The 72089-nt window shown below is 39.0% G+C and overlaps 4 protein-coding genes across 5 annotated transcripts; 1 reads left to right on the top strand and 3 right to left on the bottom strand.

Annotated features, from left to right (window-relative positions):
- Window positions 1-32009: 32009 nt before the first annotated feature.
- Window positions 32010-35406, top strand: LOC130720155 (aluminum-activated malate transporter 12-like). Its single transcript, XM_057570768.1, has 6 exons — window positions 32010-32387; window positions 32555-32695; window positions 33353-33628; window positions 33807-33934; window positions 34117-34260; window positions 34890-35406. The coding sequence occupies exons 1-6, from the start codon at window positions 32036-32038 to the stop codon at window positions 35244-35246; spliced, it is 1398 nt and encodes a 465-aa protein (XP_057426751.1). The 5' UTR covers window positions 32010-32035; the 3' UTR covers window positions 35247-35406.
- A 210-nt stretch (window positions 35407-35616) lies between these two features.
- LOC130720156 (F-box protein At2g27310-like) lies at window positions 35617-44967 on the bottom strand. Of its 2 annotated transcripts, XM_057570770.1 has the most exons (3): window positions 44662-44967; window positions 37631-37734; window positions 35617-36874 (listed from the first exon to the last, which is right to left on the bottom strand). In XM_057570770.1, exon 3 carries the CDS (start codon window positions 36862-36864, stop codon window positions 35743-35745), a length of 1122 nt encoding a protein of 373 aa, XP_057426753.1. In that variant the 5' UTR covers window positions 36865-36874; window positions 37631-37734; window positions 44662-44967; the 3' UTR covers window positions 35617-35742. The 2 variants fall into 2 exon arrangements, with proteins under 2 accessions (XP_057426753.1, XP_057426752.1); XM_057570769.1 differs by lacking the exon at window positions 37631-37734 and having other exon boundaries at window positions 44662-44964.
- Window positions 44968-48199: 3232 nt separating this feature from the next.
- On the bottom strand, window positions 48200-50720 carry LOC130720972 (small nuclear ribonucleoprotein SmD1b-like). Its single transcript, XM_057571688.1, has 4 exons — window positions 50565-50720; window positions 50380-50456; window positions 48506-48697; window positions 48200-48415 (listed from the first exon to the last, which is right to left on the bottom strand). The coding sequence occupies exons 1-4, from the start codon at window positions 50576-50578 to the stop codon at window positions 48351-48353; spliced, it is 348 nt and encodes a 115-aa protein (XP_057427671.1). The 5' UTR covers window positions 50579-50720; the 3' UTR covers window positions 48200-48350.
- Window positions 50721-57035: 6315 nt separating this feature from the next.
- On the bottom strand, window positions 57036-58406 carry LOC130719578 (probable aspartic proteinase GIP1). The gene has a single exon (XM_057570196.1). It carries the CDS (start codon window positions 58404-58406, stop codon window positions 57036-57038), a length of 1371 nt encoding a protein of 456 aa, XP_057426179.1.
- Window positions 58407-72089: the final 13683 nt, after the last annotated feature.

The following is a 72089-nucleotide window of genomic DNA, read 5'->3' as shown; positions in this document are numbered from 1 at the left end:
CCACAGCAGGTTCTGGAAGTTCCAGAAATGCCCTCCAACGGTCATATTCTCTCAACAGAAATATCCTTTGCACCTTGGACTATAAAAGGCTGAAGAAAAGAAGAAAGCAAAAAGAGAGAGATCAAGAGCTGCAATACAAGAAAAGATTCAAGCCTCTACTTTCTTCATTTGTTCTTATTTAGTTTACACTCAGCTTATTTAGAAGCAAACCTTTGTAAACACCAACCTCAAACAGTTGTTTGATTTTCCTTAAGGGACCGGGTAGGTCAGTATCCTTAAGAAGACTAAGAGAGTGAATCTTAGTGGTGATTCCTTTAGGAGATCAAGGTTGATCGGATCCTAGAGAAGACTAAGAGAGTGAATCTTAGTGATAGCTAAGTCAGTGTATTGTTAGTCACTTGTAGGTTTCAAGTGCAGTTGTAACAATTATCTGATTAGTGGATTGCCTTCATTCTAAGAAGGAAGAAATCACCTTAACGGGTGGACTGGATTAGCTTGAGGGATTTATCAAGTGAACCAGGATAAAATACTTGTGTGCTTTTCTCTTCTCTCTATCTTTATCCGCTGCACCATCTATCTTAGAGAAACCGAAAAGATTTACTTTAAATCTTAAGGGGAAAGTTTTTATATTAAAAACGCTATTCAACCCCCCCCCCTTCTAGTCGTTTTTCACACCTTCAGAGAGCTTCTCACTGAATCTCTAGTTAATACTTAGGGTCGATGCTTTCGACATTGTTTACTGTTTATGCACTGGATTGTGTGTGATTGGAAAATGTTTTCTGAGGCTTCGGATGACAATGTAGATGTTGCATCTACTGAATGTTTTTAATGAGTGAATTACATGCTAAGTGCTAATTGGGTAATTTAGGATGTGTGGTGCATGCCTTATATGCTAAGTGCTATGTGATTATTGCTTAATATGTTGATATATGACATGTTGATTGGTTGTGCTGAGTTATTTATACTTATGCAATGAGATCTGAGATTCTGAATGGTGAGAATAGCAGGCAGGTCATGCCGATTTTATTTTGAGAGTTTTAAGAAAGTTTGATAGGACGAATGAGATTCGGACCTTGTTATGATGTGTATGGATCGAGACATTCTCTGGAGTCATTTGGGGATTAGGAGATCCCGAGAACTGATAGAATTTGCGATAAGACTAAAAGGATAGTATTTTGTAAAGAAAACTCATAAGACATTAAACAACCTCTAAATCATTAATTAATGACAATAAACTCGAAAGGAAGGCGTGGAAGTCAAATCTTAGTTTTGGAAACCGAGAAGTGTCGTCGGACCCCAGTATTGATAAAGTTGAGAGGCTTCGAGTCTGTGTTGTTGTTGTGCTGTTGGAGCAGCGTTTGTTGTTGTGCTGTTGGAGCAGCTATGTTGTTGGGCTATCCTGGGGATAAGTCCGGGAAACCGTTAGTTTCCGAGAGTGTGATACTCTGTGCTCGTTGAGCAGTTGTGACCATCGGATTGAGATGAGTCGGATGATTTGGAGATCATCGTGGATTATGTGTTGTTGGGAAGAAGTGTCTTTTGTCGCAGAATCGACTTTACCTTAGGGTAAGCTTTTAGAGACTTTAATTTACCTAGAACACGTGGCGACGTGTCGAGTGAGATTTGGAGACGTTGTTTGACTAATCATCCTGCATTCATGCAACATTAATGAGGTATTAACACAGGACGTACTCTGGACCTCGTCGGATTCCAAAATGGTCATAAGACCCGGATTTCCGTGTAAGAGCGTCTGTAGACGTCTCTTGTAGCAGACCGAAATGGCAGACCTACGGGTTACGGCTGATCTGACTACCGCTGTTGTTGGAGTAAGAGGCACGCGGGCCGAAATGGTCCCACCGTGGCTGGTGCTAGGGCTTATCCGTTGATGTCCATCCGTTCCGGATTGCATATTGGTTGACTGGGTTAACCTGCATACATATCATGCAACATGCATACTAATTTAGTTGTTGAGTGTGATTGGTAATTGTTAAACCTATTTGGAACATGCTATCTGCTATTATTGTGTTTATGTTATTATGGAACATGCAACCCTAGGAATGACATCTCTAGCTATAAGCCTAAGTGGCTATCTATTATTTGTACCTATTGGGTTTATTATCTACATAGTTCTTTAGAGTTGACCCTCGCGTCTTCTGTGTGTGTTTTGGCAGACAACGCCTTTTGTCAGATGTCCATTGCGGACTGGTTCACAATGGTCCACCCTTCAGGGGGGATTAGGTACGAGATGATCGATCAGGACGACCCCGGGTCGTGGGTGGTTGACCCCGCGAGCCATCGAGCGACGTATTCGGGGCGTATCATGGAGGACCACGTAGATAGTGGAGGACTCCTGAGGTCAGGAGTGTTGAGGAGATGCTCTATCAGCTTCAACTTGCCACCGGGCGTTCACTGTAGACCAGGATTCGGAGGAGCACCGCCGCCACCGTCATCTTCAGAGGACGAGGATCCCTCAGAGGAGATTCCAGTGGGAGTGCCTTCGGCAGGGTCTAGTGCACCCACTGTTGCGATCATTGATGATCAGGGTTCGGGCCCTAAGCCCGTGAGTCCAGCATCGGAGCGCACTGCGGTTGTGAGGGGAGGACGGATAGGGTTGGTAGACTTAGTTGTTCTGGATTCTGATTCAGACGACGATCATGCTAGCACATAGTTTTGAGTGTTGGCATGAGCTCCTCGAGTTAGGATTAGTGTAGGAGTAGAGTTTAGCTCTGACAGTCTTTGCTTCATTTGTTTCTTTAGGGGACAGGGTAGTTCCGCCTATAGCTTTTTGTGTGGTTTCCTTATGGAAATCACAGAGAGTTGGTTGGACTTAGGAGGTCTTATTTTCAGGCCATTGGGTCAGCTCATTCTCAGTTTTGAGGGATAGTGTTGCGGACACTTACCTTTATATTTGGTTTGTATATATTGCCTACGGGCGTTACATCTTTCTCTTTCCGTCACTGGAGGTTTACTCGTGACGAGGTTGCTACTTACAGCGGGGGCTGTTTATATATTGTATATTAGTTTTATTACTTTTCGCATTTGGGTTTTATTTAATTCAGTCTTGTCTTAGTTATTATCGAAAAAAAAAATATTCACGTTTTTCCGCATTAAGTTTACTTTTGGTTACTAAAGTGACGCCACCGAAATCGGGGTGTTACATTGTGGTATCAGAGCACGGTCGAGTCTTTCGGGAGTTGTTGGGGAATAGGTCTTCTGTGCTAGGTTGTGTGACTCTGCAAATAGTGAAAATTGATTGTCTGCAAGCGATTTTTCGCTTAAAATTGATTGAAGTTATTGCTTACTCATATTGTATAGTGATGCTAGATGCTATCTTATGATGAGTACTGATTGTTTGCTTCCTTTAACAGAACATGGTGAATACAAATCAGTTAGCTGAGATGATGGCCACTATGGCCCAAGCTGTTACAGCGCAGGCGAATGATAACGCCATGAGGCGTGCTGCTGAAGAAGCACGTGAACAACATCAGCGCCAGAGGGAAGTAACTCTGGACCAGAACAAAGGTCTCAATGACTTTAGGAGGCAAAACCCACCAAAGTTCTCTGGTGGTACTGACCCAGACGCAGCGGATCTCTGGATCCAGGAAATCGAGAAGATTTTCGGTGTTCTGCAAACTGTTGAGGGTGCCAAGGTGGGCATGGCGACATATCTGTTGCTCGGTGATGCTGAGTACTGGTGGAAGGGCAACAAGGGGATCATGGAAGCCAACCACGAGGAGATCAACTGGAACTCCTTCCGAACTGCATTTTTGGAGAAATACTTTCCAACAAGTGCTCGGGATGAGCGGGAGTCACAGTTTCTGACACTCCGTCAGGGAGGTATGTCTGTACCGGAATTTGCTTCGAAGCTGGAGTCTTTGGCGAAGCATTTCCAATTCTTTCATGATCACGTGAACGAGCGCTACATGTGCAAGCGTTTCGTTAATGGACTGTGGCCGGATATTGAGGACTCAGTGAGGCCACTGGGAATCATGTGATTCCAATCATTAGTGGAGAAAGCCACGGAAGTGGAGCTGATGAAGAACCGGAGGCTAAACCGGGCTGGAGCTGGAGGGCCGATGAGGTCGAGCTCTCAGAATTTTCAGAACAGGGGAAGGTTTCAAAATAGGAGGCCGTATCAGCGTCCTGTTGGTAGAGGAGCGGCTTCGGGATCTTACAGGCCCATGGTGGGTGCTGCTGGTGGTTCAGGAGGTCAGACTCAGAACCGGGAACTGACTTGCTTCAAGTGTGGGAAGCCAGGGCATTATGCTCGTGATTGTCCCGACACGAGACCTCAATGCTATAACTGTAACAAACTGGGGCATACTGCGGCACAGTGCAAGGTACCAAAGGCGGAACCAACCGTCAACACTGCGCGAGGGAAGCGTCCTGCTGCAAAGGCGAGAGTCTACACCATGGATGGTGAAGATGCTGAGGGAGTCGATGGACTGATTAGAGGCGACTGCGAGATTGACGGTAATCTTCTATCCGTACTTTTTGATTCCGGTGCAACACATTCTTTTATCTCTAGAGAGTGTGCAATCAGATTAAGACTTCCTATTACCGCTTTGAGCTTCGATCTGATAGTTACTACTCCTGCCAAGACTCTACTTGCTAATACTGCATGCATGTACTGTCCGATAACATATAACAATAGAGTCTACCATGCTAACCTAGTATGCCTAACTCTTAAGAACCTAGATATTATCCTAGGAATGGATTGGTTGTCCCGCTATCATTGTCTTTTGGACTGCAACCGAAAGAGAGTGGTATTTCCTTATTCGGATCTTTCCGAGTATCTATCTGCCAATCACATTGGCGTCTCTTTGAACGAGGGATCTCAAGAGTATTCCGTTCTGCTGAGCTTGGAGAGTAAAGGGAATCCGGGAGTTGATAGTATTCCAGTGGTGAAAGAATTCACAGATGTTTTTCCTGGCGATGTACCTGGACTGCCGCCTGTACGCGACATTGAGTTTACTATAGACATCGTACCGGGAACAGGGCCGATTTCGATTGCACCATATCGTATGGCACCTGCGGAGCCATTGGAATTGAAGTCCCAACTAGAAGATCTTTTGTCGAAGGGATTTATTCGACCAAGCGTTTCACCTTGGGGAGCGCCAGTCTTATTTGTGAAGAAGAAGGACGGGAAATCGAGATTATGTGTCGACTACCGACAACTGAAAAAAGTAACCGTCAAGAATAGGTATCCGTTACCTAGAATTGACGATTTGATGGATCAACTGCGAGGAGCTACAATATTCTCAAAGATCGACCTGAAGTCGGGTTATCATCAAATCAGGGTCAAGACCGAGGATATCCAGAAGACGGCATTCAGAACCCGTTATGGACACTATGAGTACTTAGTGATGCCATTTGGGGTGACAAATGCACCGGCAATATTCATGGCTTACATGAATATGACGTTCCATACATTCTTGGATCGATTCGTCGTGGTGTTTATCGACGATATCCTAATCTACTCAAAGAATGCTGAGGACCATGAGGAGCACTTGCGACAAGTTTTACAAGTGCTGAGGGAGAAGGAGTTGTACGCCAATCCTTCTAAGTGCGAATTTTGGCTCGAAGAGGTAAAATTCTTAGGCCATGTGATCTCTAAGGAGGGTATAGCTGTGGACCCAGCAAAGGTAGAGACCGTATTGTCATGGGAACGGCCAAAGACGGTGACTGAGATCAGGAGTTTCGTTGGTTTGGCGGGATACTATCGTCGTTTTATCGAGAATTTCGCGAAGATTGTAGGACCGTTGACTCAACTTACGAGGAAGGACCAGCCTTTCGCATGGACTGAAGCGTGCGAAACCAGTTTTCAGACGATGAAGGAACGGTTGACGACGTCACCTGTACTCGTCTTACCGCAACCGGAGGAACCTTATGAGGTTTATTGTGATGCTTCGCATCAAGGTTTGGGATGTGTGCTGATGCAACATCGGAAGGTGGTTGCTTATGCTTCAAGACAACTGAAGGTGCATGAGAAGAATTATCCAACTCATGACCTAGAGCTAGCGGCCATCGTATTTGCGCTGAAGATTTGGAGACATCACTTATATGGATGCAATTTCACCATATTCAGTGATCATAAGAGCTTGAAGTATTTATTTGAGCAGAAGGAGCTGAACATGAGGCAGCGTCGGTGGATGGAATTTCTCAAAGATTACGATTTTACTCTGCAATATCATTCTGGAAAGGCGAACGTTGTTGCTGATGCCTTGAGCAGGAAGATGCACATCTCGTCGATGATGGTGAAAGAGCTGCAACTGCTGGAGCAATTTCGAGATTTGAGCTTGGATGTGAGATTATCCGAGGGAGAGCTGAAGTTCGGAATGATCAGGATTGCCAATGGTTTGATGGAAGAAAATCGAGACCAACAGTTACAAGATGAGTTTCTGCTCGGGAAAAGGAATTTGGTAAGTCAAGGTAAAGACCCGGAATTCAAGGTAGGAAGTGACAATATCCTACGGTGTAAGGATAGGGTTTGTGTACCTAACAACCCTGACCTGAGAAGATTGATTATGGATGAGGGTCACAAGAGCAAGTTAAGCATTCATCCGGGAATGAAAAAGATGTACCAAGACTTGAAGATGAATTTTTGGTGGCCAGGAATGAAAAGACAAGTGGCGGAGTATGTAGCTGCATGTTTGACGTGTCAGAAGGCAAAGGTGGAACATCAGAAGTCTTCAGGTATGCTACAAAGCTTGGATGTGCCAGAATGGAAATGGGATAGCATATCGATGGATTTCGTCGTGGCTTTGCCAAGAACTCAGAAGGGATACGATTCTATTTGGCTAATCGTGGATCGACTGACTAAGTCGGCTCATTTCGTACCTGTGAGGACTACGTACAACGTGGAGAAACTGTCAGAGATTTACATATCCGAGATTGTACGACTTCACGGAGTGCCGACAAGTATTGTATCCGATCGAGACCCGAAGTTTACATTAGACAACAAGGGCAGTTGGGATGCCTTATTGCCATTGATTGAGTTCACATACAACAACAGTTTTCATACGAGCATTGGTATGGCACCGTATGAGGCTTTGTATGGCCGCAAGTGTAGAACACCTTTGTGTTGGTACCAAAACGGAGAGAATCTGTTGGTAGGACCGGAACTTCTGCAACAGACAACCGAGAAGATCAAGCAGATCAGAGAGAAGATGAGGACTTCTCAGAGTAGACAGAAGAGTTATGCCGATCAAAGGCGCAGAACTCTGGAATTCGAAGAAGGAGATCATGTATTTCTGAGAGTTGCTCAGACGACGGGAGTTGGTCGAGCAATCAAGTCAAAGAAGCTTACGCCCAAGTTTATTGGACCGTACCAGATCACTCGTCGAATTGGACCAGTCGCATATCAGATTGCACTACCTCCATTTCTATCGAACATTCATGACGTATTCCACGTGTCACAACTGAGGAAATATATTGCGGATCCGACACATGTTATCGAGCTGGATGACATTGAACTGAAGGATGATTTGTCTTTCGAGACACCGCCAATTAGCATTGGTGACACCAGGATAAAACAGTTGAGAGGAAAAGAGATCGAGTTAGTGAAAGTCATTTGGAATAAAAACACCGGTGATGCGACATGGGAGCTGAAGGAGAAGATTCAAGAACAATACCCAGAACTATTTACTGACCCTTAAGTTTCGAGGTCGAAACTTTCTTTTTGGAGGGTAGTAATGTAAGGCCCAAGTTTTTTTAAGCTTGTGTCAAGTAAATAGAATCCTATTCACGATTAGGGTTGATGTATGTTGGTCAATCTGCAAGTGTACAGAATCTACCCGGTTTTAATTTATCGAACCACAGGGAATTGGTGTGGCAATTCAGTTTAAGCCTCGAGTTCACGGTAAGAAAGCAAGTAAAATTCAGTTTTAATAATTGGTTGTTTCTTGAGTTTGTAAAAAGACAAGTAATCAAGTAATAAAGCGATTGAAAAACAGAGATGAGATTGCCTTGGGTTCTTGTTCAACTATTTCAGTTTTATTAAACCTTCCTATTCAATTAATCCTGAGTCTCTCCTTGATGTTCTAGCCTAGATAGTCATCTATCGATGCCTCGTAAAGAAAACCCTTCCTAATCAAAAGATAGGTTCAATTCCTTGATAACCTAAACATTTGCTAGAAGCACTAAGCATACAAATCAGGCCAACAAACCCCAACCCTTCCTCTATTCCTAGTAGCAAGTATAGAAGGAGTAATATCACAACAAGTCCCAATTCTATAACAAACTATCGTTATGATTATAGAAAAGTAAGAAGCTAGCATGCATTCAAGCTTGAAAGATAAAGCATAGAAGTGAGATTCAAGGGTTTACTTAGAACATCATGAATAGAAAAGGATTGATAGCTAAAACATTCAAAGTCTTACAAAGAACCCAAAGCAAAAGGGGTTTTTAGCCAAACATGGCTATGAAATCCATGCTAGAAAATAAAGATAAAACCTGGAACATAAGACCTAGGGAAATCTCCCAAAGCTCCAGAACTCAAGCTCTCTCTTCTAACTTATGAAAATATCATAAAATGACAAAAGGTTCCAAAAGAAATGACAAAAAGCCTATTTATAGGCAAACAGGTCGAGTCTGGGCGCTCAGGCGCCAATTAAGCACGCCTGAGCGCCAATTCCAAGCTGAAAACATGCTCTCTGGAAGTAATTGGCGCTCAGGCGCTCAATCAGGAGCGCTCAGGCGCCAATTCCTTTCTAGCATTTTGTAAACATCGATCCAATTGGCGCTCAGGCGCTCAACACGAGCGCCTGAGTGCTCTCTACATGCTAGAAAGCCTCTTGACCTTCTTCTTAACTCTCCTTTAAGCATCCCTTCAATTTTCCAAGCCTTTTGACCTTCTTTCTTCAGCAGTTTCAGACCTGATTACTTAGGAACAAAGCAAGGAAAAATATCTAGGAACTCCAAGAGATTATTAGCACAAAAGACCCTCAATTCAAGTAGAAAATATATGCAAGTCTTAAACTTACTTAAAATGCATGAAAGGTCCCTATAAAACTATGAAATTACCAAAACAAAGTAGAAACACAAATAAAGATAAAAATGCATGAGAATGCATGAAACACTACATGAGACTCAACAAAAAGACTCAAAACAAACTAAGAAATGACCCTAAAAACACTACTAAACTAGGGTCATCAATGTATCGTGAAGGGAAACCTGAACTAGAGTTTACCAAATGAAATAAATATATGAAGGAGAAAGTTCAGGAAAAGTCTGAGGATCGTACCGAAGTCGATAAAAGTTATAGCACGATCGTTATATGCTTAAACCTAGGTCAGAAACCCTAGTAAATAGCTAGTTTTCATGAAAAGTCACTATGGAAGTTAATTCCAAAAATCTTCAGAGAAATGTTAGAGCTTCTCTTTTTCCATATATAACAATCGTTTCGAGGCGAAACTCTAGGATCTACGAACGTCCGATTCCAATCATCGGAAGTTTGCCGAAACCGAATCCCTGGTATTTCAAAACCCTAGAATTTCTCGACAATGAAGACTTTTTCTATTCAGAGCTTCAAATGAATATTCCACACGCGTACACCCATTTCTCTTGATGATTTCAATCTTTCTTCAGAAGGAAGTTTTCCATTCCGACATCCGATGCAAAAAGCAACTTATCGGGTAAAATAGTTTTATACCGATTATGCATTAGTCGCCAAAAATACAAGGAGACCTCTTTATAGTTTTGGAATTCTTTTGCCAAAACATATCTTAGAATTCATGGAGAATGAAGCCAGAAAAATCAGATTCGCGAAACTTTCATTTTCCCGCGAATTTCCATCTTCTATATATAGCAAACAAGTGAGAAAAAAACACAAAACTCCTCCATTTTTCTCTCCAAGGCCGCGAGCTTCAACAAGGAAGAAGGAAGAAGATTTTTCTTCATTACTTGCTTGATCGTTGATCCGTTAGTTGCTGCTTCAAGGTTTCGAGGTATAGTCGCTAATCCTTACCTCTGATCGCTTTTTCCATAGCTTTTCTGTAGACTTTTCTGAGCTGATAGTTTATGGGTTTTTGCAAAACTATCCTGAATATTTCATTTCTGATTCTAAACCTCTTCCTTATGTGCCCAAGATCACTTCTGCCGGATTAGATTTTCCGTAATGTCGCCGGATTTCCGCCGGGATCAATTTTAGCCTTAAATACCCATTTTTGGAGTTTTTGGAGTAAAGCTTCAATCTTTAGGCTGAAAACTATCGCCTTAGCTTAGTGCTAGTAGGATTAGTTGTCATAAACGTCGTTGGTGACGTCCCTGTCAAATTTGGTTTTTGGGATTTCAGTTTTGAAAATTCTAAGTTAAAAATCATGACCAAAATACCCCTGCGACAGTTTTTGATCCGATAATTTTTCCGAGTTCAGAATACCCTCAGTTACGGCTAATGAAAGCATAGGAACCAAGTTTGATCGAAGAAAAATCGAGTTCCTCAATTACCAAAAGTGGCCGAACCTATTAAGGGGGAGGAGGAAAATTTCCTTTTCCGAAAACTTGTCTTTCGCGCTAGATTATCGTACCTTAGAGTATAGATTCCTTCGAGTAACCTTAGTAAGTATCGATAGATTAGTTTCCGATAGATTTTGATTGATTTCTGTGGTTTTGTTCTAAAGGTGCTTTTGAAGAGTTTCCTGAGGAGCAACGCTTTGCTTGTGAGGAAGAGTTCGAAGATAATCCTGGAGAACCTACAGGTGAGGGCTTCTCACTGAATCTCTAGTTAATACTTAGGGTCGATGCTTTCGACATTGTTTACTGTTTATGCACTGGATTGTGTGTGATTGGAAAATGTTTTCTGAGGCTTCGGATGACAATGTAGATGTTGCATCTACTGAATGTTTTTAATGAGTGAATTACATGCTAAGTGCTAATTGGGTAATTTAGGATGTGTGGTGCATGCCTTATATGCTAAGTGCTATGTGATTATTGCTTAATATGTTGATATATGACATGTTGATTGGTTGTGCTGAGTTATTTATACTTATGCAATGAGATCTGAGATTCTGAATGGTGAGAATAGCAGGCAGGTCATGCCGATTTTATTTTGAGAGTTTTAAGAAAGTTTGATAGGACGAATGAGATTCGGACCTTGTTATGATGTGTATGGATCGAGACATTCTCTGGAGTCATTTGGGGATTAGGAGATCCCGAGAACTGATAGAATTTGCGATAAGACTAAAAGGATAGTATTTTGTAAAGAAAACTCATAAGACATTAAACAACCTCTAAATCATTAATTAATGACAATAAACTCGAAAGGAAGGCGTGGAAGACAAATCTTAGTTTTGGAAACCGAGAAGTGTCGTCGGACCCCAGTATTGATAAAGTTGAGAGGCTTCGAGTCTGTGTTGTTGTTGTGCTGTTGGAGCAGCGTTTGTTGTTGTGCTGTTGGAGCAGCTATGTTGTTGGGCTATCCTGGGGATAAGTCCGGGAAACCGTTAGTTTTCGAGAGTGTGATACTCTGTGCTCGTTGAGCAGTTGTGACCATCGGATTGAGATGAGTCGGATGATTTGGAGATCATCGTGGATTATGTGTTGTTGGGAAGAAGTGTCTTTTGTCGCAGAATCGACTTTACCTTAGGGTAAGCTTTTAGAGACTTTAATTTACCAAGAACACGTGGCGACGTGTCGAGTGAGATTCGGAGACGTTGTTTGACTAATCATCCTGCATTCATGCAACATTAATGAGGTATTAACACAGGACGTACTCTGGACCTCGTCGGATTCCAAAATGGTCATAAGACCCGGATTTCCGTGTAAGAGCGTCTGTAGACGTCTCTTGTAGCAGACCGAAATGGCAGACCTACGGGTTACGACTGATCTGACTACCGTTGTTGTTGGAGTAAGAGGCACGCGGGCCGAAATGGTCCCACCGTGGCTGGTGCTAGGGCTGATCCGTTGATGTCCATCCGTTCCGGATTGCATATTGGTTGACTGGGTTAACCTGCATACATATCATGCAACATGCATACTAATTTAGTTGTTGAGTGTGATTGGTAATTGTTAAACCTATTTGGAACATGCTATCTGCTATTATTGCGTTTATGTTATTATGGAACATACAACCCTAGGAATGACATCTCTAGCTATAAGCCTAAGTGGCTATCTATTATTTGTACCTATTGGGTTTATTATCTACATAGTTCTTTAGAGTTGACCCTCGCGTCTTCTGTGTGTGTTTTGGCAGACAACGCCTTTTGTCAGATGTCCATTGCGGACTGGTTCACAATGGTCCACCCTTCGGGGGGGATTAGGTACGAGATGATCGATCAGGACGACCCCGGGTCGTGGGTGGTTGACCCCGCGAGCCATCGAGCGACGTATTCGGGGCGTATCATGGAGGACCACGTAGATAGTGGAGGACTCCTGAGGTCAGTAGTGTTGAGGAGATGCTCTATCAGCTTCAACTTGCCACCGGGCGTTCACTGTGGACCAGGATTCGGAGGAGCACCGCCGCCACCGTCATCTTCAGAGGACGAGGATCCCTCAGAGGAGATTCCAGTGGGAGTGCCTTCGGCAGGGTCTAGTGCACCCACCGTTGTGATCATTGATGATCAGGGTTCGGGCCCTAAGCCCGTGAGTCCAGCATCGGAGCGCACTGCGGTTGCGAGGGGAGGACGGATAGGGTTGGTAGACTTAGTTGTTCTGGATTCTGATTCAGACGACGATCATGCATGCTAGCACATAGTTTTGAGTGTTGGCATGAGCTCCTCGAGTTAGGATTAGTGTAGGAGTAGAGTTTAGCTCTGACAGTCTTTGCTTCATTTGTTTCTTTAGGGGACAGGGTAGTTCCGCCTATAGCTTTTTGTGTGGTTTCCTTATGGAAATCACAGAGAGTTGGTTGGACTTAGGAGGTCTTATTTTCAGGCCATTGGGTCAGCTCATTCTCAGTTTTGAGGGATAGTGTTGCGGACACTTACCTTTATATTTGGTTTGTATATATTGCCTACGGGCGTTACATCTTTCTCTTTCCGTCACTGGAGGTTTACTCGTGACGAGGTTGCTACTTACAGCGGGGGCTGTTTATATATTGTATATTAGTTTTATTTAATTCAGTCTTGTCTTAGTTATTATCGAAAAAAAAAATATTCACGTTTTTCCGCATTAAGTTTACTTTTGGTTACTAAAGTGACGCCACCGAAATCGGGGTGTTACACAAATTAACACTAATGGTTCATTCACCACCATTCTCGCTCCACCTAAAGTGAAAGAGAAATAAAAGAGAGAGAAGTGAAGATATGGTGGGTGATGTGGTAAGAAAATAATAGATAGGTAGAAGAAAAAGTAGAATTATCATGCAAGAGGAAATGAATGTGAATGTAAAAAATTCTCAAGTCAAATCCTCTCTTGGCCTAGCTACTAACATGTCATAGGTACAAGTGATACATGATTAATTCCCCCCTTAAGCAAAGTTTCGAAGTCGAGTCTTGTAGATAAACAAACCTCTGTTGGAAAATTAGATCTTTTGGGATGTAAATGTTTCTGACTCAAACAAAATTATCTCCTATATATAGTAAGAAGAAGAAAAATCTCTTGGCCTACATTGAATTGAATTTGGCCGAATATCTTTAAATGATTGGGGAAAAATGACACTGGTCCATATGTATATCCGGCAAGGTGATAAGTGGAGAGCCCACTAGCTCACGGATTTTTTATAATTTGTTGGTTGAGCTGAAACCAATAGGAGGCCCAATATAAATGACCTAATTTGAAATTGACTGGCAGTTACATCATCACGTCAGAACTAATGGCCATATGATGTTCATGCATGCGTGTCGGTATAAGTCAACCAGCTCGCTTGATGACAACAGAGATGATAATTTTACGTTTATATAAGTATGGCTATAATTATAACACTATGCCATGAAATACTTATGTCCTAAAATAGGAAAGGCAAAATAAAATGATGGAATTTGTTTATTTTGCTGTGTTATTTTGCTTTTGATAAGAAATATATAGAGGATTGGACGTCCCTTTCATCACACCATACTTCCTTCTTTGTGTTAATCAAAATATTCATTTAAGTCTCTAATTAAAGATTTGGCCATATGACTATTGTAATGTGCCTTTAATTTGATTAGAAGTAACTTGGTTAGAGTTACGTTTATGGACAAGAACAGAGAAGTTGAAGTCTCCAAACTCCATAATTTGAAGCAGATGTCAAATGACACTTATGTTATTATCTCATCTACCTTGGTAAAATTAGAACAATTCAACTAGAATACACTTATGTAAAAGAATCTTTCCTATAGGTTGTTCGAGAACTTGAGTTGTAGAACGAAGTTCATGAATTCAATGTAACAAGCTAAGTGGTTGTTATATATAGAGTAGTGTGTATACTGTAGGGAAAAATACCTAATTAGTAGATTATACGCATGCAGAAAGCAATGGAGAAAGCTTTGAGACCTTACTTTGAGCTATCAAAGAATATTTTTTCGAGTCTAGTTTCAGGTCGAAGCGAAGATAATACATATTGTTCAACTAGTAATTGTTGTGAGAAGTCATTAATTTTGACTAAGTTTAATCTTCGACTTTGAAGATTATTCAACTCTATCTTTTAAAGATTGGAAAAAGAGGTTGAAGTTTGTATGAATGATTTAGTCAAAATTTGTTTAAGTGTCATGATGTTTGCATAAGAAGTTATTTTTCCTTGGAAAAGGTCCAAGATTTAAGATTTAAATCGCTTCAAAGACGGTAATGAAGAAGAAACATCTTCACCACCTGAAAAGATAGAGTCAAGTCACATGCAATTATGCAGTATTACATGAGTCGCGAACCCACCTCTGCAAGGGTTCCAAACTTTGATGGCGGCGGATCTCCCTCCAAGGACGATACCCAAGCAAAAGGCGACGGAGATGGCGGCGAGACGACGAGCGACGGAGACGATTCTGACCGGAGGAAGGAAAAAAGCTTTCTCCTAGGTGGAGAAAAAGCTAAAGACGCTTCCATCCAGGTTCGAAGGGAGGAGAAAGTAGGTGCGTCCAGCGGCTACTCGAGGAGCGACGACGTCGGCTTGGAGAAGGAGAATAAACTCCACTGTAGTTCGATCTTCACCCTTTTCGTTGATGGCATTTCTGACGCGTCAATTATCATCAGGTTCGTGGGTTATTTGCTCAGATTGGGAGGGTTTTTAATGTCTTTATCCAGAGACAGAAGAAGATTGGGAGAAGCCATAGGTTCGGGTTTTCTATATTCTCTTCTTTGGAGGTTGCTTCTCATGCGATTAACCTCCTCGATGGGTTTCGTCTGGGAGGAACTCCATTGTCGGTTGCTTGGGCGAGATTTGCGCTGCGTGGAGTTGCTGGTTCAGGGGTGTTTGCGGCTAGAGATCAGAGATCGTCGGAGCATGTTGTGGTTCTTGCTGGAATCGGGGAAGTGGGGAATCAGCGTCTGTTGCCTTCTTCCGAGGATGAAGAAATGATGATTTCTGGCCTCTTTAGAGGTGGCTCGCCACCCCCAAGCTTCTCAACTTCGGTGCTTTTCCCAGAAACCTCTTTTGCGGATGTTAGGGGTATTGAGGCGGTGGAGCTTTCTGCAGATGCTAGGGGTTTAGAGACGGTGGAGGGGGAAGACGTGATGCTGACGTCCTGTGTGGATTCTGAATGCGATGGGATGAGGGACTCGAGTCCCTTGGGTATTCTCTGTGATGTACCCATAGCTGCCTCTTACTGTTCTTTACATGGTTGCACTTCTAATGTGGTTTCCATCTCTTCTGAACTGGGGGTTTCTCATGATACTGGGTTTTCCTTACCCTGGGATCAAGTGAAAACCCCGAGGGGAAGACCTAATAAGAAAGGTGATGGTGGAGGCAGAAAGAAGCAAGGTGCTGTTGGGAGCTCTGGTGGTGCTATGACAATGGAAGCAGGCTATACTGATGCAGAGCAGATAGGGAAAGAGCTGATGGTGTTGCCGACGGATATGTCGGAGCCTTATGGCGTATTGACTAGAGCGAGGAGTGTCGTCTTGATGGGGAAGCGCTTAGGCTTGAGGTATGATTGCCCTGATGATATCCCTCTCTTTCAAATTGCCAATGAGATCAAGGCGCTCAAAGCTTCTCAGCGTCGTTGAGGGTGAGATCTGGGATGTTGGCGAGTTATAGGCTGTAAAGGTTTTTCCAAGTCCTTTGAGAGTTTTTGGGTATTGCAATCGGCTTTTGGTATTTGAGGTTGTTGCATCTGCGGCTTCTAGTTTTTGAGGCTATTGTTCTTATTTGTCGTTGTTTTGGGATGGTTTTTTGATCTTTTTGGGGTGGTCAGCCTTGACCGTGTGGGGTTTTGATACCTTGTTGTGGTAGTTTGGGTGTATATCTTATCTGTTTCCTCATTATTATTATATATATATTCTCCTTAAAAAAAAAGATAGAGTCAAGTCAGAAAACATATAGAGATTTTATGAAAGTTAGAAGCGTGTTGAAAACATGTGTAGAACTTCTGAAAATGTAATCAAAATTCACAATTTCTCCTTAGAATTTCTCAAAAAACTTATACATCTACACAAAGTAACAAACAACGATTTAAGAGTATGATTTTTGTGAAACTTTTTTCATTTTGATGCAATTTATATTTTGTGTGCAACTTCTTTTATTTTCTCTTTTATTTTCCATCTTTTCTTAATCTTCTTTTCTTGATTTAAACTTTTAAGAGTTTACTCATGTTGTTTGTAAAAATTACATTTTACACTTAAAATATTTTCACTAAAAGAACCCTAAAGAATTTGAATTTAAACAACTTAAAAATCGCTTCATTTTCTCTTATATTCTTTGATCTTATTTTCACCTCTAAATCCAATTAGCATTAATCATATATCGCTCACTATATTTGGTGTATATAAATTTCATATGGTGTACATTAGTATTTTTCTTTTTAAAAATATTCCTCTTTAAATAGAGTATATGCGATTATAATTTATGATGCTAACTAAAAATAAAATAATTACTTTAGGGTTAAAAAATTACTCTAATTTATACACTTGAATCTAAAATAATCTTAGAAAAAAATTCCTCTCTTTTTGTCCAAAAAAAAATTAATTTGATTTAAAATGCTCTTTGTCACGTCTTTATGTTTATTTGGTGAAAAAAAATTAATTTTGAGGGATTGACGAATGTGAGAAGTTCACGTTTTCTTTAGATAAGACAAATTTATAAAAGGAAGTACTAGGGGTACTTCAAGCCCAAATGAATGTACAAGGAAAAGATAAGAAAATAAAGAAGAAAGGGCTTGAAAATAACATAACCAAAACAAACTAAAGGCCCAACAAAGCAGCAACGCACTTAGAGGAGACATGATAGCAAAGCAACTAAAGGAGGGAGATGAAGATCGATGGATGAATTTTCCAGTCATTCATAGCATAAGAGAAATTCTTCATCCTTTCCTTTAACCAACTCCATGATTTGAATTGAATCAAATCCATAGCTCGAAAAGACGACAAGGAAACGGCAGCTCGAAAATTCTCTCCTGATGCAAACCCGATAGTAAAGAAACTAAAGGAGGGAGATGAAGATCGATTGATGAATTTTCCAGTCATACATAGTACAAGAGAAATTCTTCATTCGTTCCTTTAACCAACTCCATGATTTGAATTGAATTAAATCCATAGCTCTGCCAATGAAGGGTGCTTCTCCTATGAAAACACACGCATTTCTTAACCAAATCGTCAAGATTACTACTATCCAGATTAACCATGCCCCTTTCTTCTGATTGAGAGACTAGCAATTGTAGATATGTTGGAGGAAGTGCATCTTACCATCCTCTGGTATTATTGTCGAAACACCTTGCCATTTGTAAGTTTCCATCCAAATATTCCAAGCAAAGGGGCAAGAGAAGAAGAAGAGATAGGATACTGATTCTTCCCCTTGGAAGCAGATAGGACAGACGTATTTCTCTGCTGTCCTGAGCGCTCCCTTCCTCATCAGATTTAATCTGGTTTGAACTCTCTCGTGCAGCACCTACCACACCAAGGAAACAACATTGGAGGTGCAGGTGCGCTCCAAAAATGCTTGAAAAAGTCATCAACAGGTAGGGGAACCGATCCTAATAGGGAAGAGTAAGTTGAAATCACTGAATAAATGTCGTCGTCGCTTGCTGACCAAGTCCAACCATCATACTTAGAATAGTGAGGCGTAAAGGATTGAAGTGAGCTCATCAGGTGATTGTAGGCATGCAACTCAGAATCTCTTAGCCCTTTTCTCCAACCAAAATCCCACTGCCACACACCATCAGCCCACCTCCCCATATCCTGAATCAATCCATTCTTATTTGTTGAGAGATTGTATAACCTTGTGAATTTATCTTTCAATTTCCATGTGTTAAGCCAAGCCTCCTCCCAAAACACAACTCTGTTCCCCCGCCTTACCTTCCTACGAACATTTGACTCAAACCACTCACATTACCTTCCGGGAAGCAAGCTTACCTCAAGTCTTGCCACCATATAAAGGCCTTTGCTGGATTTGGACGCGAATATTTTGACAAGATAATCTTCTCCCATAGGCTATCCTTCTCTGTGAGAAGTCGCCATCTCCATTTACCCAAGAGAGCTAGATTAAACTTTCCGCAATCTTTCACTCCCAACCCTCCCTCCTTCTTTGATCGACAAAAAATTTCCCAACTAATCCAAGAAATTTTGTTTTTCTCCCCATTCTCACCCCAAAGGAAATTCTTCAGGATACGTCGGCCACACTTTACAACACTTATTAGAGCCTTATAGGAGGAGAGGTAATAAACTGGAATCGAAGAACGAACGCTCTTTATCAAGCAAATACGACCTCCGAAGGTAATACACTTATTCTTCCACATTGCTAACCTCTTTCTCACCCTATGTGAGAAGTTCACGTGGACCACCTATACCTTACTAATATTAGGGTTTTTCATAGTCGATCCAATCCAATAAAAATTGAAAAGCCGATAAGAAACCAAAAACCGAACATATCCAAAATTGAGAATATTAATTTTTTTTATTGAATTTCGGATTTGATTTTCAAAAACGAACCAATTCAATCCAAACAAAATGTTTTCAATATATATATTGTTCATAATCACATATTTACGTATTTATATGTTTATATAATTATGACACGTACTTATATGTTCACATATTTATATGTTTATATTACACGTACTTATTTATGAAAACATATTTGGCTAAATATATTTTTAAGTAATAATTTGCAAAAATATGCATCAAAGTAAATATATGTTTGAAAAATATGTCATCTACTATGCAGGGTTTTTTTCTTCTTCTTTTAGAGGTACTGAGACAAGAATGATGAATATATTTGAAACATATATATATTTTCTTCTTTTGATAATTTGTTTGAGACTCTTAGTTCATCTTTACTCTTATTCCAAATTGTCATCGTTTATCCTTGTAATGTGACGTTATACGAAGGTATGTTGCTCTATCCTTTTCTTGATGAGGTTGTTTCATTAGTTTTTATATTAATATGAATTGAATCTTTTATTTTCAAGATAAAAAACGTTATATGATTCAAATTAATTTTTATTTCTTCATTGATTTTGATATTTAGATTCATTTTGAAAAACTAAAATCTAATTCAATCTAAACCGATAAATTGGATGGGATTTAAAAGAAAAACCAATTGGATAATAAAGTGATAAAACTAAAATGGTTGAATTGGATGTTTTTTTACCTCAAAGTTAAACCAATCCAAACCACACTTATACTAGAAATAAATAAAAATACGAAATAAGTATTATGAAGTCATAGAGGCTTTTTAAATAAAAAAAATTCAGTGATAATTTTAAATTCGAATATATAAGAGACAAAACAAAAGCATGTTTAACCTTCGTACATGAATAAAGTGAGTGAAGGGTACGGAGGATTTCCGTGGCACGGACTCCAACTCATAATCACCAAAAAGTTTGGTAAAGAATCCCACTAACTTAAGTCACTTTAATTTTAATTAGGTACGTTTACCCGAAAACATATAAAAATAAGCAAAAGTGCTTTTCACCTGAAATCATATTATATATGGGGTTATCTAAATAAGTTATGAGAAAATTTGGGTTAAATACTCTATTATTCAGAAACACATTAAAGATAAGAGAGTTGAAATTTTTATATTTTATTTATTCATTTATTTATTAAAAATCTTGTTATTGGTCCTGTTTACATTGATATTTAGTAAACAAACATTCTCCAAATTCGATTGGAAAAAGTTTAAGAAGTTAAGAATTTTGCGAATTAAGAGCCTTTTTGGGAAAACGTCTTGCCAAAGTGCTGTGTGTGAAAAAGTTTAAGAAGTTAAGAATTTTGCGAATTAAGAGCCCTTTTAAGAAAACGTCTTGCCAAAGTGCTGTGTGTGAAAGTTAGAAAACTCGACACCCGTGTGTCAAGGATAAAATCGATAAGTTAGCAAACTGCAAATTTAAAGGTACTGAAATTCGAATCGCATTGAACAAACTGAAGGGTACATCAAATAAGTCGAAAACGGCTAATTACATTAAACAAAAAGAAATCGACAGAAACACAAAGTGAAGAAATAACAAGCTTAAAACACTTAAAGGCATGGAACATAAATGGCTGGTTCAGCAACATACTCCTCCATGATCACGTTAGGCTCTTTGAGTCTCTTTGATGCGGACATGTGAGCTTTTTAGTGAGTTTTTAAGAGTTGAGTTGAGAACCCTTTTTCTGAATAAGATTCTCCTATTTATAGAGCTCCATGTCCCGCGTGTCCTTGGCGGTTTTCTTCCTTACTGGATGGTGTTAGTGGGTCTGGTTCCCCACGATCTGATGCTTGCCCCGGAAGTTCCATGCGTAGTGGTGAGAGTGGTGTTCTTCAACTGCTTCCTGGCCACGTGGATAGCCATCGTGGGGAGAAGCACACGCTTTTCTAACTGATTCAATCAATGCCGCACGTGGTAAACATGCCCGTGTTTATAGCAACGGTTGCCAGTGTCCCTTTGTCGAATTTTGCCACCCATTTAACTTAGCATTTTTTCTTGATTCTCCTAGTTCATTCTTTCGACAAACCCATACGTTTTGGGCCTTGGGCCAAATATTTTGGGCCAACAGGTCCACTAAATAATGAGTTAGTAACCCAGTAGACAACACAATATATATAATTTATCATTGACAAATTGTTGGTAAATCCGCAAGTGTACGAATCCACCCGGTTTTAAATATCGAACCACAGGGATTGTGAGTGAATAGATTCGGTTCAAGCTTTGAGTTTGAAGGCTTGTTTTATTGAGGCAAACATATGTCGAAGTAGTAAAAAGGAAAAAGAAAATATAAATTCAGAAATGAAACAAAGAATGAAAAGAAAGAGTGATTTACTTTGGGTTCTTGCTCAACTAATCAATTCAAGCTCATCATTCTAAGCACATGTTCTCATGAATCTCTCCTTGATGTTATAGCCTAAGCAACTACCTATCGATGCCTCGCATAGATAATTCTTTCAAACCAAAAGATAAGCTCAATTCCTTGCGTACTTAAACATTTGTTTGAAGCATAAAGATTATAAAGTTCAGGCCAACAAACCCCAATCCTTCCTTTATTCCTAGTAGCAAGCATAGAAGAGGTAATCCCACAACAAGTTCCTAATCTATAACTGATGACCCGGGTTTATATGATGTTTTTAGGGTTTTTCCTTGTAGGTTTTGAGTCTTTTTCTTGTGTCTCATGTAGTGTTTCATGCATTCTCATGCATTTTTACTTTTATTTGTGCATTTGCATTAGTTTAGTAATTTTGTAGTTTTATAAGGGCTTTAGTTGCATTTGATTAGATTTTAAGAGTCATAGGCAATTTCCACTTGTTTTGGAGCCTTTGTGCAAAACTTCTGAATTTCTAGATATTTTCCTAGCTTTGTCATCAAGTTTTCAGGTTGTAACAGCTGAAGATGGAGTTTCTAGAGGTTTGGAGAATTGAAGAGAGGCTTAAAGAGGAGTAAAGAGGAGTTAAAATGAAGATCAAAAGGTTTTCCAGCGAGTCAGAGCGCCTAGGCGTGCTCCATTGGCACCTAGGCGCCAATTGCTTTTTCCAGGGTTCTGGAATTGGCGCCTAGGCGTGCTTAATTGGCGCCTAGGCGCCAATTACCTTTCAGAGGCTCAGTTTCAGCTCTGAATTGGCGCCTGAGCGCCCGGAACAGCCCAAACTCGTGATTTTTGCCTATAAATAGGATTTTAGTCATTTTCTTTTAGAGAGTTGGATATCTTTTCATACTTTGTAAAATTCAGAGGTAGAGGATCATCTAGGATAGTGAAAGAAGGCTTCCAAGCTTGTGTTCAAGGTTCTTAGCCAAGCATGGCTCTTGCCATGCTTGGCTAATCTCTCTTCTTTACTTTGGTTTTCTTGTAAGACTTTTCCTTCTAAGTTATAATCTTAAGTTCTTTCCCACATGTTCTTCTTCTTTCCTTGAATCCCATATCCATGCTTTATGTTTCAAGTTAGAACATGTGCTAGCTTTATACTTTTCTATAATTAGAACGGAAGTTTGTTATAGATTAGGGAACTGATTTGGGATTGCCCCTTCAATCTTGGCTACTAGGAATAGAGGAAGGGTTGGGGTTTGTTGGCCTGAACTTTATAATCTTTATGCTTCAAACAAATGTTTAAGTACACAAGGAATTAGGCTTATCTTTTGGTTTGAAAGAATTTTCTATGCGAGGCATCGATAGGTAGTTGCTTAGGCTATAACATCAAGGAGAGATTCATGAGAACATGTGCTTAGAATGATGTGCTTGAATTGATTAGTTGAGCAAGAACCCAAAGTAAATCACTCTTTCTTTTCATTTTCAGTTTCATTTCTGAATTTATATTTTCTTTTTCCTTATTACTACTTCGACATATGTTTGCCTCAATAAAACAAACCTTCAAACTCGAGGCTTAAACCGAATCTATTCACTCACAATCCCTGTGGTTCGATATTTAAAACCGGGTGGATTCCGTACACTTGTGGATTTACCAACAATAACAAAGTTTCGTTCTATTATAGAAAAGCATAAAGCTAGCACATGTTCTAACTTGAAACATAAAGCATGGATATGGGATTCAAGGAAAGAAGAAGAACATGTGGGAAAGAACTTAAGATTATAACATAAAAGGGTAAAGTCTTACAAGAAAACCAAAGTAAAAGAAGAGAGATTAGCCAAGCATGGCTAAGAACCTGAATTACAAGCTGGGGAGCCTTCTCTCACTTTCCTAGATGATCCTCTACCTCTGAATTTTACAAAGTATATCCAAGATACAAGAGAAAATGACTAGAATCCTATTTATAGGCAAAAACACGTGTTTTCTGCTGTGCCGGGCGCTCAAGCATTGATCTGGGGCGCTTGAGCGCCTCTATAACAGATGCAAGGCTCCAAGCTTCTGGAGTGTTGGCGCTTGAGCGCCAGGTGAGGGCGCTTGAGCGTCAGCTTCACGTTTCGGGTGACTTTTCAGCTTTTGTAACTCCTCCTTTGAATGTTTCCTTCAGTTCCTTTGCATCTTGGCCTTCCTTTTCCATGAGTTATCTGCTGAAGCACTAAAGGACCAAGACAAGGAGTAAAATCAAGAAATTCAAAGGGCTTTTAATCACCTTAGTCCTCACAAAACAATGGAAAAACTAATGCAAGTCCTAAACTCTATAAAAATGCAATAAAGACCCTTATAAAACTATATAATTACTAAAACCAAACAAAAACTCAAATAAAGATAAAGATGCATGAGAATGCATGAAACACTACATGAGACAAAGAAAAAAAAGACTCAAAACCTACAAAGACATGACCCTAAAAACACTACTAAACCCGGGTCATCACACCACTATACTCAATGACAGCTCGCCCTCGAGCGTCACTAAGATTAGCTTGCCCTCAAGCACAAAGAATTACTCCCAACACACATGCCAAAAGGGGGATACATTTTCAGAAAACCGGGGGATCAAGTAAATGCAGTTAGTTCCAAGAGAAAGATTCAACAATCAACTTCATGCTACTCTTAGATAAAGAAGAATTAGAGTCCACTATGAGAAGCATTTAGAGCTAACATCCTAGCATGAGAAAATTATTTAGTGCACTGAGCACACAAGCAAGTTCATAGGTTCTGGGAATCATTCACTCAAGAACAACTAAAGTTGACAATGCATTATTCAATGAGACTTGAAAAGGGTTGTAATGTTGGCTAGGTAAAGCACATGGTAGGTGGTCCGGTCCCTAAGGGAGACTATGGCTGCACAAAAATCTGAGTGTGGTCCTTCATGAAAACCGGAGCTTAAATCAATTGATACTTAGCACAGAAGTCTCTCAACCCCTTGTTATTTTAGAACTTTTTTTCTTTTTTTTGGAACTCCATCTGTACCATGGAATTCATTTTCTCATTTTCTTTTGACTTTTTTTTGAAACTCCATCCATCCCATGGAGTTCATTTTCTCTTTTGAATTCTTTTCAATTTTTTTCTTTGGGGCAAGAGACAATTGCACTTTTCATAAAATAGCTCCATTAAGATTTAAGGACCACAACTCCCCATTTAATCCAACTAAACAACCAGCCCATATGACAAAGGTAACAAAGAATTCTCCACAAGGGCTAAAAAAGGTCAAATAGGGACAAAGATGTTATAAAACAAATTCTGAAGTCCAAGAAAACCTACCAGTCTCAAAAATGCAAGTCTCATAAAGCTACTCTCAAGGGTGAGAGAAATGAAACACAGAACCAAGAAGTGCAAGTGAGTCAGGATTCCCCAGGGAAATTATATAGTGAAGGGTAAAAAATATACCCTTGTGGACTCACTTCAACTCTATCCTCAAGACAACATTTAGAAGACCGAAGTCTCTCCCTCTCTTTCCCAAACATACAATCACTCCCCAAAAGAAAGCACAAAGTATCCACTTAAAAATATTTTCAAAACCAGCATCATGTGAGTGAGTAAGACTTGGGAACATGTCATTTGAGCATAAGGAATAAAGACCAAGGTACAAAAGACTCTATAAAAAAAATGCATGATAAAAAATATAAACAAAATCTATAAAAGAAAAATATGCTAAAAATGCATGGACTAAAACTCAGAGTAAGAAAAGAACCTCCTTTCAAGTGATTGAGTGCTTCCAAGTGTTCTCCAATGGCTTTTATTTCCTGAAAAACTAACAAACGAAACAAAAACGTAAATCTGAAAAAAAACATGGGTTGTCTCCCATTAAGCCCTAAGTTATAGTCTTAGGTAGACTATACTTCAAACTCGTAACTCAAACCAAAAAAAATCACAAACAATCCCCGGCAACGGCGCCAAAAACTTGTTGGTAAATCCGCAAGTGTACGAATCCACCCGGTTTTAAATATCGAACCACAGGGATTGTGAGTGAATAGATTCGGTTCAAGCTTTGAGTTTGAAGGTTTGTTTTATTGAGGCAAACATATGTCGAAGTAGTAAAAAGGAAAAAGAAAATATAAATTCAGAAATGAAACAAAGAATGAAAAGAAAGAGTGATTTACTTTGGGTTCTTGCTCAACTAATCAATTCAAGCTCATCATTCTAAGCACATGTTCTCATGAATCTCTCCTTGATGTTATAGCCTAAGCAACTACCTATCGATGGCTCACATAGATAATTCTTTCAAACCAAAAGATAAGTCCAATTCCTTGCGTACTTAAACATTTGTTTGAAGCATAAAGATTATAAAGTTCAGGCCAACAAACCCCAACCCTTCCTCTATTCCTAGTAGCAAGCATAGAAAAGGTAATCCACAACAAGTCCCTAATCTATAACAAACTTCCGTTCTATTATAGAAAAGCATAAAGCTAGCACATGTTCTAACTTGAAACATAAAGCATGGATATGGGATTCAAGGAAAGAAGAAGAACATGTGGGAAAGAACTTAAGATTATAACTTAAAAGGGAAAAGTTTTACAAGAAAACTAAAGTAAAAGAAGAGAGAGCCATGCTTGGCTAAGAACCTGAATTACAAGCTTGGGAGTCTTCTCTCACTCTCCTAAATGATCCTCTACCTCTGAACTTTACAAAGTATATCCAAGATACAAGAGAAAATGACTAGAATCCTATTTATAGGCAAAAAAACGTGTTTTCTGCTGTGCCGGGCGCTCAAGCATTGATCTGGGGCGCTTGAGCACCCCTATAACAGATGCAAGGCTCCAAGCTTCTGGAGTGCTGGCGCTTGAGCGCCAGGTGAGGGCGCTTGAGCGCCAGGTGAGGGCGCTTGAGCGCCAGCTTCACGTTTCTGGTGACTTTTCAGCTTTTGTAACTCCTCCTTTGAATGCTTCCTTCAATTCCTTTGCATCTTGGCCTTCCTTTTCCATGAGTTATCTGGTGAAGCACTAAAGGACCAAGACAATGAGTAAAATCAAGAAATTCAAAGGGCTTTTAATCACCTTAGTCCTCACAAAACAATGGAAAAACTAATGCAAGTCCTAAACTCTATAAAAATGCAAGAAAGACCCTTATAAAACTATATAATTACTAAAACCAAACAAAAACTCAAATAAAGATAAAAATGCATGAGAATGCATGAAACACTACATGAGACATAGAAAAAAAAGACTCAAAACCTACAAAGACATGACCCTAAAAACACTACTAAACCCGGGTCATCACAAATAATTATAGAAAGTCTCATATTTGCATATATTAACATATTGCAATACTTAAATTAAAGTGAGAAAAGAGAAAAGTGCAAGATCAAGATTTGATCAGTGGTTGCATCTCTATATTTTGATGATTACAATTAAGGTTTTTGAGGATGAACAATTATGGTACTCTAACGTTTGTCTTTATGAGTTGTGACAAAAAGGTTCTGATTCTGACCCAAGCTGATTCCATCAGAAGAAGAAGACCCAAGGGTAACCAAAAAGAGAGTTATAAAGCTTATCATGTTCGTTCAGAACAGTGGAAAATCCTTCAGAAGTTCTGAAGATAGAAGCTCTCAAGAGGTACTGAAGAACCGGAGTCAGAAGTTCTGAAGACCAGATGTTCCAGAAGGAACGGTCCAGAAGTAGAAGACTCAAGTTCTGAAGACCTGCAAGAAGTTGGCTCTGAAGACCCAAGCTATTCTAGCTCTGACGTTCAGAAGTTCTGAGGAACTTGTTCAGAAGCAGAAGTTGCAAGGTCAGAGGATCCAAGCTTCCGTCTGACTCTAATCAGAAGCTTCACCAACGTCCATCTGAAGCACTCCAGATCAGAAGTCAGCTGGTGAAAGGATAGGTCGCTGTCATAGTACACATCGTACAGTCACAGCCTGTCCGCCACCTACCTCGTTCAGCCTAGCAGTCTGATATTACAAGATTGCCACTCCAACGGGCAAAACCCTAGCAACGGCTACACCATATGCCTTGGAGTATGTAAGGGCTGAAGATAGAAGAAAGAAGCTAAGAAACTTTGCTGATATTCTTGAATTCATTCTAACCGATCTCTTAGCAATATTTCTTCACTGTTCTTAAACATCTGAGTTTACCACTAGCTTTTCAGAAGCAATTCTTGTAAACCCAAAACCTTTTACATACACTTTGTAAAGTTCCTTGAGAGACCAAGTTTGGTCGGATCTTGAGAGGACTGAATCAAGTTTGGTTCAATGTTTAGCTAGTCTTGAGAGGATCGGTAGATCAGCTTCTTGAGAGTATACTAGTGAGAAAATCAGTGTATTGTTAGTCACTTAGCAGGTTGCAAGTGCAGTTGTAACATTCATTGATTTTAGTGGATTGCCTTCATCAAAAGAATGAAGAAATCACCTTCACGGGTGGACTTGATTAGCTTGAGCTTTTATCTCAAGTGAACCAGGATAAAATACTTGTGTGCTCTACTTCATATTCTTCAGCACCTAGTTCTTATCTTTAAGTTTGTCAAATCTTCAAAAAGGGAAACTTTTGTTTAAAAACTTTATTCAAACCCCCCCTTTCTAGTGTTTTTCACACCTTCAAAAAGTAGTTGATATAATATGTATAAAAAGAAAAAGATGTAGAAAAAGCGTGTCTGCATTATTTGTATGTTTCAATTTTGTCACATTTTTAGTTTCATGTTTGTCTATGTAATAGTAATGAGATTCCATAATATCATGCTAAGAATAGCTAGGACTGAGAGGTCCACAAGAGACAAAATAATTGTTGAAGATAGAACATATGTTTCTTTTGTTATTTTCAAGCGATCATAAAAGAAAGAAATAATAAATATATTCAAGATAATTATGTATTTACAAAATACCATGTCAATTCAATTAATCAATATAAATTAGAGTATTATTATTGAAGAGTACGATTATTAGGAGCTCTACTCTTTCAATGATGAGACTATTTTTTTCTCTCATTATATAGAATATTTTTTAAATTTAAAGGTTTAACCTTTGAATTTGTTTTAGAGTAATTGTTTTGCAATTCAATTTTAAAACAACATAAAAATTAGAGATAAACTATAGTCCTCTAGAGTTGATTCTGAATCTCCCCTCCCATCTTTATATATATGTTCACCAGCTCTTACTATTATCTTTTTTTTTTATGGAAAGCTCTTACTATTATCTTTTATCATATGGTTTTGAGGTTTTGGACTTGGATTATATGAGCCCCTTCAATAACCTACTCATGCCAAAATTGTTTTTGTTGAGAATTCAAGTGTGAGTTTGAAGTCTCACATTGGTTAAGTATGGATGATGAGAAGACATTATAATAGATGTGACCATAAACCTAATGCCTTAAGGTTTTGGGTTAAGATGTGACGTTGATATATCTTTGTGTCTTTCTCCTCGAGCCATGGGCTCCCATGTTTCCCCAAAAAGTGGTATCAGAGCCGATGGTTCGTGGGACCATAGTAACGACACCTTGTGTTGAAAGTCTTCCTAACAATGTGGCTAGGCAGCAGGTTCCGTTGACGAACAACGGTACAAGGGTGGATAGCTTCCGCGGAGGGTGTCATGATAATGTCGTGGTGACTCACACTTGAGGGAGAGATTGTTGAGAATTCAAGTGTGAGTTTGGAGTCCCACATTAGTTAAGTATGGATGATGAAAATACTTTATAAGAGATGTGACTCATAAACCTATTGCCTTAAGGTTAAAATGTGGCGTCACCCTTTTAGTCTCTTGCACCTCGCCCATGAGCTTCTCTGTGTCTCCTAAGAGTTTTGATTTCCACAAACCTAACTTTTATCAAATGAAGAATAACATGCGGGCAATTTGCCTCTTTAATTGATATGCTTGGAAATGAATTGTTTAAAAATTTAAGCACCTTTTCTTCAATTCTATCGACAGGTCTTTGATTAATTTTCTTTAACCTAAATACAAATGAACCCATGCACTATAATAGCTGCCAGCAATGGCAACACGTGGTACGTACTCATTTGTGTGTCCACCTCGACAAGGATGCACGGAATTCGTACACTATGAGCGCATAAGCTAGTGCGTGCTTTTTATCCAATTAAAAATAATGCACCCCAATAAAAAGTTGTAAAACCAATACGCGTTTCATGCATATTTGATATATGGTAGGAATATATTATGGTGACACTTCAAATTCTACATGAAGGGAATGGAGATAATGAGATATATGATATATATTGTAATAAAAAATAAAGAATGAGATATAAAGAAAAATTATGAAATTGAGATATGAATGAAAATTGAATTATGAATGTAATGAAATTCTTGATGCTATGATGCTTGCCTTTCATATTCTTAATTATGTCCACTTTAGAAGAAATTATTTCAGCATGTTATAGTATAACAGCATAAATACATGTATAAGTGCTTGTGAGAACATATATAAAAAGCTTATAATTTATATAAAAGTTGTTTTCAGCTTATTTTTATATGATATTTAGTTTAGTTTAGTTTATGAAAAAAAATCCTATTCTTACTTACTTCAATAAATTTCTCAAATTAGCTTATAAATAAGTTTTTATGTGATAAACGATTATTACCATAAGCATTTAATTAAAATTGTTTATCTAAACTTAAAATTAAATGTTGGTTAAGGTCACACGTTGAAAACTTCTTAGCTTCATCTATCATCATGTACTAAGAAAAATTTGATTCGCAAGTTAAAAGAGATCGAATACCTACAAATTAAATTTAGCACATAAAAATTAAATGTTAATTATAAAAACAAGGTTGATATGCGAATAATAGAACCACCCAAAAATTACTCAACCTTCTTCGTCAAAAAAATAAAATAAAAAGTAATCTTTTGGTAGTGCTCTTTACTATTGAAGTCATCAAATCTTGGTGAGAATTATTAATTACAAAAGCAGTGGATACGAATTAAGTTTCAGGCTAGGGGAGCATAATTAAGCTAATTAGCTATTGTAATAAGAAACATGCAAATAATAATATATACGCGGATATGGCTCCAAATTAAGAGTTTAATGAATATGCACTGACAGTGTAAAATAGTTTTACACAGTCATCCAATCAAAACATGCCACATAAGAGAGATAATTACATTTGACTTTAATTTTAATTAAAAGAATAAGATATTTTATGATTTGGCGGAATTCAATTGGATGTCTGTGTAAAACTATTTTACACTGTCAGTGCATATCCATTAAACTCCCAAATTAATGTGATAACTTTCCAGTCTTTGATTAATTGCAGGTTGCGTGATTAACTTGTTAATCAAATAATAATATCCAACAGTCCAACACCCCTCAAATTCTATTAATCATTCATTTCTTTGTTGTTTTCCTCTCATCTCTAGCTATAATATTCAGAACTATCTCTCTCTCGGATCCCTATGGTGGAAAAAATAATATGAACAAAAGATTAACACATATTCTTGACACAGAGTTCCCCTGTTTTATGATTACCTTTTGAACCTCGTACATATGCATGATGCATATCCACAGCCACACTACAAAAAAAATCTAAGTTGCTGAAATTTGAAGATTGAAAGTGCCGGGTCATTGTTTCCATAAGCAATATAATTAATAGACTGATTTAGGGGGATCATTGATCTATCTGAAAACTTGGGTGGTGTATGTTTTGAGCTATATAGCACAATTGTACAAGTGGATGTCATGGTGATATGAAATCCTCTCAATATACTACGTACGTAGTAACATAACATTCTAGCTCCATGTCTGTGTGTCATAAGGTGCGCTAGCTCGATTGTGTGTGCATGCGTGTTCCACTGATTAAGGTAATTAGTACAACAGATAATATTTGGTGTTTCACATGTTTCTATAGATGGGGATGCAATTGGGCCCACATCCACTATATATATAATCTGGTATTTTTAAACCAAAGATTTTTTTTTGGTTACAAGAGGAAAGCTTTTAAACCAAAGATTTGTTAATATGGAGGAATACAAACTTCTAGAACACTAATTATATAACCGCTTATTCATATTTATTTTAGAAGTAAACTATTTTTTTAAATCAAACTTCGACTTTCATTAAGTAGAAATGGTCGGATTACCAAGATAAAGAAGAGAAAGTTGGATGAACCGATGAAGCTTTGGTTAAAATTAAAAGTACCCTCTTCAATCCAAACTCTACTCGAGATGAAATAGGCTAATTTAGACGAATAACCAACCGCTTTGTTACAATCACTCTTCACATGAGCTAAAGGGCGTGACCTGAAACACGAAGACAACATCTTGCAATCCTCGACAATAACATGAAGATATGAATTTCAAGTATGATCAGTCGCACTTCAAGCCGTGGAAATAGATAGACTGTTAATTTGTTTCAAAAGCAACTTACTACAAGCAAAAGGTCTCAGCTCGATCAATTCAATAGCCCAACGAAAACAAAGCGTTTCCAAAATATTAATGTCTTCCCTTAATAAACTAATCATACTAGTTTATATATAGATAGCTATGTGCTTAATGTTAAAAAGTATCACTTAAATATTTACCTTGGAAGATAAATTTAATTATTTAAATAAACTCTTTTAAAAACAGTTCTTAAGCTACCTCACAATAAACTGAGAATACTATTTTTGTAACATACACATCCAATAATTTGTTGCCACGTACGTCCACAGTTTGATATCTCATTAGAGTGTTCATTGCTTGTTGCATGTTATAAATAGGGGTGGTGCCTTCAACAATAGCTCACCACAAGCGAGCTAGCTTGTTAGTCAGAAAATCCAAGAGGACAATGGAAAACAGAACAGAGGGAAGTAAAGAAAGGATGGAATCAACCCATGTGATATCCATTTCGAATGGAGAAGAAAATATCGCTGCTAGGGAGAATGAAAAACCATTCCAATTTTCACTTACACTTCCTCCCATTTTCTGTCGCCTTAGAGAAAACAAAATCCTTCATTGTTCTCTTCTCAGGGACAAGCAAATTAAGCAAGACACTAAGAATATGATTCACAGTGTCAAGGTTGGGTTTTCCCTGGTATTGATTTCCCTTCTGTACCTCTTGGATCCTCTCTATGAGCAAGTTGGAGACAATGCAATGTGGGCCATCATGACTGTTATAGTCATCTTTGAATTCTCTGCAGGTACTTCCACTAACTCAACAAATTGCCATCTCTTGTTATTAATTCCTGAGAAAAATGCTACAAATTAAATAGCTATTGTCAAGGATTTGAAGCAACAATATGAGTTTATGTAGTGAAAACTATAATATATAAAAAAAAGTGAAAACTAACATTAACATATGCAACAGGTGCTACACTAGGAAAAGGTTTAAATCGTGGAATGGGAACTATATTAGGAGGTGGACTTGGTTGCATAGCAGCAGTTTTGGCTCAGAACCTTGGTGTGGTTGGGGACTCAGTTATGATTGGTACTTCAGTATTTATTTTTGGTAAGTTTTTAATTAATCAATCATGACACTATTAATTTTGGCAAGCCTTTATGAAGGTTGTAGTAGCTAGTTAGTTTTATTGTATAAGCATGGATAAACTTCTCTTTCATGTAGATCCTCTGTTCTAATAATTTGATATCTCAAATTTCTGTCTCACTAATGATCAATATGATAATTATAACCTTGAATATGGAAATTATAACATTAAACGAATGATTTTTAAATGACGGGCTACAATTTGATTGGCGAGACAAGAAAGATGATATGAAATGAAGATAAAAGATTTTTATCATTTTTTCTGCAGAATCAATTCTGACACTTAAAAACTACTTATAATATATTTGGAAATTCATCTATAATTAGTTCTAAAAGCAAAATCAATATAATTTAGGGGAAGGAACTCTATAAATAGTTTGAGTTTCGTAATTGATTTTGATGAAAAATAAACTTATTCAAATATGCCCAATATTGAGCCTGATTGTATAATTAATTGTAGAAAGATTTTCAGATACAAGCTAAGCTGTGTAAAGATTGAAGAAACTTACTATGAATCCTGTTTCTGCATAAAGTTTATTGTTAGCTAAGCAAGCTATGTTTTGAAGTGGTTAATTAGCATGGATAAACAGTTAATTAGTGGAGAATTAACATGAATTTCAGGGACGATTGGGACTTATATTCGATTGTTACCGAGCATTAAGAAGAGATATGATTATGGGGTGATGATTTTCATCTTGACATTCAACCTTGTGGTGGTGTCTGGTGTGCGCACTGATCAGAAAGTGTGGGAGATAGCACGTGATCGTCTTTTATCAATTGTGATGGGTTTCATTGTTTGCATTTGTGTGAGCTTGTTCGTTTTCCCCTTATGGGCTGGTGATGAACTTCATGGATCCACAGTCTCAAGATTCCAACACCTTGCAGACTCATTTCAAGGTATATTCGATAAACCGTAGTTATTCCTCCCAACAAATAACCTGTCAGAGTTCAAACTTGTGTTCTCACTCTTAATTTTCCGTCTAACTTTACCTTTCCATGGGACTGCTGTAATAGCACTATAAATAAATAAATGCTGAACCTTAGCTAAAAGGAAGTTTGGTCTTTTATAATGTAGGGTGCTTGGAGGAATATGTCATTGTCAAATCCTCTGATGAAAAAGAAACTAAGGCTGGTGCTGGTGCTCCTGCTAGCTTCTCTGTTTGCAAGTCATTGTTGAGCTCCAAGTCAAAGGATGAGTTGCTGGTACGTAGAATGAAATTTCAGTTAAAATTATGTATTTATGATGAAAGGTTTAACATAAATTAATCTGATCATATAGATATTTCTAATTTCATTTCTATTTTTTATGCTGGGTCATAATTTTTATTGAGGAAGAGAAGGAATATAAGTGAAGTACTGAAGTATCCAAATGTATATTGTTTCAGGTAAATTTTGCAAAATGGGAACCCAGGCATGGAAAATTCGGGTTTTGCTACCCTTGGGAGAAATATCTAGAGATTGGAGACGTTCTTCAAGAATTGGCTGCTATTATTCTAGCTCTGGGAGGTTGCCTCCAAGCCTCAAAAAAGGTTGGTGAATAACTCATATTTAATTGGCTTAGTTGCACTTATGTCCCTATAATTTTACGAATGGGTGATTTTGATCCATATCGTTTCAATTGTATAAGTTTCTTTACCTTAAAAATTAAACACAATTATAATATGGTTGATGTAAATCCCAAATTTTCATGCATTAGGATGAATTAGTTATCTCACTTTACATGTAAAAAATATATGATATGCATATTTGTTTTTCCAATAGTTATTGATGACAAATTAATTTATTCAATTTCGAAAGCAAAGAGACCTGAGAAATTGAAATTAAAACAGTGCTAGTAACACTTACTTTAACACTTTTTTCAACATTCTTTTATTAATTGGTTGAAATTCATGTGAGTCTCACTAAATTGGAAGTGAGACTCTTATATTTAGTAGACTCACATGAATTTTAACCAATCAATAAAAGGGTTGGAACAAGGATGTTGAAATAATTGTTGCTAACAGTTTCTTAAAATGATAAGATCAAAATCTTCCATGGAAAAAAATGTAATTAAGTCTACTATTTTTTATTTTTTGTCAAAATTCTATTATTTTTTCATTAGAAAATGACAAAATAAACATATGGGCTAATTTTGGGCTTAATTGATCTGTGTGTTTAGCCTATGTCATTGGCCTCTAAGAATGAAACAGCCCATTTGGAATCATGTGAAGCAATTGGGTCACAGATCGTGTGGGCTCTGCGAGAACTTGAAGACAGCATGAAGCAAATGAGGAAGTATCAAACGGAGCCTCACATTTCATCTAAATTGAAATCAGCAAGACAAGATATAAGCTTGATGATTTCCACGGCCAAAATAGCAGCAGCACTTGAGAATATTGATGATGATAATGATGCACTTGCAACCGTGAGCTTCGCGTTCTTACTCAGGGAAGTGGTGGACAAAGTAGAGGAATTGACCAAAGTGGTGGATGAACTTGGAGACATTGCTGGCTTTCGTGCTCATTCAACTCAGTAAACGCTATGCATTATGCAGTACAAATGCACATAAATTATAGGCCACTTGCTGATTGTTTTATTATCATCAGCCTTTTAAGAGCCATTGTGTAATGCTTATGGACTTGTGTCCATCAAAGTATGTAACCGGAGTCAAACTTAATATAAGTAAATAAACAAGAATCTCACAATAAATATACTTTGAAAATAAGGAAATTTAACATATGATTGTGTCCATAGCGCAAGTGTTCTTGATTCTTGAGGCCTCTTTGGTGACTTGAGAAAAAAGAGAATTGATGGAGGAAACAGTCCAAGATATTTATAATACTAGCAGTAGCTGTTGATCAGTTATTTTTGCAAAAGTTTGATAGTGATACTATGAGAATTTCAAATAGCAAAACTTTCATCGATTAATTACTTTATTGGGAACCATATCTTACAGAAAAGGAGTGCCAAAGTTGATCTTCTGCAAAATCAACATTAGCTTATTCCAGTAAAATGAACAATGTCCTACCATTTCACAAAACGCAGTACCAGAATGTCATAAAAGCAGTAATGCCAGTTAAAATACAAAGCGTATCCAACCAACTTTCATTTCTCATCTTCACCTCTTTTAACTCATTTGCCACTTTTGAGTACATATGACAAGATTCAAGAACCTCACTATAATTTTTGCTCCTTCTGCAGCTAAGTGCTTCCTTCAGAATAAGCAAACTGTTCCTTCCATTGACGTGAGCACCTTCCATGTCTTCCAACTTCATGCTCAGCTCTGTTAGTTTAAGACTTGTTTGAACCCCCTCTTCTTCAGTGTGAACCACTGTAAACTTCATAATGAGGATACACTGCACAACTTGAGAAGGAAGAATGTTCTTGGCTGGAAGAACGGATCCGAAACGAAGGATGAAATCCTTATCGGTTGGCCAATGTCTTAGCCCATCAAGAGGACTCCAGCTAGCAAGATTCGCAGCTTGCTTCATTTTCGTGTTTACAATAATCCAACTAAGCATGAGACCGCCACGAAGCTCGAGCCATAGCTTCCCGTCTTTTCTTTCCCGTTCCATGGATGTGATTGGCGGCAGACCGTCAGTTACCGAAAGGGTCACAACACCATCACTGTTGCCATCTCCATCTGCATAATTAAGAAGATCGATCCGAAAAGGACAGTTGTGAAACCACCCATCAGAGCCATTTGCATTTGGGATTCCCCATAGGACTTTGGAGCAGATAGGTTTCTCCTTAAACCTGATATCTATAATAGAGACAAAATCTAAAGGAGAGATGCTTTCAGATTCATTTGTGTCCCCATAATATTCAGCTTCGGTCCAATCATCAGGGTAATCAAGAAAGTTATTCCACTGATACTGGCCAACCTCCTTGTTCACAATAAGAGGGAAACAATCTGCATAAAATTTTCTGAATCCACCGATAGAGGATATCAAAGTTTTGACATCCTCCCTATTGGTTGAAGGCCACACAGATGAACATACATTTTCCCATAAACTTTCCTCTTTGGAGATGGAACAAAATGCTGCACAAGTGCAAGCTACGCTAGCCAACTCAGGGCCATCAAGACGTCTTAATATGTCGTAGAAGATATCACTATTCAACGAGCCGATACTCTCAACTGGTGCAACAGACATCGCAATAAGCCTACGACAGTCAAAGAACATAATTCAAGTAAATAATGGAAAACAGAACATGCATTCTTTTGAACACAAGAAAACAGAATAAATTGGTGTTTTTCATAAATCAGTCATTGTGGGGAATACAATGTATTGGTAACATGGCAAACACAGTTCTGTAAAAGGTAGTGCTACCGAGGACTAACAGGAATAAGTTGATTTATAAGAACCACCAAAATCTTAACAACTCAATCCATATTTCAGTGATGCTTACTTCATGAAAATGTTTCAGAATTGCACTATACTTAATTTGTCTAAAATTGTCAACTTCAGAAGTGCCAACTTTTAATACAGTTAAGCTACCAAAATCATTCCTAACACCTACAAAAACGAAATAACAAGGGGGAGCTGATATATCCAGACCCGCCAGAGGCCAAATCTATAGCTGCTTAAGAAACTTCTTTACAAATAATCCTACAAACTAGAGGTTTAACGATATGAAATTGATAAGAAATGCCAAATCAGGTTTACCTTTAATCCATTATAATTGTCTAAGAATTTTTCACTCCCCACCTAGAAAACTTCACAATTCGCACGCAAGAATGCTACGTGCATAGGGAGGAAAGTCACACATGGTATTTCTAGCACAAGCTTATCTTATTGAAATATCTAATATAGCAGTTTTAATTTCAATAAAATATTGATGCTGACATTTTGTGGTGAGGGTAATTGGATCTACCTAACTTTTGGAAGTTGCAATAAAAATTCATAAACTTTAACTAACCAAATCAGCTTCAAGTTAGAAGGTTGAAACTCAAAATAAATGATCTTCCGAAAACCTCAGATTAGTAAAATGAGTAATACATGATGTGAAAATAAGGATATTCCCTGTAACAGAAAGAACATGAAATATTATTATTGGCAACACATGATGCAGATGCTACAAATACTGCAGATCAGGTGAATGTAAAAGAGCAGTGAAAGATATTTCAATTGCAAAATAATATGTGGGGATCCAGATGTCTATGATAAACAAGCAAAGCCAAGAGTCTATTTCAGAACTTGTTGTTATGCATCTAAGAAGTGATTTAAGTATAATACAGTAAAGATTACATCAGTGTTGAATTGGTATCTTTTAAATTAAATTAATACTTACATAGGACCAACAGAGCTATATCCTTAATAAAAATTCTAGGCAGATAACACCCGTTGGTCTAAGAATACCCTTATATATTGCACAGAATGAGTAGCTATATCTACGAATCCAACACTCAAGCTAGGCTATTTCGAAACACACATACGACACCCTATGGAAAATATCAGCATGTTTGGATGTGTGTTGGACACACACTCCAAAGCACGTTAGCGGAGAAACTCAATGTTGTAGTTTATGGATTGATGTGATTTTGCTGTCTAATGTGAAATTTCAAACGTGCAACCAAACATGCACAGTATAAGGCAAAAATAACATATGACGCATTGTAGACAACAAAAAGAAACTTCATAACGATCATCCATGAATTTAGATATCCACAATAGAATGTCGGAGATAAGGTTTCAAATCTAAAGATATTCAATTCACATACTAACCGCAAGATCAGCATGTAGTTGGGGAATTTCAATGTGATTCAATATGCCTTGACAACATTTAATTGAGGGTATGTCCTAATTAAGGTATCAGATACTATATTTCTAAAAAGAACCCATACATTGAACACAAACCTTGTGTTAGGATGCTAAATCCCAACAAGTAAACAGTCAGGAAAAACACCAAGAGACTCAATGTAGATTGCTTATTAATGTGTGAAAGGGAAAATTACAGAGAAGGAATGGTATTCCAATCCTTACCAGAGCACTGCTCCTAAGGAAGCTACAGCTTCCTTTCCATGACTCAATTTAGCTCAAAAGATTCGATAACCTCTCAACCTCTCTCTATTCTCCTTATAGTATGACGTTGCAACCTTTCTCACTCTCTCTCCATTCTGTTAATCATCTACCCTGCTATTCCCTTCCTACCCCTTCTAGAATAAACTCTCCAAACCCTTGGCCCGCTTGGTCCATAATGAATCAATGCATCCTCTGGCCCATTTGCAGAACCAGTCCTAACAATGCCCCCTTCTGATTCTGCATCCTTGCCCTCAAGGTGAAATTCTGGAAATTGGCTTTGAATTGTCAGAACGTCTTCCCATGTGGCTTCCTCTGTCTTGCCTTGCTCCCATTTGATGAGCACCTGCGGAACCTCCACCCCATGCCTTGAAATCAAACGAGTAGCCAACACTGCTTCAGGGTGGACCACGGGTTGAGTCTCTCCTTCCAAGTGATCAGGTAATTCAGGCTCCACTTCATAGTTGCCAATTGCTTTCTTGAGCACTGAGATATGGAAAACAGGGTGCACCCGCGACCCCGGTGGAAGCTTCAAGCGATAAGCTACTGCTCCAATTCTGGCTTCTATAGGATAAGGCCCATAATAGCGCGCAGCCAACTTGGGTTGCACTCGTGTGACCACAGAATTCTGTCGGCGTGCTCGGAGTTTGACAAACACCCACTCCCCGACAGTAAACGATTTATCCACCCTCTTGGTATTCGCCTGGGTTTGCATTCTATCTTGAGCCTTGGCCAAGTGAACCTTCAATTGGCGTAATGCTTCATCTCGGTCTGCTAATTCTTTTTGCACAGCCTCCACACGCGTTTCCCCAAGGGCCCATCGTACTAGAACTGGTGGCTTTCGTCCATAGACCACCTCGAAAGGGGTTTGTTGAGTTGCTGAATGAAACGTGGTGTTGAACCAGTACTCAGCCCAATGGAGCCAGGTGGCCCATGCTTTTGGCTGTTCGGCGGAGAAACACCGTAAGTACGTTTCCAGACAGCGATTTACCACTTCCGTTTGTCCATCAGACTCAGGGTGATACGCCGAGCTCATCCTCAATTGTGTTCCCTGTAGTCGGAAAATCTCCTTCCAGAAATTGCTCATGAACAGCGGATCGCGGTCGCTCACAATTGAGGCTGGAATACCATGTAGACGCACGATCTCCTTGGCAAACAATTCAGCGATGCTTCGAGCCGTATAGGGGTGTTTCAAAGGGATGAAATGCGAGTACTTTGACAGTCGATCAACCACCACCAAGATCGCCTCAAATCCTTTTGACCTTGGTAGCCCTGTGATGAAATCAAGGGAAATGTCTTCCCACACCCTTTCTGGAATTGGTAACGGTTGTAAGAGACCCGCAGGTGCTGTTGCCATATACTTGTTACGTTGGCAGGTGTCACACGCGCGCACAAATTCCTGTATGTCATTTTTCATTCCCTTCCAGTACAAATTGTCTGCCAAGCGTCGATAAGTGCGGAGAAATCCCGAGTGGCCACCGTGCGGGGTGGTGTGGAACTCGTGCAGCATCTTGGGTATGAGTGTAGAGGACTTTGGTAAAACCAGTCGATCCTGATAAAGCAAGATTCCCTGATGAACTCTGTACCCAGGGTGATCCCCTTTCCCCTGCTGCAGATCTGTGATAACCTTGGTGAGTTGTGCATCAGCTGCAATTTCTGCTGCAATGAGTGTTTGTTCAGCCCACTGGGGGTAGGTAGTTATGGCCTGCAGTTCCCCCTTGTCTTCCTCTACTCGTGATAGTGCATCTGCCCCTCTATTTAGTTTCCCGGGCTTGTACACAATTTCAAAATTATACCCCAGCAATTTGGCAGCCCAATTCTGTTGGCCACATGTCACCACGGTTTGGTGCAGCAATTCCTTTAAGCTCTTATGATCCGTGGACACAATGAACTTCCTTCCCAGCAAATATGGCCTCCAATGCTGGATTGCTAAAACCACTGCCATCAGCTCTTTTTCATAAGCTGATTTTGTTAAATTCCGGGGACTCAATGCTTTGCTAAAGTATGCTATGGGGTGCTTGTCTTGTAATAGGATTGCCCCAATTCCCAGCCCTGATGCGTCACATTCCAGAAGGAACTCCTTATTAAAGTCTGGTAGTGCAAGAACAGGGGCTTGAGTCAGCTGAACTTTGAGGGTGTCGAAAGCTTCCTGTGCCGCTGGTCCCCACATGAAAGCATCCTTCTTCGTGAGGTCAGTGAGAGGTTTCGCAATTTTACCATAATTCCTGATAAACTTACGGTAGTATCCGGTTAAACCCAAAAACCCACGCACTCCCTTGACGTTTCTAGGTGTTGGCCACCGCTGCACACTCACAACCTTATTAGGATCCACTGCTACACCTGTTGCCGAGACAATGTGGCCTAGGTATTCCACTGTGGTCTGACCAAAGCTGCACTTTTTTAAATTGGCAGTGAGACTCTGCTGTGCTAATTGTTGCAACACCAGCTTTAATTGTGTCAGATGAGAAGTCCAATCCTTGCTGTAAACAAGGATGTCATCAAAAAATACTAACACTCCCCTGCGTAACATTGGACGAAACACGTCATTCATGAGGCTTTGAAAAGTTGAGGGAGCGTTCATCAATCCAAATGGCATGACCAAGTATTCGTAGTGTCCTTCGTGCGTTCTGAAAGCGGTTTTGTGGATGTCCTCAGCCCTCATGCGCACTTGATGGTACCCGGATTTAAGATCAAGCTTAGAGAAGTATCGGGAGCCATGTAATTCATCCAACAATTCTTCAATTACTGGTATAGGAAACTTATCAGGGATTGTTACCTTATTGAGTGCACGATAGTCCACACACATACGCCACGTTTGATCTTTCTTCTTGACTAAGATCACCGGACTTGAGTAGGAGCTGGTACTTGGTCGTATGATTCCTGCTGCTAGCATGTCGCGCACTTGCTTCTCAATTTCAGCTTTCTGAACATGCGGATATCGATATGGACGAACATTGACAGGTCCTTGTCCCTGCATAATGGGAATTTGATGCTCCCTACCCCTTCCTGGAGGTAAGCCCATTGTCTCCTGAAAGACGTGTGCAAATTCCTGTAATAGTTGTGCCAGGTCCCTTTGTTGTTCACTCGTAAGGTGCCCCATCTTGTCATCTGGGATCCTTGGTTGTTCCAACTCTCGCAATACTCTCTGCCCCTTTTCCCCCGTCGTTTGAAAAAGGCTCTGCAAAGCTCCATATGGCTCGTGCTCTGCTCGGAAGCCCTGAAGCTTTACCCACTTTTGTTCACTCCAAAAACTCATGTGTTGAGTCTGCCAATTGACAATGGTATCACCAAGTGTTTTCAACCATTCGATGCCTAACACAATATCTGGGCCTCCAAGGTCAAACAAATGTGGACTGCAACTGAAATTATACCCTGCTTCTGCAATGCTCACCTCAATGCGTGGACAACGGCCTTGAATCTGTGTACGGAACCCATCTCCCATCTTTACAGTCATCGTGGGAGTTTGTTTGATTTCCCATCCCATTTTTCGAGCCAGTTTGGCATCAATGAAGTTGTGGGTGGCACCGCTGTCCACCAAAATTATCACCGGAACGCCATTCACCCTACCCAGAAGCTTCATCGTGTGTGGGTGTTCATTATTTGCTTCTCCCGCGAGATTTTTCAGGCACATCAAACTCAGTTCTCCTTCCGATTCATCGTCGTGTTCATTCACTTCCAAAGCCAAAATGTTTCCTTCTTCGAGCTCACTGTCACCATCGTCCAAGATCAGTACACGCAGGTGTTTATCGGGGCATTGATGCATTGGATGAAAAGGGCCCCCGCATTTAAAACACAAACCTTTTTTTTTTCTTTCCATCAATTGGGGATAGGTTAGATGGTGGAAGCCCCGATCGCGTGGCCCAATTCGCTGATGTCCTCCATTATTTTTTGGCTGATCGTTTTTTGGATTAGTTGTGTTGGGCTTAGTGTGGAGAGAGCCCGCTTCCTTATTTCCTCGAACCCATACCCAATCAGCATTTCCGCTCCGACCCGAACCATTGCCAGACCCGCTTCCTCCGGCCTTACCCGTTGCCCCGAATCGGTTTCCTCTTGCATAACCCGACCCGGAATCTCCCTTGACTTCCTTCTCCACAGCACGAGCTACCACCAGCAATTTTGATCTGCTAACGCCACCCATCGCCGCTAGGCTCCTCACTTTTCCTCGAATCTCCTCCTGCAACCCATGAAGGAAATATCCCTGAAACTGTTTGTCCGGGAGCTTGGGAATTTGAGCGGTGAGATACTCAAATTCCGTTATGTACTCCTCCACAGATCCCCTTTGTCGCAGCTCCGTCAATTGCTCGTAGACGTCCCCAACCCCATGGCCACCGTAGCGTTCCAGGAGAGCATCACGCAGCCTTTCCCACGTCAGTTCCTCTTCAGCCTCCAGTAACGAGTTATAGAAGTGAATAGCGTTCCCCTCCATACTCAGTTGAGCCAAGCTCACCTTAATCTCAGGTGATGTCTCTTGAACCCTGAAATAAACTTCAGCCCGAGAGATCCACCCAGCCGGGTCTGTCCCATCAAAAATCGGAAGCTCCACTTTCTTGATGGATTGCCTGAACTCATTCAGCACGTCACCTTGGAGTGAAGGTTGTCGCGATGTGCTCCCAGTTTTTTCTGGAGTTTTATCTCCAATCGGAATCGCATGACTCCGATTCCCACTCTCGTCTTCTCCTGGAATTTTCTTACCCATGGATTTCTCCATCATCAAAGCTATCGATGAAGGAAGATCTTTCACCGCCAGAGTCACCGCCGCTAACGATGTTCGCATTTCGGCGAGCTCGTTCTCCAGAGCGTCGATTTTTGCCTCCATCTGAGTGACTACTTGCCTCGTCTTCTTAGGTGGCATTCACCGGTTCCGACGAAGAGATCCGGTAGGTCGGACCAATTTGTTAGGATGCTAAATCCCAACAAGTAAACAGTCAGGAAAAACACCAAGAGACTCAATGTAGATTGCTTATTAATGTGTGAAAGGGAAAATTACAGAGAAGGAATGGTATTCCAATCCTTACCAGAGCACTGCTCCTAAGGAAGCTACAGCTTCCTTTCCATGACTCAATTTAGCTCAAAAGATTCGATAACCTCTCAACCTCTCTCTATTCTCCTTATAGTATGACGTTGCAACCTTTCTCACTCTCTCTCCATTCTGTTAATCATCTACCCTGCTATTCCCTTCCTACCCCTTCTAGAATAAACTCTCCAAACCCTTGGCCCGCTTGGTCCATAATGAATCAATGCATCCTCTGGCCCATTTGCAGAACCAGTCCTAACACCTTGCATGTCTTGGTACATTCAATTAAGAACTCCAAGGAGGAGGAGGCCTAGAGTGAGAATCTGTCTAAAAATTAAAAATACAAGCATTGAAATTGATTTTGTGGTCTCTCGTATGAAACATGTCAGAAATGAAATTAACTGAAAAAAGTATTGAAAACATCCAGCACAGGAGAGGCTAGGGTCAACCAAAGTAGCTTCCTTTGATAGCTTCCATTCATTATATTAACTACATATAGAAAATTCAGTGCTGATTTTCACTGCTGAATTTTTCAATTTTATCAAACTCACTCTTAGTAGAAAACTCAAATCCTACTGTTCAACTGAGGCCAATGATAAAAGCATCAAACAAGAGTATCAAGCTGGTAAATGTGTGATTTACAATTCTTAGCTTAACATATATTTGTTTAGTAAGTCAATTTTAAATAAATAGCATTCAAATTTCAACCCTTTATATATGATTGCAGAGGAATGCCCTTTAGCTGCAACATCACAAATTGATAAACAAGATCACATTCTACCAAATATAAAACAAAAACAACCATTAAAAATGAAACACTTGGGAAATTCTACTCATAGATAGTAAAATGAACAGAGATTTAGTCAAATTTAGCAAATAAAAACTAAGAGTGGATAGAAAGGATTGTCGGGTTTCACCTTAAATATCAGACCAGGTTAATGATCATGAAACAGAAGAAGCGAAACAGGAACATGGGGGCAGAGGAATTGAAGAGTAAAAAACCGATTTTGAAGCAAACCCAGATGATGAAAGGACATGAATTTCACAACACCAATATTTAACAAACATTGGTTAAAGGGTCACAATCGATTTACTTTGGGAAGAAAGGTGTTACTGATTGTTTGTTTGGGTGCTGTGCTTGTCTGGTTCTGGTTCTTGTTTTTTTGTTGAAAGCTGTTTCGGATCTCATATTTATTATCCCTTTTCCTATTCATTCATTCACCTCACAGATTTTGCCACGACAAGAACCCTTTTCAGGAAAAGCAATAAATATCTTGCAGTCAACTCTCAAACATATGTTATCACATGATATATATTTTGGTTATACACGGAATCAGCAGAAAGAGACAGATAATCTGATATCATTGATTTCCAATTTAACTAAGTAGGGTTCATCAAATAAGGACAACTTTTCACCATTTAGTCTAGGATTCGATAATTACATACAGAGATGATTTATCAATAGAGATATGTTCACTAAAATGATTTTTGAGTCTTGACTCTGGATGGAACTAGTCTCATGTTTGTCGATTATAAACATACCTTGGAGGCTTGAAAAACCTAAAACATATTACTCTCTCATCTGTTTCTTTTTTTTAGTACATTGGAAAGATAAATTAAACCCTCCAAGAATTAATCTCTGATCTCTTTCACCCAACACATATGTATCATGGTTCTTATCACTTGAGTTATCATTCGGGAATCTCTGTTCCTTTATATAAGAACTAAATCATTATTTCATGTCGCTGGTAATTAAAGTAGTTTGTAGCATTAAATTTGTTTCAAACTTGTATCAACTTTTCAAAATTACATCAACTCACTTTTCATGATCGTTAATGAGTTGTATAATGAAAAGATAGTAAAATTCAATTAACTAATGTCATTAATGTCCAAAAATAAATAATTCACTACAAACTCCAAGCTCATTCTTATAAGAAAATATCAAGATGCCTCTCTTATTTGATTCTTAACAAAGAAACAGGGGAGTACAATTTAATGATTTGATTAGTAAAATGGACTTTTCTTTTCTTTTTATGAATGTAAGATGCATGCACTTTCATGGAAAATATCTTTACATAAGCCTCTCATGATTACTGTCAAATATGAAAAATTATCTTTAAATTAACGTGATTTTAGAACTTCGGAGGATTAATCTCATAGCTTCCGGTTATGGGATGCTTGAGAAACAAAAATATATGAAAAATTATCTTTTAATTTAATTAAAATAAAAAAGAATGTAATAATTTTTAAATGTGTGACATTAAATGATTTGACATGAAAGTAGAAAAGTTTCACACAAATAATGCATCAAAATTAACTTTTTTACTTTTTTGTTTATAACCATTTCTTTTATAATTCTTTTAGAACACTTATTGTACCACTTCAATTTTATAATTATAATGATTTTGTGAAAAAGTATAAATTTATAAAATAAATAACTGTGTAATGATATTGCAGAGTGATATATCTGATTTTTCTCTACTTGATGAAGAGAGTGGATAAAAATAAAATTATGAAAGATGTTAAAGTTTATTACTTAGCGAATCATAATTGTAGGCAGGCCGCCGGCCAGGGCTATTTTACTAAATCCTTGCTTTATTCTAATTATTTTACTCAAAAAAATAGTTCACATTATTTCATAAGGGATGTATATGAGATATTCATTTTATATATATCCTGATTGTGAAATCTAGTTTTGATTAAAAGAGTTTAATAACTACTTTATGTGATAATGACACGATCTCTTAAAAATGTCGTGTGACTTTTTTAAAAAATTGCATGTTATCATATTTTAATTTTAATCATTCATAATATAATTCAACGGTCATAATTTATTTCTATGTGCTCATATAAAATGATAAGATATATACATCCTCATTTCATAAACTTTAAATACTGATTGTGACAATGTTCACATTTATGAGACTTGCAAAATGTGACATCTTCGAGGCACCAATTGAATTCGGAACAAGTTATCGTGAATCAATTATGGCTGTAGTGGTGAGTTGTGACATTCATGCATTACAACCCTAAACAATCACTTCCTCTCACAAATAAAATAAAATAAAAAACCACTCCTTCAATATTCAAGATAATGCACAGATTTATTGGTGGAAATATATTAGGTTAGGGAACTTGAAGTTTATAAATAAGTGGCAGGTCTAGTCCAACAAATCATTCTTCATACCTACCGTACATGATCAAATCCTAATTATCTTCCAACCGCAATTGGACCTTGTTGGTGGTTAGGGTAGACTTTGTTTGAATCAGTATAACATGCTTAAAAAGTTTACATTAAGTTTGGTTAGTGGGGGAGCTTTTTTCAAGTTTTTATGTTTAATTCATTTTTTTATATGCATCAATAAATATTTAAATTATTTCAATATTTAGGTGATTATTTTTTGTTTTGACGGAAAGAAGGAGGAAAGTGAGCGAAGATATTTCATGGGACAAAATGGCCACTCCTCACTTTTAAATCTCTTTTAAAAACAAGGGTAACTCGGAGTTCAATTATTTTCATTTTTACAACTTATATGCAACTCAACATATAGAATATATTAATTAATATTAAAATACAAATAAAATATAGGAAAGAGCCAAAAGTCTGTATTAGAATAATAACATTGTGCACCAGCATCAACTTCAAGCTTAAGATATAAGAAGACTTAGGAGACTGTCAGTGGTTGATGAGTATTGAATTGGAAACAAAGTAGAGTCTTTAAAAGCATTAACCAAATGTCATAAAACTCAGTCATTTTAGCATCATTCTGGTCTTCCCTGACCTGACCTTTATCAAACTATCCAGAGTATACAACAAATATGGGTAGGAATCATTTTCTGTAAAATAAAGTGTGACACATGGTAGAGGAAGAATCAAGGTAGATGCTAGAGAGAGTTTTTCATGGCAAATATTCCCACTGCAATTATGTGCATGAGTACTAGAGAAAATATCATTGAATTGTGCACAAATACCGAAATTTTCCTGCAGTGACACAAACACACCCTTAAGGTATGAGTCTGACATATTATCTACCATAAGTTTTTTTTTTCCCTTTCAGATTGGTCTACTTGAAATTCTGGTATGGCTAGGCAGCCTATTTAAATGCTGCACTGGCCACAAGCCCACAACTGCTTCCATGGCGCACCGCCCGACTTTCCTCCTCTCCTGCTCCTACCGCCACAACCTTTTCCCTCTCTACATTAAAGCCACAATTCCACTCCATCTTCCTCCTATCACAGGCCTCCGCCATCTAGTATTATTAAAAGAAATGTATTTTTCTCTCTCTAATAGAACCGTGCCATGTTTTGATATCCGCAACAGGACCATAACCGGTAATTGAAATACGGGAGAGGACCATATATGCATATTTCAGTTGAGAGGCATTAGGCCCCTTTTGGGAGTCGACAGTATCACAGCAAACTTAGCCCTAATCAACTATAGAGGACAGGAAGGAATTGTACAGAAGAAACTTGAAAGCACTTGTATAAGGAAATAACATCATAAACAAAGTCAAAGTGAATAATCAGCAAGAACATTCCATTGATATCCATAAAACAGCACACAAATTCTCCCTACAACACAACCACAAATTTGAGGAAATGCAATTCAACGACCACCACGACCACGACCACGTCCACGACCCCGGCCTCGCCCACGCCCCAAAGGCTTCCCTGAGAATAAAATTAAAACTTTAGAAATAAAAAAAACAGCCAACCTGAAAACAAATATTGCAGTCACAGTCAAAATACAATGTACAGTACCAGCAGTTGGCTTCTTAGGCTTGACTCTAGGTGCCTCTTCAACCAGCAAAGTCTCAAGATTCAAGCTGTCAGGAAGGATATAATAACGAATGTTGGTACCTCTCACACTAAGATGATCCAGAGTCACTGGGTTTTTCCCTTTCAGTGTTAGTTTTACTGCCTTCAAATGTGTATTCATACTGATATCAACACCTGTAGCATTGCAACAAGTCAGGACCAGTATAACTAAAGCTTAAAAACTTTTTATCCCATCCCAAAAGTATACTACATAGGGACACTAAGTGGCAAGCTCTTAATTTTCACACAAGGCAATATCTGCTAATATGTGTTCGCTAATGATTGACAAGGAAACTCCTTGGTGCTTAATTTATATTGACATGCCTAATTAAGATTCACGACCCTAATAAGCCTACATAAAACAATTCACTCCAATTCATGAAGCTGGTGACACCTGGCCTGAGCCTTAGAATCAGTCACAATATTTGATACAAGCAAAGGTAACAGATGTAATATATGACTTCTGAGTTTTATATTTATCTAAAAGTCAATCTAAATCCAGGTGGCTGTTGATAAGAAAATTCTGCAGTGGGATCGCATGAGGCTTAATCAGAAGCAATAGATGAAATCGGGTGACTTGGTATGTTTCTGAAAAGATTGGCCTAGATTTGGTAATATGTATGTGCTGATATGAGGGTTTTAAAGTATGACAGGATAGAAAAGGCATAAAGAAGAAATACGAGAGTAAGTTTTCAAATGATCGAGATGCTGTATGGGCATTGTGAATGTTCAGAGTCTTCAGCACAGTCCTTGAATCCAGAGACTAGGAGGGCTGGTTACTTCCCTATAACATAAATGCATTACATTTGCAGAGCACAAAGCAACAAAACTACAGAGGTTTGAGACGTATCTTGCCAACATGTAAAAGGGAATCGGAACCTCTCAATTGTAGACAAACTTGATCATGTCAAGTTTCATCATCTCGCCATTGACTTAATTCTCATTTATTTCTTTAATTATTAAACACACAATAATCAATGGTGAGATAACGAAACTTGACATTGTCAAGATTTTTTACAACTGAGAGGATCCAAATCCTGTCATCGGTAACAAACACCTTCCTACTCTTCCAAATCTAAAGTTCAAAGGGTAACTGTTGACTACTATTTAAAATCGAACATCATCGTCGTCATTATGAACATAGAAAAAGAATATTCATTGAATAGAAAACAGGTACAGTATAACATGAGAGAGGGTCAACTACATCCAAAGGTTTAATAACTATGTAATGAGATCTGTCAAAAAACAAGCTATGTAATGAGCCAAATGTGGAACTCGAAGGGAAAGCGGCAAAGCGCGGGGGGGAGCAATCTAGTGCTTAAAAGATGCCTAAACTCTTTCCATATAAGAAACGGAAACTCCAAAGAGAAAATCTTGATCAGGATATCAAAGAGAAACCATAAATAGAACCCTTTCTCAGAGCAAGTACAGGTCCAGAGAGAATACATATATTTCAAATATTATTAATCCAAACATGAAGATGCGCCCGGATTAAATTAGCAAAAGAGAACTCCAAATCATTTTAGTAATCTTGTAACCAGTAACCTGCCACGGTGAATTTCCATCTTAGAAAGGGTTACAGATATCAAACAAAGAAATCTTGATCACAAGGTAGTTAAAAATGGATCTTAATCACCAGCAACTGAACTAACATTTTGCAAGTGATACGTAATTAAACTCAAGTACGTACAGTGTTTGAACATGAAGGGTACTTAGGTTAGGGTTTAACGAAGTGAAGAGCATATTAGGGTTTAACGATGTGAAGAGCATATACAATAATAACAGTGGTGAGAAGAGGAAAAGGAAGAAGGGAAAACCTGTAATGGTGCCATGAACAATGGTACCATTCTTGAGTTCGATTGATACGGTTTCATTGTTCAACTTCATCAGAAACCTGCATCAGTTTTCACACAAAGGGTTTTTGCTTCAGATAAATTTAATTTTTTGAAAATATAGAAAGGAAAGAGATAATAAGAGGTTGAGGGAGAGGCGAAAGAGGGACCTGACGAGCTTCATGGTGGCGGAAAATTTGAGCAGAGCGGAGCACGACGAGTCGGTGGTGAAAGCAGCAGCAGCAGCTTCAACAACGAAGGAGAAGCGGGACGGAGGGAGTCACTAGAGTAGTGAACTTGTTTTGTGTCCTACTCTAACGACACCGTTTTGCTATTGGTCATGTAAATACCTTGATTTTTTTGAAAGAGTTGATACTTCCCAATTCCCATTGTAAAAAAAATTAAAATAATTAAAGGTAACTATTGTTATGAATAGGAGTATTCTTGGACCACATCGTTTTTGAAAGAACAAATCATTCGATCTAATTTCATTGTTTTTAATTTTATCATCCAATGTATAAATTCAAACCTCAATCTAATCTAATACAAACTACAGTGGTAAAAAAGCTATCAGACCCAATATGGCAATATCGTCTAAGGCAGCCCGGAATCTTTTCACTCCAGGTTGGCTAGCCGAGACGACCAAAAGAGGGTCTTATCACATCCAACCAATAGTCGAGCGGGGTTAAGTTGGCACGTATGTAACTCGTTGTAAGATTGCTTACATGAAACCATTATCTCGAAAGAAATACACAAAGACTTCATACCACGCCTTTAAATACAAGTTTGGTAGTCCATTCATATAAGGTTTACATTTTGCTATCTCATCGTTCTTTTCTAACTTTGAATTTTTCTCGTCATACCCTCATACTGACTTGAGCGTTAGAGTGCCTCTGCAGATATCTCCTCTGCCTTGTCAACAACTCACCACCGCGTTGGAAGATCCTTTAGGACTATGCACCACGCGAGAGATCAAGAGTAGCTCATATTTTAGAAGATATTGAAATTGTTGCGGGTAGCCAATGAGTCCAAGACCCATTGTGATCTCTACATAGTAGGATGTAAATATGTAAGTACGAATGATTTGATATATTTATAAATTAAAGAGAGTTTGTAAATATTCGGTTTGGTTGAATTCGTTCACTTTTGAAAATATTCAGTTTGATTGAATTTCAAGTTTTCGAATCAGATTTTCAATTTTATTGGATTGGACAAGTTATGAACACCCCTAACTATAATATAGGATGCCCATTATCATATTTGATCACAGAGAATTCAGTGCATGCCTTTATTGCATTATTTGTTTACCATTATTATTCATCTCTCATTTTATATACCCTTGTTGTAATTGAGATATACACCTAATATACTGTTATAGATAATTTGGATGACCATCATGGGCCAAGCCAAGCCCATGTAACTTGGCTTTTAATTCTTATACATACAAAGAAGATGCATCAAGATGAGCACCTTTATTCACAACATTTGTATCTTCCCATGCTCTTGTTTCTCTCCTCTCATCTCTTTCATCACTTATTTAGACTTCATTTCATAACACGTTATCAGCACGATAGTCTCAAAAATCTATAAGTTCTTCCACTTCCTTTTCAAGCCAATGCTAAGAAAGTTGAGATTATGCTAAGAATTTGAGCTATTTCCAGAAGATATTGCATATCTTACTTATCGTTATTTCTCGTCATTAGGTGGAGAGAAAAACTAAGCAGCTCTAAAAATTTGTGTAGAATGCATATATATACTCGCACACAATAATGTGAATCTAAAGTTCAAAAGAATGCATTCTCTGACCTAAAATGGATTTCTAAATTTTTTTATTCTGCAAATGTCATTCTCTATTGAAATCTTATTAGGCTAAGGCATGCCTAAACTTGGTTCCAAAGATAAATTTTAGAGGAGGAATCGTCTTGTTATGAGTAAAATTATCATGATAAATGTAGAGATTACGAGGTTCAGGTACTTGTGATTATTGGTACTGGACTGGGCGAGCCCCTAGAGGGGCAACGCCTAGCATGTAGCCCGCCCCGGGGCAGGGCCCTAACCTTAAAATGGGCCTTGGCTTCGGAGGCCCAATTGGCCCAAGAGATAGTGCCCAAACTCTATAAATAGGGGGAGTTACCAATTGTGGGGGACTTTGGCTCATTGGATGAAATCATACATGAAATTCAGCATTTTCTCTCTCATTCTCATTCTCTCTCTAGCACAATTCTCCACTCTCTAGGTACTATACCTTTCTTCAATGTTCATTGCTAAAACAGGTACAAAAAGATCTCAATCGATTATATCTCTACAAGTTGAAACAAGGAACCAAGAACTTGAAAAATTGTCGCCAGATGAAGTAGCGCTCCATATTGTAAGTGCGAGAATATTGAACCCTTATTAAAGGGTGTGGTTGGCCAACATATAAAGAAGCAATTCATTTGCGAAAATATAAGCGTCTTTGGACATGAAAGTCTATACCCCAAAGGTGTAAAAGGATATTACATAGTTGTTTGGTTCTGAATTGGTCATTGATTGACAAAATGGAACATGCTTTCAACCGATTCCGGTTTCATTGTCCAAATCTGAATATGAGAAATTCTACATCGGAGATTCATCCATCACCTTGCAGACAACATAAGGCTAAGAATGATACATCAAGGGAGATAGAACAAAACACATATCACCGAAACTCTTCTTCACTCATGATCTACAAAGGAATGGTGACATAGACATCTAACAAATTTGTTCAAGTGATAATTTGGCAGACTTATTTGTGAAGCCTCTTCCAACAACAACATTTGAAAAGCTTGTGCGAAATATCTGAGTTCGTCGGCTGAAAGATCTCAATTAAAATGCATTGTACTCTTTTTTCCTTAACCAAGTCTTTTCCCCATTGGGTTTTTCATGGTATGGTTTTTAATGAGGTAATGTACAAAGACAAGCTATAAAATGATGTATTATTTTTCCTTCACTAGGTTTTTATCCCACTGGATATTTCATTGTAAGGTTTTAACGAGGCGCATTCTTAAGGGATGATCATCCAAGGGGGAGTGTTATGGATAATTTGGATGACCATCATGGGCCAAGCCCAAGCCCATGTAACTTGGCTTTTCATCCTTATCCACCCCTATAAATACAAAGGAGATGCATCAAGATGATCACATCTATTCACAACATTTGTATCTTCCCTTGCTCTTGTTTCTCTCCTCTCATCTCTTTCATCACTTGTTTAGACTTCATTTCATCACAAATACTAAAATTTCGAAATTATTCGAATTAGAGAAAACCTGTGTCAATGCAAAAGAGAGCTTGAAAGGTTATTTTGAAAGCTAAGCCACAAGGTAAAATCAAAATGTGAAACAGTGAAAGTAATGTGATTAAGCTAAATGTGCATTCAAGGAGAGTTATCTACAGAAGTATATAGAGCATAAGGATCAAAGGTTAAACACAAACATGCTTTTATAAAAGATGAGTTCAAATGGAGCACTGAAAGCATCATTGCTCAAGTCTCACTGTCAAAGGCTCAAAGTATTCAGGTTCGAAGTGTTGGGGGAGACAGGGGAGCCCATGGGCCGAGGAGCAAGACACCAAGAGATCTCGACGCCACATCTTAACCCAAAACCTTAAGGCATTAGGTTTATGGGTCACATCTCTTATAAACTCTTCTCCTCACCCATACTTAACCAATGTGAGACTCCAACTCCGCACTTGAATTATCAACAATCTCCCCCTCAAGTGCGAGTAACCACCACATTATCATGGCCCCCCTCCGCGGAAACTTAACCACTCTTGCACCATCGTTTGCTTCACCGCGCCAACAGAACCCGCCGCCTAGCCACACCGCTAGGAAGACTTTCGACATAAGGAGCCGTAACCATGGCTACACCAACCATCGGTTCTGATACCACTTGTTGGGGGAGATAGGTGAGCCCATGGGCTGAGGAGCAAGACACCAAGAGATCTCGACGCCACATTTTAACCCAAAACCTTAAGGCATTAGGTTTATGAGTCACATCTCTTATAAAGTCTTCTCCTCACCCACACTTAACCAATGTGGGACTCCAACTCCGCACTTGATTTCTCAACAATCCCCCCCTCAAGTAAGTCCCACATTGCAAATGAAGGAGAAAAAAGATCAAGTTATGCATCTTGGAGAAGTCCCACATCGCTAGGATTAGTGAGGGATAGGAGGGTCCAAGACTATATATAGGGATCTCAAGCTCCTTGTTTCAACACACCAAAACACCAAAGATGTAGCACCTGAAAACACTTTAAGTTTATATTTGTGTTTTCTTTTACTCTTATACTCTTGTTTTAGAGTATTGTGAGATGTAGTTCAAATATTTACTTTGGAGAGTGTGGGTGTATTGGGGTGATGGGGTGGTTGAGAGAGAAGTCTATGTGTTGTAACAATTTTCACATAGTGTTTATTCTCTGGTTGTCGGTTTTGACAACGGCCGTGGTTTTTCTCTGATTTCGGAGTTTCCACGTTATATTCTTGTGTTGTTGATTGCGCTCCTAGTTTATTTTACTTTTTCAGCTGTGCTATTTCCTAATAGTGGTATCAGAGCTTCCGGTTCGATGGATATCACTTTGTGTGATATTGCGAAGGTGCTAAGAAGTGTGGTCTGCAGCTGCGATGATGCTGTGATGGAGGAGTTGATGCAATCATGATTACACAAGGCGTTCTGGGCATGAAATTGTCCAGGTGGCACACAGGCATTGGTTGATATAGATGCAAGGTGTGTGGTGATAGCGTGCGAGCAATGGTTGGCGTTGATATAAGGTACGTGGTTATGTCGATGGTTGATGAACTTCCGGAGAAAGCCAACATGGAAGTTGCACCATAAATTTTCAACAAGGTTTCGGCATGTGTAAATTCTTGGAATGGTTTAGTTCCAAGTGAAGAAAATTCTTGGGATGGTTCAGTTCCATGTGTAGTGTACTCTTTATGGTGAAGTATGATAATTTAATTTTTCGGTATATAGACAATGAGAATTATGTTTGTCGGTGAAGACAATGATTGTCGGTGAAGACAATGAAGACCGAAGACCATTACAATCAAGCTGGAGATTGTTATAGTTGATTGCAATGTAAGTCTCACATTGCTAATGAAGGAGAAAAAAGATCAAGTTATGCATCTTGGAGAAGTATCACATCGCTTAGATTAGTGAGGGATGGGAGGGTCCAAGACTATATATAGGGATCTCAAGCTCCTTGTTTCAACACACTAAAACACAAAAAATGTAGCACCTGAAAACACTTTAAGTTTATATTTGTGTTTTCTTTTTCTCTTATACTTTTGTTTTAGAGTATTGTGAGATGTAGTTCAAATATTTACTTTGGAGAGTGTGATGTACTGGGGTGATGGGGTGGTTGAGAGATAAGTCTATGTGTTGTAACAATTTTCAGATAGTGTTTATTCTCTGGTTGTCGGTTTTGACAACGGCCGTGGTTTTTCTCCGGTTTTTGAGTTTCCACGTTATATTCTTATGTTGTTGATTGCGCTTCTGGTTTATTTTACTTCTTCAACTGTGTTATTTCCTAACACGAAAGAAAACTAGTTCAAGTTTGAGGATGATCTCAAGATGATAAAGTCCATGAGCCTAGACAATAACCTTTAAAGTCACTCAAAGTCAGGTCAACCGAGGTCGAAGCACTTAGGGCCAAAGGCACCACATCTAAGAGCACTTACCCATGATTGTGAGCACATATCCATGTTCAGCAGCACTAGCCGTCTAGCCCATATTCTTGACCAATTATTGGGTTTGAAGATGCAGCTAGTGACTTCGAGATACAATTAAATGGTTTGAGCTGGTAGAGGGATAAGTAGTAGCTGTTCATTGGGGAAAAAACTCCTCCGAGCCAACTGACCACCACTCTATCAATTCTTTCCTTTGTCACAAACTCATCTCTTGGAGTTAAACACTTCAATAACGCTACATGTCTCCTAGGAATATGCAAGACAAAATAAACTTTTCCATATCTTGCATTTCAGCTGGAAGGCGCATAAATTCATACTTGACATGAATATTGTCCTCATTGTGTACAAAGTGCTTCATATCCAAATCATTTTCTTCAGCAGAGCCATCAGAGCCATCAGTATCTGCGGCCTGCGTGCTTCTAGAATGGCCACATCACGTTCATTCAGATTATTAAGTTCCTCCTTTCAAAAAAAATTATTAAGTTCCTCTTCATGAGATTTTCACTGGAGCTCGTTGTATAACTATCTTCCTGCATCAATTGCTTGATACAATATCTTCTTCTTCGACACCAACGCTCATAACTTTGATTTTCAATCTTGGAATTTTATCTTTTTCGAAAATTTATTACACTTTTAATGCCCCTTCCTCTTGATGTTCCTGCATCTCAACCCAAGATTCATTCTCTCCTTCGATCAGGTTTGGATAGACTTTTAGCTGCAGGACTAGATTGAGGGTTAATTACTTGATGAGAATTTCCTTTTGCCTTTTGCAAATACACCAGTACACCACTACCTGTTATGCTTTAATAGACATAATTTCATATTTCATAAGCATTACATACACAGTACACTACTACGTATACAATAACACAAGCACGAAGATATCAACAACAAGAGACTCTGCTCTATAGAATTGATGGTCTACTTGATTTTCATTTCCTCAGTCACGAGGAAAATAGTAGGCATTGACATCAGAACAAGAGAGTGAGTGAGACAAGAGCGAAGAAGTGACTCCAAACATGTTCGATTGAAGATCAAACTGAACAACATTATCTTCAAGCTGCTTCCCTCCAATCGTGATCGGCGTTTTCTTGTTAATCCCACCATCCACAAACCCCAAGCACCACAAATCCAACCCCTTCTTCTTATTCGTAACCCTCACCATCGAGTTCGCACCTAACACCCTCCAAACCACGTTCGCCGCGTGCAGCACAAGCTCAACCGTCGGCACCAGCGGACCCACACGTGTGACGGCGATGTCGCTAGCACGGTAACACACGCTAAACGGCTTCACCGGAGAAGATACAGGAGTCAGGTTGAAAGCAGAGGAAGATGATTCCTTCACGAACAACTGGGTGAAGGCCTTGTGAATGGAAGATTCCAGAACAGAGTAGGGAGTGGCGGTGCTGATCTTGGTTCCACCAAACCCGTTATCCTGACGAATGGTTAACAGAGATGCGTTGACCGGAACAGAATGGCCGTTGACTTGGATTGAAGTCAAACCGATGAAGTATTGCGGAGAGTGGAGGGTGTCGGCGTAGGTGATTTCAGTGTCCCCGGTTGCAACTGGGTTGATAAGAAGGGGAGTGTGAATGAAATATTCAGAGAGATCAATTTTGGAGGAAGAAGAAGAAGATGGCAAAGATGCGTAGAAGGGTCCGGTTGAGGCGAAGATGGCGACACCGGTAGCCTTGGAGGAAGAAGGAAAGCAGAGTGCAAAGGAGTTCAGTGCCGGTGTGATCTGGTTCTGCAGAGAGAGTTTGGACCGGGACAGTGTGGCGAGGCCGGTGGCGGTTTTGGGCAGGCCTTTGAGGAGAGTGGAGAGGGCGCATGAGAAGGTGAAGTTGGGGAGGTGGTGGAGTGTGGGGCCGTCGGTGGTGGGGAGAGAGAGTGTGTCGACGAGGACTTCGTCGGAGATGGAATCCACGGTGACTGGGTTTTCCGGGAAGGCGCCGCAGACTAAGTTGGAGGGGACACAGTTGGGGTCGGGAGGGCCGAAGTCGGTGCAGTTGTCGCAGGAGAGTCCGCCGAATCCGAGGTCAGCGCAGAAGGTGGGGTCGCAGGTGATGGAGTGGAAAGAGGAGGAGTTGTAGGTGGCGCCGTCGCAGACCATCCATGGGAATAAGAAGCCGAGGTCTAGGTAGAGTTTTGTGGGGCGGAGTGGAGTTTTTGTGGAAACTGAGATTGTGAAGAGGTTGGTTGATTTGTCCTTTGAAATGGGTGCCACTGGAAGTGACTGTGTGGTGGGAGTTGGAAGAAGTAGGATGGAGAAGAGGATGTTTAAGAGTAACAATGGAAGTGGAAGGGACATTTTGGATGATCAGAACTTGGAATGAAATGGAAGTCAACCCAAGTAGAAAGTGTAAGGGGTAAGATGGCATTTGCTAGATGCTGCGTATATTTATGGAGCACGTACACAATCCAAGCAGACAATTTAAAACTGCTATATATAGCATTTTAAAGCAACAGGTTCTGCTCTTAGATCTGTCTTCGTGGGAAATTGTTGACTATTCTCAGATTTGGGCTGTTTTTTGTTTGGACAAATTTTTGAGCAAAGTAGCTTCTTTTTACTGTTCTAAATTATTTTGCTGCAATGAGTCACTGATGATATGTTTTGGAGCCATGTCAAATGGTAGATTTTCATACAGCAAATGGATGAATAATATACCATTTAGAATTTTGCAATTATGGTTCAGCTGGCACTACAAATGTGAATAACTGAATAGTGCTATCAAATCAGTGAATGAAGTATTTTTTTACAAATGACGAGAAATTACTGTTTCAAGATAACTCATCATGATTTTGGATAATGGAAGAGACATTTTGGATAATCAGAACTTGGAAGGAAATGGAAGTCAACTGAAGTAGAAAGTAAGTGAGAATTGAGATTGACATTAAATTTGCTAGTTGCTGGTATTTTTACAAAAATGATTGGTGAACCCTATTACTATAATAGGGAAGAACACCCAAACACCTTTAATTTGTGAGGGTTAAAAACCGCCACAAATTGATTTTTAACCCCCTACAAACTAGGGGTGTTTGGGTGTCCACCACTATTGTGGTGTTCACCAATCATTACTCGTATTTTTATGGACGCAAACAATCCATCCAGCAATATAAAGGTAATTGTTATTCCCACCCTCTCTCATTTAGTTCCACCTCCCCTTTTTATACGCACTTAAAAGTGTGATGTTCACGAACTCGCACTTGAAAGTGCGATGTTAATGCACTTAAATGGGGAAGGTGAAATTAGATGAGAGGGGTGGGAAAAACAATTACCGAATATAAAACACATATCACATAGTCAATATTGGATATATATTTTATAACATGGAAAGCCTCTGCTTCTGCTCTCAGATCTGTATCCGTGGGACATAGTTGACCATTCTCAGATCTGGTTGCAAAACGGAAAGGTTGGGCTGTTTTTTGTTTGGACAAAACTTTGTGAACAATAAAAGCTAGATTTTTTTTGCTAAGAAATCAGTGGATGAACTATTTTTACAAATGATGACAAATCTTTGTTTCAATATAGCACATCATGGATTTTAATTCTATTCACTCTTGACTTCATAGACAGAAAGGTTAAAGTATGAAATTTTATTCAGGCTTGACTTATTTATAACACATCATGCTTAATTTTTTAAGGACTTTGATTTGCAATTTATCTGCAAATGTGTCTGAGCTACCTCTATGAGCATATGTGGCACCTTCACTTCTAGTTCTTTAGGATCTTGACTCCCCTAGATTTTGTGATGCTGTTTGGTGTGATTAGTAGATTGTAACTGGAATGTCTGACATTACTTGCCTCTGCACATTTCTATGTATGTTAAAAGAAATAGCTAGTAATTGTGTATCAGTATTCAGTACCAAACTTACATTCTGTTATTCGTATGCTGGCTATAACATTAAAGTACAAAGTTGTGATGGAGCACCTTGTAAAGAAGATATAATTTATACTCGATTTCATTGATTGGGGAATGATTGTATAACTCATTATAATTTATACTCAATGTCTGTTTTCCTAGCTAGACTGTTAGCTTTCCTTTTTTCCTTGTTTTACTGTATTTTCTTTTCTATCCTTTAGGGAGATATCTTTGGCCTATCTCATGACAAAGTTGTTCTCATGGTTTTTTCTTTCAATAATATTTCTCTTTTCATAAAAAAAAAAGTTAGACTCAAAAAATGTTTTAAGTACTATTGTTATCACAAGTGTTGACCGACCTCTAGTGTGATGTGAAGCACGCACTCAATCAATTACATATGTCTTCAAGATCTGGTAGTACATTTCTCCGAATAAAGTGTCTAATGAGAAAAAAAAAATTATATGTTACCAGTTGAGACCAGAGTCCCTCATTAGACAAGGTTAACTGACCTAACATTTGTCAATTAATATAAGAGAAAATGAGAATCTCTTAATATAAAATATATGTATCATTAAACGAAATATCAATTATGGCAAAATACATGTAAGCCAAAAAATTATAAAGGTTGGCGAGGCCCGTGACGGTTTTGGGTAGGCCTTTGAGGAGAGTGGAGCGGGTGCAGGAGAAGGTGAAGTTGGGGAGGTGGAGGAGTGCGCCGTTGGTGGTGGGTAAAGCAAGCGTGTCGACGACCACTTCGTTGGAGATGGATTTTCTGGTGACTGGGTTTTTCGGGAAGAAGCTGCAGACTAAGTTGGATGGTACAATGTTGGGGTCGGGAGGGCCGAAGTCGGTGCAATTGTCATAGGAGAGTGCACTGAATCCGAGGTCAGCGCAGAATGTGGGGTCGCAGGTCATGGAGTGGAAAGAGGAGGAGTTGTGGGTGGCGCCGTCGCATACCATCCATTGGAATAAGAAACTGAGGTCTTGGTAGAGTTTCGTGTGGCTGAGTGGAGTTTTTGCGGAAACTGAGATTGTGAAGAGGCTTGTGGATTTGTCTTTGGAAATGGGTGCCACTAGAAGTGTTTGCGAGGTGGGAGTTGGAAAAAGCAGGATGGAGATAGAGGCGTATCTAGGAAGGGGCTGACAGGGGTCACGACCCCCCAAGAATTTTGAAAAGATTGCAGACTATAGGTATTTTTATATAGATTTTTTGTAGTCTTAAACTCCGGCCTCCGCAAAGTTTAGTTCTTGTAAATCGATGAGTTTTGAATTTGTTTTTATGTTACACGTGAGAGTAGAAATATTAGGAATCAGTGATACTCATTATCAGTCCTTACAACGACGTTCTCAAACTATACTTAATATTTTTAATCGTGTGTCAACTAAAACCTATCATTTAGATGTTTCCCAAGATCTAAATTTAAAATAAATGTCTAGTTTATACAAGTTTTACAAGACTTTAGTTCAAACTAGAAATCACTTGTTGATATTTGACACTTCTGAGATGGAAAAAAATGATATTTTGTTTCAACTAAAACCTATGTTTCTCAAGATCTAAATTTAAAATAAATGTCTAGTTTATCCAAATTTTACAAGACTTTAGTTCAAACTAGAAATCACTTGTTGATATATTTGACACTTCTGGTTTCAATAGTATCTACGTAGCGATATTTTCTGCAATAGACTCGGCTTCATTGCAAGATTAAAAAGATGACCTTCTCGAAAATTTATTAGTAATATATTGGGAGAAATTGTTGAAAAAATTACAGTTGATCGATACAATAATAGGTAAATTTAGTACTATGAAAGAATAAAAAGCAATATTTAAATGAGTTTTTTATTATTTTAAGTTTATATATTCATTGGCAATTTTTTAAATTTTTTATTTCAGCCCTGAAAAAAAAATCCTAGATACGCTCCTGGATGGAGAAGAGGACAATCAACAATAACAATCGAAGTAGAAGCGACATTTTGGATAATCAAAACTTGGAATGGAAATGAAAGTCAACCGAAGTAGAAAGTAAGTGTGAGATGGACATTAATGGACGCAAACAATCCAACCAGGAACTTAAAGCTGTTATCACATAGTCGATATCGGAGCCATGTAAAATGGTAGATTTCCATCCTGATAAACAATACCAGCCAGAAATTTGCAATTATGGTTCAGCTAGCATGCAAATGAGTATAGCTGAATAGTGCTAAAAAATCAGTAAATTGAATGAACTATTTAATACAAATGTTGATAAATTAGTGAAATTACTATTTCAAGCTAGATAACACATCTTGGATTTTAATTCTATTCACACTTGACTTCATAGAATGGAAGCTTAATGTATGTAATTCGATTCATGCTTGACTTATTTATAACACATAGTGCTTAATTTTTTATGGGGTTTGATTTGCATTTATCTGCAAATGTGTCTGAGACTCTAAGCTACCTCTATGAGCATATATGACATCTTTTGTGATTGGTCAGGAAATTGAAAAGGAGGAAAAGATGGAAGAAGAGAAGAAGATCAGAGGAAGAAGATACAAAGAGAGAGACTTCCATATTAGCAATTAACAACATACACATACATATAAGGCCTTAATGCGGCTTATAAATGATTGTGGAAGATGAGAGACTGAAATATAATTTTAAAAAATTACATGAAATATAAATGTCCGGTTTGTTTGTTAGCCCGGTTTTGTTCCTTTTTTCGGCCTTGTAGGGTTCTCTTGTGTTCGTCGAGATACCTCGTTTTTTTGGGGTTATCGTTTCTCCCTAAGGGTGCTGTCCTTAGGGGTTTTTTTGTGTGGATATTAATATATATTCCTTTATCTTTCAAAAAAAAAATTACATGGACTAAAACCGATATAAAAAATCCACGTGGCCTCTCTATGCTAATTATGCTCACCATTGGACTGTTGTCGGGTAAAAAATGACTTAATTTGATTACAAAAAATTCTTAAGAATGACATTCTAAAGATTTTTTTCTACGAACCTAATTTTTTTTTTTGTTACATCTAGGGACCTAATTTGATACCTCTTACAATGTTAGGGACCTCAAACATATTTAAGTCGTTTAAAAAATATTTACCAACTTGGGATTGTTTTTACCATGTAGGAGGATAATGTGGCCTGATCTTTGTGCGGCTCCTCACATGAGGCGCCTCCTTCACACTAGAACCAAGATCAATAACTACATAATGATTATGTTCACTGAATGATTGAGGTAGGTTATTTTTTTATGATAAGCCAAAATGTATTCTAACTTAAGTACAAGGGTGCACGAAACCCGAAAACTGAAAAAGAGTCTCAAAAATAGAATAAAAAGTGGAAGCTACATAACAACCAATTCACAAAGAAGCACAAAAAGATTCCAATGTAAACAATATTATGGCTAAGAGACCACAACAAGTGTGATTCTGAGTTCATATTCTCTTGCATACTAGATATGAGTCATTTTCATAAAAATTGGACAAATGTTTTTTGTTATATTTAAATTGATATTCACTTACTATTTTGATGTATTGTTGTATGCATGGTCGATGATCAACCAACTATCCCAATATTTCCTATACAATTGAGGATCACTGGAATGTATGATCACACCATATTATACAGGAAAGCCGGAAAAGCCAAGCACAAATCCCTCGCAAAGGTGTTTGGTGATTGGGGCGAGTCTTAAGACAAACTTCCAAGATTGTTGAAATATATGATGTCTCCGAATTCACCTGGCCTCTATGGCCACAAAGGTCTACAAAATTAATGGGGTTGTCAATCATCGTTTCCGAATGTTCCATCGAGTTTTTTTGGTCGTTCAAGCAATGTTTTAACTCTTTTGATTTTCACAAACCAGTCATACAAATTGACAGAACCTTCCATTAAGGAAAGTATTGCGAAACATTACTGATTGCCACAACACAAGATGGAAACTTCAAATAGTGCCTATTGCTTTTGCAATCGCTGAAGGGGAAACATTGAGTGCTTGATCATGGTTTCTGCTGCTGATACATGTAGATATGATCGGAGAGCAAGCTATATGTCTCTTATCTGACAGGCCGCAAGTATAAAAGGGGTCATGGCAGCATCTTTGTAAGACCCTAAATTTATTAAATAATTATATTATAATCATAATAATAATATATGACTTGTTGATTTTGACTGTTGTCTGTTTTGACTATGCTGCCACTAATTGTTTTTGTCGAATGATTGACTATTTGTTTCGAAATGAGGAAATGATTGAATTGAATGGTGTGCATGGGAATGTGAGAAATTCCTTATGACGTTGTTATTATTATTATTATTATTATTATTATTATTATTATTATTATTATTATTATTATTATTATTAATTTAGGCTGAATTATTGTTGTGTAGCATAGAAGTTGTTTTGAAGTTAAACAATTGTCATTAAGCAGCAGAAATGTATATTAAATAGAAATAGGCTTAGGAAAATTATTAAATTAAAAATATTTTTTTTAAAGCAAAATGAGAATTATATATATATCAAAAGACGATTATTACAAAAAAAAGCTAAGCACTGCCCACTATACTCAGCCCCCCAAAGAAAACAACAAAAAAAAACCCCAAAAAAAAGGCCTAAACCAACCAAGGATAACAGCCATAAAGAACCCTCAAATCACCACTAACTTAACCCATGAGAGCTGATATTAGCTGCTATGCCTTGAAGAGCCTCATCGTCAGAGCAAGAATAAGACAGTCCTAATCGGATCCCTATGGCCAACGCCGCTCTCGCCTGCATCATAACACCCAAAGGACCCTTGACCCTCTGAGAATCAAAGACCACTTTCTCTGAAGAAACCAATACACTCTCCCCCGAGCTTGGGGAAGAAGACCTCACAGACACCAGATCCATGGACGAACTCACCCCTTTCCTGGGTCTCCCTCAAGGGCGAGAAACCTTCTCTAAAGGGCAACAACCCTTAGAGGTCCCTTCCCCAGAATCAACGACCAAAACACAGGCAGAAGCACTCTCACGGGCCTTTTTTGGGCGACCTCGCCGTCTAGGCAACCCCAAGGACCCTACTGCATAATCAACAGAAACAATGTCATCCACCTCACAAAGCGACTCCCTCGCTGTGGTAGCATCAAGAACGTCAAGTCCAGCCAAGGAGGAGGAAGAGGGGAGCAACTCAGTCCCTATGGCAGCAACACTACCCACGTAAAAATAAAAATAACTATTAATTTTATAATTTTCGAGATTGATGACTAAGAGAGAGAGAAGTGAGTTAGAAGATTTATTTTGAATTTGTTTAGGGGTTTTTCCATAAATCTAGATCAAATCTTTTAAAAAATAAAAAGGAGGATATAAAATTGAAATAAATTGATATTAGGTCTGATATGACTTAAAATAATTATTTTTAATAAAAATAAATAAATCTTTTACTGATATGTATTTATTTTAACTAAATGTTAAAATAGGTAATTTAGAAATTGTATCTTGGAGATATTTGTTTAAAAATTTAAAGATGAGTTGTAAAATTATTAGAAAATCATCTGAGGATGATTATAAATATTTTAGAAGTGATTAAATATTTATTTTCTGAATTTTTGTAATTTTATATTAATTAATTAATTAATTAAACCTGTAATTGCTTTTTAATGAAGAAAATTAAGCTATTTTGGTTTCAAATTTTTAGAGAGACTTCTAAATTAGGAGGAATATAATTACATTGATTGTTGATCTGTTTTTATATGATGAAAATTTAAAATAGTTAATTTAGGAATTTTCAGAAAGAAAATCTGTTGAGATTTTATCGAAAAATTAGAATAAGGGAAAACTATTGAACCATGACTTAGGGAAGAAGCAAAAAGGGGTGAATTCAGAATATTTTCTCCTCTTAGAGCTTGTGTGTACGAAATTTAGGAGGCCTAGGGTTAGGTTAAGAGTTTTCTTATAAATAGGACCTTCAGTGTGTGGAAAAGTCACAAACCCTAAAGCTGCCTCCCTCACTTGAAAAATACACTTGACAACATCACACTCAAGTGCCCTTGCTCTCTCTTTGGCCGAATCCCTTTCCTCCCTTTGTTGATCAAGAGTTATTTTTCCTTCCTTCTTTCGTTGAGGTTCCCTCGTATGCGCTACTACTTAAGGAGGTAAGGGTAGTCTCTTGAATAGTGCGTGTGTATGTATGTTTTCATTTTTTATTGCATGATATGTGAGATGAAGTTGTCAAAAGGCATTGTGAATATTGTTGAATCTTTGTGCTATTGATTGTTTCTCAGTTCTCACATGTTGATGCATGCTTATTGTTGATATGAGAAACATGTCTTAAATTGGATAAAAATTGTTGAACCATTGAAATTTTGGAAAAGTTAAACGACCCCTTTGTTGTTGATGGTCGTGGGCCTTGAATGCTAACAAGAGAATCTAGGGTTTGAAATTTGAAGTGGCAACATGGTGGTTATTTGTCCCACCGTTGTCCCATCTCGAGGAGATGTGTTGAATTACTCGACAACGTGGTTGTCTAGCCTTGTGAGGCTTTTGATCGATCCATCTTGTAGAAGCATATAGGCATTAGGACTAACCTATCCTAATTGATAATTCGTGTAATTTGTTTTATTATTCTTGTTAAGTTTTTTTGATTTGTTATTATCTCTATCTCACCTTTTAATTTGGACTGGGCGCTCAGGCGCGTTAGCCCAGGGCGACGTGCAAGCCAGGAAATTGGGCTTTCTCCCGAGAGGCCCAACTGGCCCATTAAGAGAAGTTTGGGGCGCCAAGCCCAACCCCCAAACCTATAAATAGGAAACGATTACCAATATTAAGGGACTCTTAGCTCATTCGAGAAATAACAAGATTGAAATTCATTTACTTTCTCTCTCTAAGCGGTTACGCTCTTACTCTCTCTAGATTCTCACATCACGATCCTTTCACTCTAGGTACTGTACCTTCTTTCTATGTTCTTGGCTGGAACATTTGGCGCCGTCTGTGGGGAGTTGACCTTGTCGTACCTTTCCCAACCGCCAGGTCGCAGATGAAGTTCATCCTCGTGGCGGTGGACTACTTCACCAATTGGTTAGAGGCCGAGCCCCTAGCAAGTATTACCGCAGGCAAGATCGTAAACTTCTACTGGAAAAGAATCATGTGCCGGATTGGGGTCCCAAGGGCGATTGTCTCAGATAATGGAGTGCGGTTTGCGAGTAATCAAGCAAGGGAATTATGTGAGGAAATGGGTATCCAGAGAAGATTCTCTTCAGTGGAGCACCCTCAGACCAATGGGCAAGCAGAATCAGCAAATAAGGTAATCTTGCGGGGTTTGAAGCGCCGACTATTTGAGGCAAAGGGAGCTTGGTTGGACGAACTCACAGTTGTGATCTAGTCCTATAACACAACGCAACATTCAACCACAGGGGAGACTCCTTTCAGGATGACCTACGGGGCGGACGCCATGCTGCCCGTGGAGATTCCTTTCAGGATGACCTACGGGGCGGACGCCATGCTGCCCGTGGAGATAGACAACAGCTCTTGGAGGACAACGCTGCAGTTCGAGGGCCAGAATCCTTCCAACATGGAAGTGGAGCTAGACTTGTTATCTGAAACGCGAGATGAGGCTCGTATCAGAGAAGCCGCGATGAAGTAGCGAGCCGTAGTGAAATATGACACGAAGGTCCGCCCGAGGGTGATGCAAGAGGGGGACTTGGTGCTTAAGAAACGAACCGGGAACACAGGGAACAAGTTGAACTCGATCTGGGAGGGCCCTTACAGGATTTTGAAGGTATTAGGAAATGGGGCCTATCACCTCGAGAGCTTAGATGGGAGGCGAGTGCCGCGGTCTTGGAATGCGGCAAGCTTGAGGTACTATTACAGTTGAAGATTGAGGAAGAACCCGGCCTGGCACGAGGGCGAGCAGCTGAGCGCGACTCATGAAGATTGTCAGATTAAAAACGAAGAAACACATTCTTGTTCTCCACCTCGGAGTTTGTTGGCAAAAACGCCTGAATAGTAAAAACAAAGACATGTTCTTGTTCTCCATCTCGGGAGTTTGTTGACTATAACGTCTGATTGAAAATACAAAAATTGTATCATGCCATTTCAATCACACTGAATTGCGGCAAGAGCTAGGTGGGAAAAATTCCCTGAAGGTGGCGATCCCAACACGACCTTGATGTCTGGGGATCGCTCTGGAAAAGCCGACGCAACTTGCCGTCACTCGTTGGCGATGTGTGCGGATAAGCTTCTTATCCATACAGCCTCCCCGAAACATGGGCGAGCAAACCTAACTAGGCTAAGTCTTGGGCAACCCATATGGTCATTGGGACCTGAGCAACTGTAAGTCCTCGCCAAGCAAAACTGACCAGGCCACACCTGATCTTACGGGAAACATGGTGTGAACAAAGTCTCAGTTCAAAAACTGAGCAAAAGTCCTAGTTAAACCCAGCACACCACCAATGTCGTCGAACGTAATTCAGGGACAAGGAAACTAAGGGGGGTGCGAGAGAAAGCGAGAGAAAACTTCGGGAAGCGTTAAAACAGACATAGGAAATAAAACTGAATTGATTAACTTAAATTCGAAAATACAACGATCAAACAAAGCAAAAGAAGTAGCATTACAATTATTCAAAATAAGTTAACATCATATCTCTTTCTCTTGTTCCACAGCGTCCCCGAGATCAACATGAGCAACTTCTGGTGGGTCTTCTAGACCCTCCAACCCAGCGGGGGTAACCCTTTTAAAGGTTCCCAATGAGTCAAGGTTGATAGTAGGATGGAGGTGCTTGACTTGAGCTTTGGCGATAAGGAAGCCGCGGACACGCTCCTTGGCCGCCGCATGGGCAGCCTCTTCCCTTATTTTCTCTTCCAGGACGGCTGCTTGGGCCTCCTTATCAGCCAAAAGTTTACACTTGGATGCCAAATCCGACTGGGCCTCGGCAAGTGTCTCACTCTTGCCCGCTAGTTCCTCACGCAAGACAACGATCTCCTTATCTTTAGCGGCAAGGATTTCCTCCTGAGAAGCAGCAGTGACCTCCTTGGCGTGAAGGTCCCGTCGGAGCCCCTCGACCTGGGCCTCAAGTTTTTCCTCCTTCTCGTTCGCCCTTATCAGCGCAAGTTTTGCCTCCTTGAGTTTCTGCGCATCTTCTTTATCTTACCCTCCTCCGCCGCCAACTGGTTGGACAGCTTGGAGCAGGTGGTATTAGCCCGAAGGTTATCAGAGCGTAGCTTTTCCACCTCCTGGCGAAGCCCAGCAATTCCGGTAAGAGGCCGCGCCTGCCAGGCCACTTGGGCGAATAGACAACCGGTGCAGAGAAGATTTGACACAGCTTCCTGGGCGACGTCTTGCGGGTTCTAGCTTGGAGCCCCGCTTAATTTCTCAAGATAAGGGTGAGAAAGGAGGAAGGAAAAATGATATGGGGAAGAGCTGCTGGAAGGACCCTTCGGGCGGGCCGCAGAGAGATTCTCTCCCTCGCCACCCACCCCGGGAGAACTAGGGGCTGATGGACCGAGGGTCGTCTGGACGGGCGAAGGAAACGGCGGGCGGATGGAAGAGGGTGATTGTTGACTGTTGGTCAATCTGCAAGTGTACAGAAACCTCCGGGTTTTAAAATATCGAACCACAGGGATTGTGAGTGAAAATTGTGGATTTAAGCCTAAAGTTTGCAAGTTTTGAAAACAGTAAAATTCTAAACTTGATTTTGGTTGTTGGTAACAATGGATTTGCAAAAGAGCAATATTGAAAGTGTTGAAAATAACAATTGATGGAAATGCATTGGGTTATCGATCATCTAATCCACTCTAGTCTACCTATCCTATGCATGTGAAACCTTGATTCATTCCTTGTTGCTTTAGCCTATGTACTTACTAATTGATTTCTCACAAAAATAATTCTCCCAAATTGAAAGTTAAGCCCAATTCCTTGTGTACTCAATCATTCATTTGAGGTTTTAAAGCATACATATTCAGGCCAACAAAACCCTACCCTCACTCTATTCCTAGAAGCAAGTATAGAAGGATTTATTCCAATTCATGTCCCTAAATCATAACAAACTTCCGTTTTGATTATAATCTAGCCTATAGCAAGGGTGCACCAAAGCTAAGCATGCATAATGGAATTGAAATACAAGGTTAACTCAAGAACTCATGCATAGAGATAGGATTTAGAAAACTAAAGCTTCATAGAATCTCTTAAACCCAAAGCACAAAAGGAAACTAGCCACTCATGGCTAGAGAATTCATACAAGAAAATGTTAAAAACCTGAGAAAGATTACAAGTTGGAAGCCTCCCACAAGCCCCAAGGTTCTCCTCAGCTCTAAAACTTGATCCAAAATGAGTAAAATGTCTCAATCTCCGAAAGAAATTGGCTAAAACCTTATTTATAGACAAAATGAACGAGTCTGGGCGCTCAGGCGCCAATTCAGAGCGCCTGAGCGCCAATTCAGAGCGCCTGAGCGCCAATTCCATGGCAGAAACACGTCTCTGGAAGGCTAGGCGCCAATTGAGCATGCCTAGGCGCCAATTCAGAAATCCTGAAAAGTGCAATTTGCGCCTAGGCACCAATGGAGCACGCCTAGGCGCTCTAAGCTCGCTGGAAAGCCCTTTTAGCTTCTTCATAACTCCTCTTCAAGCCTCTTTAAGCCTTCCTTCAATTCCATGCTTCTTGACCTTACTTCTCCTTTAGTTTCAGACCTGAAAGCTTAACCACCAAGCAAAGGAAAATATCCAGAAGCTCAAAGAGCTTATTAGCAAAGAGGACCCTCAAATAACATAAGAAAATCAAGCAAGTCCTAAACTTACTTAAAATGCAAGAAAAGTCCATATAAAACTACAAAATTACCAAAACAAAGTAAAGACACAAAGAAAGATAAAAATGTATGAGAATGCATGAAACACTACATGAGACTCAACAAAAAGACTCAAAACAAACAAAGAAATGACCCTAAAAACACCACTAAAATTGGGTCATCATTGACCTTCCATTGAGGTCACGGGGCGAGGGGCATCTGGAGTCTGGGAAGCACTCGTCTCAACACCAATGGATCGCGAGCGCTATCCGCAACAACAGGATCAGGCGCGACGGGCCCTTCGCCTGAGCTAGACTCAACAAAAAGACTCAAAACAAACAAAGAAATGACCCTAAAAACACCACTAAAATAGGGTCATCACACCACTATACTCAACGACAGCTCTCCCTCGAGCGTAAAAAACACTCGCTTGCCCTCAAGCGCAAGAAATGCTCCCAAACAAGTGCTCACAACAAGGAATACTTAACAAAAAAAAAAAGGGGGACAAAGTAACCACAGCTAGTTCCAAGAGAAAGACCCAACAACCTACTTTATGCATCTTTTGAAAAGAGAAGAGTGTAGAGTCCATTCATGGGAAGCATATAGATCTACAAATCCTAGGATGAGATGTTAATTTAGTGCACTGAGCACACAAGCAAGTTCATAGGCCCTGAATGTCATTCACTCAATAGCAACAAAGATCAAACATGCAAATATTCAAAGAGACTTTCAAAAGGGTTGAAACGTTGGCTTGGTAAAACATGATGGTGGTTGGTCCCTAAGGAAAATCTAGGCTTCAAAGCACATTGAGTGTGGTCCAATTCTAATAACCCCGGAGCTTTTCACCACAAATTTTATTAGCACGAGTCTCTTGCACCCCCTTTTCAATTTTCTTTTTTTTTTTCTTTCCCAACTCCAACTTTTGTTTAGGAGTTCTTTTCTTCTTTTTTTTCATAACTTTTTTCCCTTGGGGCAAGAGACTATTTCACAATGTTTTTCAGCTCCATACAAATATATCAAGGACCATCACTCCCCAATATTCCAACCAAACATCCGTCCCAATCTTTTGGCTACAACAAACTCTCCGATAAAGCTCAAATGGGACAACTAAGGATAATGTTCAACCAACAAATTCAGAATCTCAAGAAATCCTACAAGTCTCAAGAATAAAGCAAGAATCACAAAACATGCTATGAGTGAAATTAATGCAGAACCAAGAATTGCAAGTGAGTCAGGATCCTCCAGAGAATTTTTATGGTGAAGGGTCAAAGATAGACCCTTAATGGACTCACACCGACCCCTTTCTCAAGAAACACTCGGAAGACCGAAGTCTCCTCCTCTCTTCCCCAAACATGCAATCACTCATCCCCAAAAACAACAACAAGTATTCACAAAAGCATTTTC

This window comes from Lotus japonicus, chromosome 5 (genome assembly GCF_012489685.1).
Source record: "Lotus japonicus ecotype B-129 chromosome 5, LjGifu_v1.2".
Lineage (NCBI taxonomy): Eukaryota > Viridiplantae > Streptophyta > Magnoliopsida > Fabales > Fabaceae > Lotus > Lotus japonicus.
The sequence above is the reverse complement of the archived record's forward strand: the minus strand, read 5'-3'. Positions and strand labels throughout refer to the sequence as shown.

Excerpts from the sequence above, each read along its gene's own strand:
- LOC130720155 (XM_057570768.1), top strand. The coding sequence starts at position 32,036 with ATGGAAAACAGAACAGAGGGAAGTAAAGAAAGGATGGAATCAACCCAT. Across the intron at positions 32,388-32,554 it reads CATCTTTGAATTCTCTGCAG|GTGCTACACTAGGAAAAGGT; the intron begins GTACTTCCACTA and ends CATATGCAACAG. Across the intron at positions 32,696-33,352 it reads TACTTCAGTATTTATTTTTG|GGACGATTGGGACTTATATT; the intron begins GTAAGTTTTTAA and ends CATGAATTTCAG.
- LOC130720972 (XM_057571688.1), bottom strand. Across the intron at positions 48,698-50,379 it reads TGTTCATGGCACCATTACAG|GTGTTGATATCAGTATGAAT; the intron begins GTTTTCCCTTCT and ends GCAATGCTACAG. Across the intron at positions 48,416-48,505 it reads GCCTAAGAAGCCAACTGCTG|GGAAGCCTTTGGGGCGTGGG; the intron begins GTACTGTACATT and ends TTTTATTCTCAG.
- LOC130720156 (XM_057570770.1), bottom strand. The coding sequence starts at position 36,864 with ATGTCTGTTGCACCAGTTGAGAGTATCGGCTCGTTGAATAGTGATATC.
- LOC130719578 (XM_057570196.1), bottom strand. The coding sequence starts at position 58,406 with ATGTCCCTTCCACTTCCATTGTTACTCTTAAACATCCTCTTCTCCATC.